Here is a 70845-nt window from a genome sequence, read left to right on the forward strand (position 1 = left end):
TTTCTTAGAGAAATATGGATAAAAAAAATTAGAGAAGCATGGTTGTTTTTTACCGCATGGCAGTGATGTGACGAGCTGGGTGAGAGTGTTGAGAATTCAAGTGTAGTGTTGGAGTTCGACATTTGTTAAGTATGAGTGAGAGGAAAACTGTATAAGAGATGTGACCCATAAACCTGATACCTTAAGATTTTGAGTTAAGATGTGATGTCGATATCTCTTGGGTGTCGTGCTCCTCGGGTCATGGGCTCTCCTATATCTCCCAACAAGTGGTATCAGAGCCGATGATTCATAGGACCATGGTAACGACTATTTGTGTCGAAAATCTTCCTAGCAGTGTTGAATTGCTCGTTCAAAACCCACCCTTTGGTCCGAACCTGACCCCACCCGACCGATGGACATGCCTACTAGGTCCTAGAGAACCAAGGACACCTCCTTTTTGTTTTCATAAAAAATATCTCTCTTTATTGGGAGAAGCCCAAAATGGATAGGGCTGAAAGCCCAAATAACAACAAAGCGCATGTCCTTCTACCAGCCCTGAAGTTAGTACAAAGAAACTGTATTCTTCGAGAGAGCACCTCCATTGGACTCTTGTTGATGCCGACGAAGAAGAAGACGGGGACAGCATTCACGATGGGTTCATTTTCAAAGATGAAAATTCCCGAGGTAAATAATCTTCCATTGGCTTGTACAGTTTATCTGTTAGGGTTGGTTCAAGAAATTTGTATTGGTATATCTGGTAGATAGCAAGATTATTGGAATGTGTAGAATTGAGTTTCTTTTATATCCATGTGTTCAATGTATATAATGATTTTATTCAAGTGTATCGAGATGAATGAAAAACACACATTTATTGTGGGATCGGTAGAAACTTTGGATTGGAGTGATAGAGATTTAGGATATTGAAGTGATATTTATTTCTGCAGGAACAAGTGGCACTTTTTATTTTTTTGTTCTTGTCTTGTTAACTACTATATGTTTGCTCGTTAATTTGACTGGGGGAAAAAGGAAGAGTGAAACTGAAGCAGGATATTGCTTTGATTCTCAATCATGGTTGCTGAAAATTCAGTGAGATATTGATCCCCAGCCCTGCTTGGAGGGCGAGTCTCTAGCTAAATTGGGAATTGTTGCTCAGTGCATGTCTCCCGTTCCCACTAGTGTCACGGATCAATATATCACTTAGGTTTTATACTTTTATTGAAGATCAATGCTAAGATATATAGTTTCTTTAGTTGGTAACTTGGTATACTAGTAATATTCTTTTTATACCCAACCACTGTGCTTTCTTTGCAATATGAAAATCTCTCATTTTCTGCTGTACATCCATTAAAATTTTGAATTCTCTTGTAGCTTGGTGGGTTGAATTCATTGTTAGGCTCTGAACATTCTCCTTCCAATTCCTGTTGTTTCCAGAATTCCTACCATCATTCTTGGCATAGTTGTATCTCATGGCTCACCAAAGCAATCTGATATTCCTTGAATTGCAGCAGTAAATGATAAATGTTATTGTGTTTGCTTTCTTATTCTGGTAGTCATGTCTCAAAATCTATCTATCTCTGTCTGTCTCTATATGTATAACGAGAGAGTGTGCTTTTTTTTTTTGTTTCAATCTAAATTTTGAGGTTATTAGAATGTTTTTTCCTTTTCCCAAGTGTTTGACTGCATGCTTAATGCCTAAATATGCAGGTCATCATCAGCTCCAGAAAATGCCACCATCAATTGCAATTGTAACTAGAAAAAGATTCCGGAACTTAGACTTCAGCTTGCTGCACTTCTTGCCGTGAATTTCATGAGCTAGCTATTATGCTTATGAGATTTTCATTCGGACGTGTATTTTGATATTATTTTGGAAATGCCTAAAATGGATGCTAACTGAAAGCAGGTGAAGGCTTATGTATCTGTATTTTTATTCAAATATATGCATATTCATAAACTTTTTTCTTCATTATTTTGGGGGGAAGGGGAGATTATGACATATTGAGAGCTCTGCAATCTGGTACTGCTTCTAATACTCGTTTATGTCTGCACTTTTTTTTTTTTTTCCCTTTAAGAGTACTATAGAGTGGCAGTCCACCTGATTTATCTGTTCTTCAGTTCTTGGGTTGGTTCTAATTGCTGAGCGCTGAATTGTTAGTGATGAGTGATTTTAAAGTCCCGACATTTTGTTTTAGAAAACCGCTAAATATGGAATATAAATCTTAATGAATGCAGAACTAGGCATGCCTCAGTTAAGCTGCTTAGATTGGGATCTGCTAGTGGTTTTGAACTTATGCCTTAAATTATTACTTTGTATTTTTGAATCATTGGAGTGTAGGTGCAGTTGTGTCTCAAACTAGAAAATTTAATAGTTGGTGCTATTTTTCACCCTAAAAGATAGGTCAAATAATATGCCCAGGAAACATAATCACTAGGTAGTAGAATGATGATCTTCAAAACTGGATTGATGTGCATCACTTAGAAGATCATTTGGAAGAAAGAGGTTGCATTATTCTGGCACTGAGTAGGAAACAGTATTTAATTGAACTCTTCTGGACGAAAATTCACTCACTTGCCTTTTTTCCTTATATTTTTATGATTTTCAAAGCACGGTAAGTGATACACCGGGTCGGTGTTCTCCTCCGTACGTGTCTGCAATTATGTAAAGAAGAGCTAGACCACGATAAAAAAGTTGACTAAATTTCTTCATATTAACAAAGATGGCTTGGCTGGTTGGACATCCTCTTCTTAAGGTGTAGCTGAGGTAAATATCTTGATCCCCTCTCTCTGCTCTTGGTTTGTTTAGTCTCACCTGACCAGGTTGTTTGAGTTATGAAGGTGTTTCTTGTTTTTTATGTTCTGAATGGATCACATGTTTTTGCTCTTGTTGATAGCTTTATGAACTAGTGGGCCTCCATGTGATGTTACTGTCTGCCATGAACATTTCAGGCAATCCCCAGGCAGATTTATTGTAAATTATCTGCGAATTGGCTCTGATGTGTTGTCCTTCTAATGCAGATTGATTGTGGTATATTTGTACAAGGCTGGGGTGGAATGATTTAATCAAAATCTCATGTCCTGGAGAACTTCATGTGAAGATGATTGAATCAAAGTGCATTTGCTCATGAATGCATTCAAATAAGCGAAAAGCTATGAATGAACCATATGGTCTGACACACGCAGAACATGTTCTTTGTATTGACTACCTTAAATGTCCTTTGCTGGAGATTGAGGCATCTGGCTTAGGTGTACCATTCCGGGCAGCCTCTTGTTGCTCCAAAGCCTTGGACTCGGAAGTATTCTAACCAAGCAGTTGCATCCTGTAATAGATTCATTTCCATGTGTCTAAGGAACAAGGCTTATTGTTTATATATATATATATATATATATATATATATATATATATATATACCATCAAAGAGCATATGTTAGAATTTAGATTACCTGAGTCCTTAGATCTTCAGACCCTAGTTCGATCTGAAGTATCTGGAGGGTGGTTTGTTCATGCTGAACACTTAAGGAATATGCTTCCATCAAAGATAGTGCAATGGCTATTGCATGATAGCTTGCAGCCGTCTGTATCCACAAAAAGTTCATAAAAAAAGTTAAAGTTTCCAACTACCCGATCTGGTGCATATTTGTGAAGACAATGAACATGAGCAAATACTAGTACTGAATGAAATTGCAATTCTTAAAATAAAAATCACAACTTAACAAAAATTTACACTGTTATTGAGGACAGACTTCCTCATTTTGTGATTTTTATTACTGATTTAAGAGATATGAAAAAAATATTGCATCAGTTTTTTGAAGTTTGGATAGAAAATGTCAACAGTAGAGACGGATACATGTGACAGGCACATTTGATTTTCTTAGCGTCCTAATTTAGTCACGAAATGGTTAAAGATTTTACATGACTACAGAGGAACAGATGGAAGTGTTAAAACTCAAAGGTCTAGAAGATGAGCTGACATGTACTACATATTTGAAGTTTTGGACCAAGTTAAGAGGGGGAGCTTTTTGGTAGCTTGCCATTCCTGTGGGCTGTGCTGCATTGGGCCTGCCCGCCACCTATTTTTTGCTTTCTTCATTTTATTTAATTGTTTAGCACTGATTAAGATTAGTGTTTGTCTCTCTAAGTAACAAACTTATTTAGTGATAATTCAATGTCATCTATCGATATAAAGCTGTTGATTCCTCAGTTTTGTTGTCATAATCTAGACAAACCCATTATTAACCTGACTAGTTGAGCTAAAGCATATGGGTCCCTAATTCATGTTTTTTCCCTTTTCAATTGGGGGTAATAGTTCTCCATGTCTCCTGAATAATGCTGTCAATTTTGCTGATTGTTGTTCTTGTCTTGAGGTTAGGCTTCTGCCACGTTTTCAATAGGTCGAAGCTCTGAAATAATATGCACAACTTTTCAGAGCTGAATAATAAAATTTTACATATGTTCAGAAGGCAATGTAGGATTCTACTCTCAAGTTTACCACAACCCAAGTTTTCTTCACAAAGCATCCTTGGGCTTGCAACTAGTATTCTCTTACCCAAGCCTCTGTAGGCTTTAAAACCAAATTATTGTTTCCAAACAATTTTTCACGAACTTAATATTCTTATCCTTTATTTATTATCATAGACATTATGTTAATTCTATTAACTTATAAATTTGAAAGTTTTTTCTCCCCTTCTTTTCTCTCTCCCTAACTGCCCCGAACCAAATTTTGTTTCATTAATTACGCAAAACTCTGGTTATTATGCTAGTACAATAAAGTAGTGTAAATGTAAATTATTGGATATCTAAATGGGCCTATACGCCATTTGAAACATGCGATTTAATAGTAACACGCCAATAACGTTTTGTTTAGTATTTGTTCCCCTAGCCTCTTGGCCAACAATATAAAGAATATGCATGTGTGAATTTTCTATCATGCAATTAAAGATGGATGAAATAAGTGATTGACCATAGCTCAAGTTGAGGATTTTACACCATCTTTTTTAGCGTTAGCTTAAACCTCTCCTCTTTGTACGAGCTTCTCTCTCCTCTCTATAGGAGTTCCTTGCTCCCCGCCGGGTGGAGCCTGTCTGTTCCACACTTGGTGGAACCTTTAATGCCTGGGTGCTCCACATTAATGCACCACCCACCACTTGACCCAGAGCTCTACCTCCAACCATGAGCCAGGAAGGAGAATCAACGGAGGAGCTCGAGGGTATCAACATCATCCTTGAGGAAGACCCAGGATTGAAGGAGAAATTCGCAGAGACCTGCCTAATGGGGAAGATCCTTACAAACAAGACCCTCAACAGAAACGCAGCAAAATCCATCATCATGAAAGCTTGGAACTCCCCATAAGGACTGAAGATATCAAAGCTTGGCCAAAACACCTTCCTCTTCTAGTTTGGGAACAAGGAAGACTCAGATAGGATCTTGAGAGAATCCCCCTGGACGGTAATGGGACAACTGCTGAGCTTACAGCACTGGCTCCCTGACACTGCTTTCATGGAGCTCAACTATGACCCTGCCCCCTTCTGGGTCTAACTTAACCCGTGTACACCCCTAATGGTGAAGTTGAGTGAGTAGAGGAAAGAAGAGAGATTGGTCTGATTAATTAAATTAAATTAAATTGAGATTTGCTCATTAATTAACTTTTAATGTAAATTAATAATTTATAGAAAAAAAATTGAAAAATGAAATTAAGGTTGATCACCGGTCAAACACAGAGATCCAATTTTGGAGCCCGATTTTCAGGCTCCATGTTAGCGGAACCCTACTTTATAATCTCCGTATGACATATTTCTATATTCTAATTATCATGTAAAAAGTTATTTCCCGTGGAAGCTTTTCGCCATGTATAATTTTATAAAAATTAAAGTAAACAAAATTGCTATATAGTACACTTTTATCATGAAATAATATTGTAAAGTTATGAAAATTTATTAAAATATGTTTTTCAATTAATTTGTACACGAAAGTATGAAACTAAATTTGTCTAGATCTTAGCATTGGCCCGGACAGCTTCACATGCACCTGGATACCCTCTCTATTTGTCTTATTCCTCTCAAAGGCTCATGAAACTGATATATCATATGTCAATGTCATGTTACAGGAAAATCCATGTTTCTTTTTCCTCTAAGAAGCAAATTAAGTACTTGTTTTCTCCATTATGAAGTAAACACACAAGAGGTGCCAATGGGCTGTTGGAAAAATTACGATGAAAAACAACAAAGATTACAATATATGTATCACTGAAACAACAAAAATTACAAAGTGTGAGGCGTGTGTTGACAGTACTGCTTATTCGTTTTAGATGTGACAACTTTTCAGGATACAACAGATTCTTCTACCCACTTGTAGGACTTAAAACTAAGAAGAAACACTAGGATATGAACTCATGAGGTTTTTTTTTTTTTTTTTTTTTTTTTTCTCTATATCAACCACCTGCTATCAACATGTATATATACACCAAACAATATGTGAACCGTATGTGCAGGTTTAGAGTAAAATGCTCTACCAATTATTCCTTCACAAAGTTTCAAAATAAACATTAAAAAAATAATCAACGGTTTGAAGGTAAAAGTGTAACCGATTAAATAAATGCACAAAGAAATATTGTGTAATTAAGATATGATAGTAACAGATCATATGACAACATAGCCTTTATTATATACACTATATAAAGCAAACTTGAACCATTACATTAAGGTTATGTTTGACATGTCATTTCAGCTAGCTTATAGCTTATTTGACTAGCTTAAAGCTTATTTGACTAGGTTAAAAGTTCTTTAAAAATGTTTGGTGAATGAACTTATTTTAGTAGCTTAAAGCTTTAAGCTATAAGTTATCTCAGGTAGCTTATAGCTTATTAAATTTATTCACATTTTTATCGTTATTATTTTATTAAAATTCTACCATTATCTTTATATATTTATAAAAACACTAAACTTATTTTTCCCTCACACTTACGGATGCAGTTTCCACCACCATTCCCACCACACCGCTGGGCACCACAAGTATTATAAATATTATATTAATAAAAATAAATATTATATTTTTAAGATGATAAATAATTGGAGTTAATAAAAATATTTAAAGTGATAATAATTTTAATATTAATAATATTAATATGATATTGGTATTAATGTGAAAAAATAAAGTAATGTTAAATATAAAAATAATTATACAAATATGTCATTTTATGTCATTTTACAATTTCAGCTTTTTAACCGCTAGTTTTACCAAACACTTTTATTTTAATCGCGTAGCTTTTCAGCTTTCAGCTAGCTTATCAGCATTCAGCTATCAGCTAGCTTATAAGCTTTCAACTAGTTTTTCAACTTTCAGCTAGCTTATCAGCTAAACATGCCAAACATAGCTTAAATATATATATATATATATATATGTAAAGCTCACTTGAGCTATAAGGTATTAAATTCATTTAATAATGAAGTTGGATAAATTAAATTTTTATTACTTTCAAAATAATGTAACTTTTGAAACATGCCAATCTTTTTGTTTTTTTGATTTTACACATGCCAATATAACATAACTTTTGAAAAATGCACAAAACCTTGATGAATTATGAGATATTTGGGTGCAACATTATACCTTTTTTCATTTATCTTCATATCTTGTGTAACACCCCGGTTTCTCAACTGAGGAGTCACATTAGTTACCTAACAAAATCTAAGGACTATTTCGTAATCCTAAGAAAACACAATATATTTTTTTCCTTTTCGAAACAGCTGAACATAATTGAATATATAACATAGACTTTATTCAACAACCCGTTCCCGACATATAATAATAGTGTCTTACAATATCGTAAGCAGGTTTCCAAAATAAGTACGCTCACTGAAACAGTGGCGAAGATAAGGTTTAAACAACAGAGTTTTTAGATGGAGAAAGAAACTCAGACATAGTCCACCAAAAAGGAAGAAGCAACTGCTTCATCCACCTTTACACGACCGCCCACGGTCACGGTCTCCAACTCGAACGGCTAAGCTTCAGCGGAAGGCTCACCATCGCCTAATAGCGTTAAGCGCCCAAACAACAAGTAGCAAACAGAAAGGGTTAACTCCATGCAACTACCATGTACAAAAGAGAAAATCATGCTATTCGAATTTAATTACCTAGCATGGTAAATAAACTAGCAACATAACTAAACTCATATATCAACAACTTAACATATAATATCAAATCAGATATCAAAAACTTCAACAGTATAATATCAATTCAGATATCAATAAACCAATAACTAAAATCCAATAACATAGGGTCAGGTGTTAGTTTCCTATAATGCAACTATATGCTACTACCAAAATGGATCGATCAGCAACGTCTCTCAAGACGGGACGATCACGTGGGACAATCACCACCACACCGCCACTTAACGCCACTACGGACGGGACGATCACGTGGGACAATCACCACCACACTGCCACTTTAGGACATCCCGAAAGATGGGACGATCACGTGGGACAATCACCACCACACCGCCACTTTATAACGCCTTAAAAGACGGGACAATCACGTGGGACAATCACCACCACATTGCCACTTCAAGACCAAGCCCTATATGCCAAGTCAATCAACCACAATGCCCAAACCAATGATTTATTCGGAGTAACCACATGTTATTCCTATTATCAACGAACATAACTCAATACATACTAACTCAATTCAATGACAGAAACCAGTAAACGGCCGAAGCCTCTCAGAAAACGGAGACACACGTCTCAATAAGTTCACTCGGCCGAAGCCTTCAGAAAACATTTGGCACAAGCCTCAGAAACAGTCAATATAAGCAAGCATACGACATTGCAAGCATAATAATCATAATCCAATGCCAATCAATATAAACATCTTCATCTCAAACGCAGGCAGTGCAATAAAAGCAGGCAAGACTCAAAGACACTCTAAAAACTGAGTTACCCTTACCTTCGTGAGTAGAAGTTGGGCATGGAAGTTGATGACCCGGGATTTAAGGCTATTTTCCTAGTTTATTGGCATGCATTTTAATATATTATTTAAGATATTTTAGTCATTTTAGGTCACTTTAGCCTTATTTCATGAATTTTATTATTTTTGTTTGGTTTTAGTATTTTTCTATGTTTTATATTATTCTCTAGATATTATTAGGATTTATTTACTTTAATTTAGGATTAGATAAGTTTATTTTAAGGTGTTATCTTATTTTTATCTCTTATCTATTTTTATTTGCTTTGTTTTAGGAGAAGATTTGGAGAAAAAAAGGAGAAATCATTAAAAAACGGAAATTTAAAGAATTATGGACGCTGGAATCCTGTGTAGCGCATGTGCACGACGTTACCATGCTCCTGCGTTGTGATTCTGACACGTGTCGGAGGTTGGAAGAGGATGTATGAGATCCAAGGGGCTCCGATACGGTGCGTCGCGGAACAGCGCTTACAATACACCAGACACGCCAGATTTGCCTGATACTCATCCAACGCTCCAGATTCACGAGGGTGCACCGTGTTACAGTGTGCCTGACTACGCCAGATCGTTTTCTGCATCAGATAGGATAAAAAACGCACAGAACACGAAAATCACTATAAATTCCGTTTTGGACCTATTTTTGGGGATCCTTTTTCATCTTTCTTTTCTCCTAAACCAAATAAAAAACCTTTGGGAGACTTGGAGGCAATTTCTTGGTGGAGAGGAAGGCTAGCCCCTTGAGGGCCGGTGTCAGGGCCATGGAGGAGGTGACGGCTTCTCCGGACGTCCATGGCTCCGTTCTATTTTGGGTTTTGTTTTTCTCTTTACCTATTTTTGTGTTGACTCTCTTTTAGTATTTGGGATGACTTAATTTGATTTTCTCTCTTATTCAATATACTTTTATGCAATTATAAGTATGGATTTTCATTATTTGGTGTTTCTCTCTATGATTAATGCTTCAATTGGTTAATTGGTGTTCTAAAGAGTTTATATTAATTCATAAATAGATTGGGAAATTGATATGGGTTAATGTAGGCTTAGTTCATAAAAGGGGAAAAATTCCTATGTCTTAGGTTATTAATTCTCTTTGCGCGTTCATGTATCTTTTGCCAACATGATGATTTTTAGGATTTGCATGACAATTGAAAAGTTGGTGTGAGTTTAGTTAATGAGAGAAACCACTCTTGCATCAGTCATCTTAAGAAAGACATGTCTTAGGTAGGGTTGAGGTTTTTTAGGTGACAATAGGAGACATTAACTCTTAGGTATGATATAATATCATGAGTTGGGTGATGTCGTATTTCATTAATAACAGCTAAAATCCGTTTTTTTTTTTTTGGTTACTAGAGGAAAATCTAAAATCCGTTTTTGGTAAATGAAAGACAATATGTTATCATCCATGGATAATATATACCCCGAAGTGACAATCTGACGTGGCCACGTGTTGGTGGTGTCCACATAACAGCTGGAAAGACAATCATCTTTTGCCCACAAATCTAGATATTGTTGGGTTGGTCTCATTTACTTTTAAGAAACCCACGCTGACTTTCAATTCAATTGTATCTCTAGGAAACTCTTTGAGGCTGCTTGTCATCAGTGTCAGCTTTAAGGGACCGAATTTTTTTCATCAATATTCTATTAATGAGACTACATATATTAATTTGTTCTTTGTGTGAAACCTATTTTTACTTTTAGTTCATCGTAATTCTACATAGAATTACTTCAGAAATATGACATAAATAGCATCGCAGTACCAAGCAAACAGGGAGCATAGTAAACTTAATTCTAGCTGGAAGCCATGTTACAAGGCATTATATGAAAGAATCTGTAAACCCCCCAAAACTGAAGACACATCAGAACAAAGTTGTGGCATTCACAAAGCTGTTTAGCTAGCACTGTGTGTGTATATATTTAAGTAAAGTTTTTCGTCAGAAAAAGAGCCTATTTGAACCTTCACTTTTCAATTCGTTCAACCTTGAGGAAGTAAGCAGCTACTGCAAGTAGGATGATAAATAAGGCAATCCACAAGCTCACCCCTCCTAAAAACAAGAAAATAGCAAACAGAACTATGAGTCATGTTAAACAAATCAATATAAATAATGATAGGCTAAAAAACTACATCGAAATTTATGAGTTCTGCAAAACGATAGACATATCAATTGAGAACATATGCTGTTGCCATGTCAACAAATCATGAAATATGCACATACCACTTGTCTTCTTCCCTTCAATTATTGTTACCCTAGCACTTGAATCCATGGATACAGAAGCCAAAGCCCTAAATCAGAAGCCATAAGCATGATTATTTTAAACAGGGCATAAGACAGTTAATTTCTACAATCAGGAAAAAAATGTATACATATTGACTTCAACCTTGAATCAGGGGAGAATGCCAAAGCAGTTACCATGCCAAGGTGAGCCTTCTTTATCGTTGTCTGAATCTGCATATTTGTTGAACTTACAATTACAATGTCTCCTGAAGGTGTTCCACTGCATGTCAAACCACCAAAAATGAAAAAATAAGTTCCTGTTAAAGTGCAACCTTGATAACTGGAGGTAAACCATAAAAATTAAGTCACCACTTGCTTCCAGGTAGCTTAATAAAAAGATTAGGGTGCCATTGTAAGCACTAGAAAAATAAAGATTAAAATATGCACCATGCAAGAAACTTTCCATCAGCTGAGATATTGAAAGCACAGATTGCATCACGAATAATAAACTTTGAGCTCTTCCTTTCGTAATTGTCGAGACTCCAGGTCAGGATGCTTCCACCTTTCTCTGTGAAAAACAAGATACTTGTGTCAGTTGATAAAGATATAAAGAGCCTATTTTTCTGCAAACTATTTACCTGTATTGGCAGCAATATATAGCACCCAAGTGCTCTCATTTATTTGAGAGAATCTGCATCCGCTAAAGAGTTCACGCTGTATGAAATTCACCAAAGTTTGATTAGTATGTACGAATATATAATTAGTGACCAAGCAATCACCAAGTCGGCTAACATGGGAACAATATTGAGGCATCAAATGTTCAGCCAATGCAGTCTAAAATTTTCCCATATAGATATAGATGTTAAATGTTAGATTTTATTTGATAATGCATATTGTTTACATCTACAAAATTACCGAATTAATATCTACTTTAGATACATATATGATATTTCACAATACTTCAACATGATGGGAGAGTAATCAGGATAAATTAAACTTTGATACATGTTGGTGGAAAAAGTATCTAAGAATTGTCATTATCTGGCTTTGATACTAGCTCCTTGAATATATGTTGTTGACTTCAAATAATTTGATACTAGCCCCACCTATTGGTTCTCCACTTTACTCATCCCATTAGTAGCTTCTTCAGTAGGAAAAACAAGTCAGCTTGCTTTACAGTCCGCTCAGTCTATTATCACAAAACCAGCAAATTTTGAGAACCAGAGTAGGCCAGCTAATTTGATCAGGTGAACTGGGAAGTAAAAACCCACCGATATATATATATATATATACAAATCTGACCACTTTTAACAAGACATTACTGAGAATCACTCAGGTCAGGTCAGCTTCCGTACAAACCGGTTGGCTGTCAGAGCTGATATGACAACTGGTTCAGTATGTTGAACAATTAGAGTTGAGAAAAACAAACTCTAACAGAAAATTAAACTTCATATATTCTATTCGAACTATGATTCATTCACACTTGTATAATTTCCCACTTCATGTCCACCTTCACTTTATATCTATCTCTCTCCTCTCTTTCAATCATATCACCCAACTCATTTCTTACTTTTTCCCTCTTATCTTTCTATCTCTCTTCCCTCCACTCCATTTCACTTAAATAGAGTGTGAATGAAACTTTTTCCATTCTATTCAATGAGTAACACTGCACAGAATGGTCTATATATAGACAAACAGAACCAGTTAGAGGAAGAGTCTTAGAGAAGACTCATGCTGATGTAAGCAGTAACTAATAAACAACTAACTATACTCGTATACGAACCAAACCCCACATCTTCTTAAAGGCGAGACACGTGTTAAAAAATTGCCTTAAAGTGGCAGCAGTATGTGGACCACTAAGTCAGCATGCTTTACATTAAATAAAATGTTTTCAAACAAATTTATTATAAATAAATAAAAATATATATAATCGAGAGTGCATACCAAATAAATCTATATATAAACTGTACTGGTTAACTATTTTATTTAGTTCAATATTTTTCATTTTATTGTCATACAGCAAGTCAGTGTTGAGACAATTCATGACATAACCAAATTACCTTGAAGGAAGAGAAATTTCAAACAATGTACACAGAACTATCATGCCAGTTCAAAGTTTAAATTCAGGTTTTAATCAATAGCTTACATTTTTAGTTGATAGAGAACCTAAAGCTATTCCTGAAGAGAGATCCCAAACCCTGCATGGGCCACCAGAACCCAAAGATACAATCCATTTACCATTGGAGCTGCAAGAAAAACAAAACAAGACGATGAGGCACAATCAACCAAAAATAACGGGATTTACATAGAAACTGTCCTTTCTCAACTTTTACTTCTTTTCAAATATAAAGTCAAAGCGTAAAGTCTTTGTGAAATGCTTATGCTGCTATGCATGTTAAAACCTGAAATGCAAGTCCTTGACAGAAGAAGAATGAGCAGTAGAATGTTCGAGAATAACTTTCATGCTAGGCCACTTGAAAACCCTTAGACTGCCATCCTGTACTGCACCAAAATTACAATATCATATGGCTTGCCACTACATCAAAAATGTAATTCTCCACAATATAATGCTATTTTGTGAAAATAAAGAAAACATTGTAATCCTATAGTGAAAAAAAACTAAGGAATCGTACATCCTGTCCCATAAAACACAAATCCCTCACCAGTGAAAACAAAAACCAAGACCATACATCACATCACACAATTAAAGTTGAAGCAAAACAGAGCAGCTCAGGTTTATGTTCATAGATAAAAGGAAATAATATTCCTATTATGGACAAACAAATTATCACATTTGTGACCAAGGAACTCATTCTACTCAGTACCATACTACCATTATCATATATTACATTCTTTTGTATATACAACACCAGTTAAATTTTTAGAAATTAGGGTAACACTCAAAGATTTCTCCTCCTATTAAGTGCATGAGCTCAATCAAACAAGTGATACCATCTAAATCTAATCACATCAAATTTCTCATATAAAGATGATTCCACATTGGCATCGGTTTTTATGAAGGACAGAAACAAGAGCATGTATCTTAATCGCATTTTCTATTCCTTAATTGAACACGGAGTACAGGGATAATTAACAAAAGGAGATATTTTCCTTAAATCAACTTTTTCCTTTTATGACACATAAAATTATCATTAGTGTTATGAACAGTTTTCTATTTTTCATTTCTACAAGTGTAGAGGATGCTTATACCTCCCCACCAGTAGCTAGCGCAGTACCATCATTGTTGAATGCCAATGCTAATTGCTGTCCAACATCCTCCAACTCGGTAAACACTTTCTCTGACAACTTGAGACCCAACTTATGAATTTCAGAATTCTTGTTTTGATCCCAGTCAAACCATCTGTATGAACAAGGCATAATATTGATCATTTGATCGATACTCCATAGTTAAATGCAACAGTGCAAAAGAAAATAAAATTTTGTTTTTGGTCTCAAATATCAACAAAGCAATAAAGCATATGTAGATTACGGGCTGACACAATAAACCTCCCTCTTTCTCATTTTATCCCCTCTTTTACTGCAGTAAATCCATATTTTCATTTAGTTAGTGGCAGCTTTAGCTTACAAGTTCTGGGATTTACAACAACATAGACAAATCATCCAGCTACTACTCCTCTAAAATCAATTGACAAGGTTAGAAAGTTAGAAAACAACTATTTCCAGACACAACATGTTCATATTGTTTTTCTCTATTTTGCACTAAAGCAAAATTTTACAAAAATGAAATGACCCTTTTATAGTTAACAGTGTTATCAAATCGCGGCTATAGCGGCGCCGCTATAGCGTAGCGGATTTTTGGCTAATCGTGACGCCGCTATTGCCCGCTATTCGCCGCCAAATAGCGGCCGAAATAGCGGATTTTTGGCTCACCGCGATGGTCCGCGATCGCGATTTGATAACACTGATAGTTAAACACTAGAATGTCTTAAAACTACTTATGGGGGATTTGTTTCTCAATAGGTTGACTGGGGGAAATGTTATTCCCAAGTAAATTGTATAAATGTGTTTGGTAGGTATTTTATATTGCCATGAATATTTTGAAGTTTTAATTCAATTTTAATATATATATATATATATATATGTCTTAGAATATGGTTGAAGTGAGAAGTTACAAATATAACTTCCATTCTCATGAGAATATAAGACTCCCACCCTTTACCATGGGAATAGAAACAGACAAAATGTGTGTAATCAACTTTCAGGGGAATAACTTATGCATGGGACCATGGGTATATTTTTACATAACTTGTACCAAATGCAGGAATACAACATCCCATGTGAACTTCCCCAGGAGTATTTTAAGATACCTCCAAACAAACACACCCTTATAGTTAAGACCTAGCCGTTCTTTCCATTAAATTAGACTAGACCGGTGATAACTCCTGTCTAGAATATGATGTATCAACATGCTGATTTTGTCCATTGAACCTCCTACTGATGCCAGAAATAACAAAATCTAATTATCCAAGATCATCTCACATCACATGCTATGGTTGGAATAGCTAAAATTCCATATAGTCAATTTGGTTTTACAGGATAAAATAAAGAGTTTGTTAGAAAGAAAAATCAAGAAATTCAGTTGTAGAAGAACTATCCATTGAATCACTTCAATCCATATGCAGGTAACATAACTATTGAACGATATCCCTAAATTAAAGTGAGCCAGCTTCAAGTGTCAACATAAAAGACTAAATTTTAGATAAATAATCAAACCATATAGAGCTCATGCTGTTTGTCAACATATTGGACAGTTGTCAAAATTTCTCGAATTTTATTTAAAGCATACAAAGCTGAGAGCTTCGAAATCGTGATTTTATTTTCCTACCTTTATCTGCATTTCCAACCACTTGGTTGAGCAGATGGAAAATAGATGAACCATGAACATGATAAAGCCTAGATATAAAGATCCTTTCAAGTTCCAACTGCTCAGCCAAGCATGGCCTACATGTATTCTCAAACTAGTCTGCTCTCATAGTCTCATTCATTCAAAATATTTGACATGAAACTTTAACAATATGGAATTCTCGCTAACGAAAATAAACTAGTTCTAAGAAGCAAAAAAGAGATGTAAAGCAAAAGACCTGCAACACTTTGGCATTTCCATTGCACAAATAAGGCCATCTCCTTTCGGGTGAAGCGCCATTCTGTAAGGCAACTGAGAATCAGTTTCTAGCTTATACACCTGAAATGTTTATAAGGTTATTCAACATGTGAGCTGCATCATAATGTAAACATCCTCATACAATCACGGACGAACAACAAAAATTAAATTACAAAAACAAACGCTGCCGAAACCAAAATTTACACCTTAGCATTATGCAATTCAAACAAATATACTTCCACAGTAAAACACATGAAATCAACCACGAAAGCAACAAGCACAGATTCCTCACAATCTAACACATAGAAGCATTCATCCGCATAGCATCACACAACAAAAATCTCAATCAAAATCAGATACTGCTAAGCTAAGCTACTGTGAGACTGAGCTACTGTACTATCTCTAACAGATCCGATCGTATATTTTCGAATGATGAAATTTTCAGCATGACATGAAATCCACATGAATTTCTGAATCGAGGTAGAAGAATACGAAGGAGCAAGTGATGTACCGGTTGATCAGAGAGAGAATTGGATGCGAAATCGAAGTGAGCAAGCAACACAGCATTGGGGATGCCGCTGCTGCCTTCTCCACCGCCACCAGCGAGCACGATGTAGTTCCCGGCGGCGGGAGTTTCCGGCTCCGAATCGTGATCGGTGTCGGTGGAATCAGTTTTGCGGGGTTTGAGAATGTGTTGGGGAGGCCAAGCAACAGAGTAGAAAGGGACACCGTATTTCTTCAAGTGTGGAGGGTCTAGGATGGGTTTCTTCCCCATTCTCTCTCCGTATGGGGATTAGCGATTGGGCGGCGAGTGGCGGTTGTTTGCGGTGGCCGTGGAGGAGAGTTGGAGTCTGGTGGAGGTGCTGTCTGGCTTGGTGTTGGTTAGGGTGCGTTTGGACTAGTGGAAATGGAACATAATAGAAACGGAATGAAAATAATAAACAAATATTTTGGCTATGTTTGGCATGTCATTTCAGCTAGCTTATAGCTTATTTGACTAGCTTAAAGCTTATTTGACTAGCTTAAAAGCTCTATAAAAATTAAAAATGTTTGGTGAAGGAGTTTATTTCAGTAGCTTAAAGCTTAAAGCTTATAGCTTATTAAATATATTCTCATTTTTATCCTTACTATTTTATCAAAATTTCACCTTTAGCCTTATATGTTTTCTACTAAACCTATTTACCTATTCATTTTCCGATGTACCAAAAAATAAACTTATTTATTTATCAGTTATCACACTTGTCTCATATGTACATCATTCCCGCACGGAAATAATTACTACTTCAGAATAAAATAAATAATTTTATATTACAAATTACAAATTATTTGTTTTATTCTATTTAATTTAATAAAAATATAGAAAAGTAAATAAGTAAAAATTAATATTATATTTTTAAGATGATAAATAATTTGAGTGAAATTAAAAAATTTATAATAATTTTAATATTAATATCATATATGTATTAATGTGAAAATAAAGTAATGTTAAATATAAAAAAAATTATATAAGTATGTCCTTTTATGTTATTTTACAATTTCAGCTTGTTCAACAACTAGTTTTACTAAACACTTTTGTTCAAATTACGTAACTTTTCAGCTATCAGCTTTCAGCTAGCTTATCAGCTTTCAGCTTTCAGCTAGCTTATCAACTAAACGTGCCAAACATAGCTTTTATATATTAGGATTTTTTTTTCACGAGGAATGAGGTTGATTAATGATTTTTTTATATTGACAAAAGTATTTTTTTACAGGCAATCCACGTATATATCATTGATTAGAAAATGAGAGTAAAGATTAGTCTTTCTAACAAGATAGAACCCAGACCAATTGGACCTTCCTCAATTTATACATTATTAAAAAAAAGAAAAGCAGACAGCTATATTACATTGGTGCTTGACATGAACAAGTGAGTGTGTGCCTAAATCATAAATGAGCAACTTGCAATCTTGGTGTGGAGATAAGATGGAGATGGACAATTAGAGTTAGGGGTGTAAGCGGGTACAGTCCGATCCACGAATCTAATTAAATTGATCCAAACTAAATACATTATGGTGGGTTGAATTGAATCATCGGTTCGGTTAATATACATTACATGGACATTGACAATTGGAGTGCCACACCTTGGTTACTATGCATTACATGGATATTTTATAATAATTAGGGTTTGAAAATATATTCTCACAGGCACAGCCCACACAGGCTATATTTTGAGACATAATTTATTTCCGGGTAAATTGTATTATTTGATTTGGTAGATAGATGCATTCCCAATAATATTTTCATATTTTATCTGATAACAAATAAAACAAATTAAAAAATTAAAAGCATATGATAAAATATTGTAAAAATTGGAAGTTATCTTCAAAAATAATTTCTATTTCCATGCGAATAAAAAATTGTCATCATTTTCCTTGGGAATAGAAACATGACAAAATATGTGATTCAACTTTCTTGCGTATCCGACATACGTACCCGAGAATGCAAGACTGCTTCAAGTTCTGGGTTCAACTATCATCTTCTCGTATGTCAAAGGTTTAAATCCTCCTATATCAGTAAAATTTCAGTTGGTGGGCAATCCTCCCTAACATGCCACCATCACTTTAACCAGTAGTTTGGTGGTGTTTTCTCTTTGTTCTACCCATTTTTATAACAAGCAAATTCTCAACATCGCATTCCCTGAAATATTTTAAGATCATTTAAACCAAACACTCGCCTTTACGCAATAGCTTAAGTTTTTTTGATAAGTGGTTATTTAACATGGTGTAATAGCCTCTATGACTAAGTGGTCATAGACTTTGATCATTGTCGCCTCTAATTTTTCTCATAAAAAGTTAAATTCAACAAATGTATGTGAACTTATGCATTATCCACGCTTAAGATCAAATGACTATTGGGTGAGGCTTATCCAAAACAAAATTAATCTTGCGTGAGAGGGTGTGCCGTAACACACAGCTTCAGCTCAAGATGAGGAAAACAGAAGAAAAGCGTATTCAACTAAATCTTAGCATACTCTCCTTTTTTTTTTTGGTCAATGCATACTCTCCTTTTAATCAACATTGACGTGCACATAGATTAGTTGCCTTGTGTTTCCCAATGTCAGATGCAGTTGAACTGCTCACTGCGCAAGGCATTATCGTAAAAAAGAATGCAAATAAAATATTAATTTTCCAATTTCAAATAGGTCAAAAAAAAAGATACAATTGTTATTTTGAAAATTAATTATTATGGTGCTTTACACTTTTTTACTTTCATTGGAAAACTATATATATTTTTTTAGTCTTAATAGTATTGTATACATTTATTTATGATACATTACAAAATCATTTAAATTTTAATAGTTGATTTTTGAATACCTTTCTTCAACATTTAAATGAACCAAATCCTCAAATTAACACGCGACAATAAGAGGCTATTTGTGGTATTTGATTAATGTGATGTTATCTCTCTTTCAATGAAACAGACGTAGGAGCAAAGGAGGCGCTGCATTTTAGTTTTCTTTTTGTCCCAAATTCATAGTCAGGTGAGGAGGTGCTTCGCAATAGAGGCCAACAAGGAGTTTTGGAGCTGCGAGGTTACAAAAGAGGTAGTTGAAGAAGCATGGCCTTTAGTGTAGTGGTGAGGTTGGGTGGAGAGATATGGTCTTACCATTTAGGAGGACGACAACGTGACGGCTGAAGGGGTCGTAATCGTGATGGTCGAGGCTGGTGAACAAAAAATGTCTAAGTCGAACGAGGTTGTGATGGTGGAGGCGAGGTTGAAGAAATAGACAATTCAGTAAATTTGAGTTATTTAGGTCGTCCATCGTGATCTCAAATTTTACAATACTATCAAGTTTACATATTGGTCATACATTTATTTTAGCAAGTTCATCTTAGATGCAGTTAAATTTTTTACTTTTAATTTTTAACATCCTTGATACGAAGTTACAAACTTACAATTGTATTTCAATAAATTGAAAGGATTTACACGGTTTGTATCATTTCACAATGATCTTCAATGACAGTTATCACATTAGAAAATGCTTTAATTAGCATGAACTGAGGTGATATGGCACCAAGGAATTGAACGTTAATTCTTTTTTTTAAACACTCATCAAAATTAAATTCATATAAAAACGTAAAAACCTCCATCATATTGAAAAATGAAAAACCAATTTGACTCAATGCATAGAAATTAATCTCATATATAAAACAAAAACTATATCATATCATTATTATTGATAATAAAAGAATAAAATAAAAAGAAACAAAAACAACGCAAAAACCTTTGAGTTTTCGAGAGAAAGAAACCAAATTCATTCATCGTTTGCGGTTGGTTGCTTTGTTCCTCCTCTCTCAGCAGCAACAGCAGCAGGTAACTCAATCCTTATCTTCCCTCTCTTCCCATCTCCATGTCTATCTCCATTTGTCTTTCTCTGTTTTTTCTCTCTTTAGAAGATTCTCACTTCAACTCTGCATCTTCCCATGTTTGAATTCCAATAAATTTTCAAAATTCCAAACCGCCTCTTTATCTTTTCTATTAATCAATGCTTTTTCATGTGATTTTCTATTCCTTTTCTGTGTCGAAGAAATCAAATCAATGTTATTATTTGATCGGTTAATTTATGATGAAATGAGTTAGGGGATCTCTGCAATTTACTTCCTTGGTCTTGTGTTTTATGGCAATTGGTGAATCGGATCAGTGTGTTGTTGTAGCGGTTACTTGTAAATGCCGCTACTTTCTCACTTGGTAGCAATAATTTTAACACCCCATTTAAGTTGAGCTTGAAAATGGAACGTGGGGTTTGAAGTTGAAGAATCATGTGAGTTATAATAGTATTAATGTGTGATTTGATTTGATATGTTTTTATTGTTTGCCAAGGTTTTAATTTTAATGTTTTGGTAGCCTTTCCTTGAGTTGAATGAGGTTCTAATATATTGGTGTTTTCTTTGTTATTTGTTTGTGTGAGAAAAGATGGTAAGGGGAGGGAAGGTTACTGGCAAACGCAGTTCTAGAAAAAAGGTTCGGTCCGACAAGGGTAGTTCTGATGATTCGGACGAGGAATATGTGGTTTCCGATGGAAATAGGAATTCATCTGATGAGGATTATTGCTCCTCGTTAGATGGATGTGCATCAGAGGATAGTTTTGATGGTTTTATAGTGGATGAGGAGGAGGAGGAGTTTCGAAGAGTCAGGAATTCCAGTAGATCCAAGGCGAAAATTGGGATATGCAGCTGGCGGAAAAATGCAAGTAGAAGCTCGCGAAAGAGGGGAAGGATTGCATATGCAGATCAAGAGGAGGAGGAGGAAGAAGAAGAAGAAAAGGAATTTCGAAGTGTGAGGAATGCTAATAAATCAAAAAGTGCCATTTGCGGTTGGCGGAGAAATGCGAGCAAAAACTCGAGAAAGAGGCGAAGGATTGTACATGCAGAACAAGAAGGCGAGGAAGAAGAGAGTTTGGAGGACAAGGAGGAGGAAGAGGAGGAGGAGGAGGAGGAAGAAGAGGAATTTCAAGGAGCTAGGGCTATCAATAGATCGAAGGTCCAAAATGGTGTTTGTGATAAGCAAAAAAACGCACATGCAGAACAATTAGAAGAAGAAGATGAGGGGGAGGAGGACGAGGAGGAGAAGAAAGCGGAGGAACAGGAAGAGGAGGTGGAGGAGAGACATCTAGATGAGGAAGAAAAAGAAGAGGAAAAAGAGGAGGGAGATAGAGATGAAGAGGATGAGGATTTTGAATATGATGATGAGGATGTGGACGAGGATGAGGATGAGGATGATGAGTTTTCACCAGAGGAAGAAGATTTTACAGACGAGGAAGAAGAAATGAAAATGGGCAAGAAGGTTCTGCCAAAAAGGGCCTCTCTAAGGAATAATATGGGGTTAAGGAGGAAAGTAAAATGTGCCAGTGAAGATGATTTTATAGATAATGACCCCACCATCACGACAACATGCAGAAAGAAGCGGAGCCGCCGAAAGAGGAGAAGACTGCTTCTTTCAGATTCAGATTGTGCGCCTTCGGAAGCTTCTGATTTTGAGTTTACCATCTCTGAAGAAGAAAGAGAACGGGTGAGAGAAGCCAAGAAGTTGTGTGGAAGGGTGAGAAATAACTTGAGGAGTTCATCACTTCTAATAAACAATGAAGAGGCAGTAGTCCATGAAGATCAACCTCAACAAAAGAAGCCTCCAGGTTTGAAGGGTAAGGAAAAGATAGAAGAACCTCAAGTGAGAAAGGGTAAAGAAAAGATGGAGGATTTGAAAAGTGAGGTGGTAAAGCAGGTTTGTGGGATTTGTCTGTCCGAGGAAGATAGAAGAAGGGTAAGGGGAGTTCTTAATTGTTGCACTCACTACTTTTGCTTTGCTTGCATTATGGAGTGGGGAAAAGTGGAATCTCGCTGCCCTGTGTGTAAACAGCGATTCAAAACAATCAGTAAGCCTGCACGATCATCAAAAGGGGTTGAATTAAGAGAAATGGTTATACAAGTCCCTGAACGTGATCAGGTATATAATTTCCTCCGTATATCTTTTGTACTTCCTTCTATTGATTCATTTACCCCAACGAATACATTTCGATTTCATGTGCAGGTTTATCAGCCCTCTGAGGAAGAACTTAGGAGCTATATTGATCCATACGATTCTGTTATTTGTTCAGAGTGTCTTCAAGGTGGAGACGATGGCCTCATGTTACTATGTGATGTCTGTGATTCCCCTGCGCATACATATTGTGTTGGCTTAGGGCGGGAAGTTCCTGAAGGTAATTGGTATTGTGATGGTTGTAGACCAGTTGCTCTAGGAACTTCAAGCTCCCAAGCTCAAGAGGCTGATCCTATTGCGACAATCCAGAGCCTGCATGTTAGACCATCCCCTGTACATGTACGAGAGAGTATAGATCTCAACTTGATTTCTTCACCCCGTGCGCCTCCTTCATCCTCAAGATTTGCTGGCAGAAGTGTCGAAGGCGTTTCTCCAGTATCTGGAGGGGCACCGACTTTATCAGAGAGACGGTGGATACACCGACAAATTCAACAGATTATTTCAATGGATAGGATGACTTCTACAACTGGAAGAACCAATGGTATATCAGCTATCAGTTCAACTAGTGACTTATATAGCTCTCAAATTGATCAAAGTAGGGAAACATCCTCTCAATTTGCAAGGACTGAGGATGTGGGGACATCATATCACACATTTTTTGCAGAGAGATTACGTAACAATATTTCTCCATTAATGCAGAATGAGGCATTATGGCCCAGACTTTTGGGGACACCCCCAGTACCCAATTATGAACAAGCTCTTCAGTTCAACAGATCAAACATTGTCCCTGATGGTAGCTCATTCCCTGCTGTCAAAGAAGAGAGTAACTTTCACCTTGTACACGAGCAGTTGGAATCAATGGTTACAAGCCACCTGAAGAGCTTGTCTCAAAATATTGATTTAGGTAATATTTCTTCTATCAGTTACATATATTCAATCAAGCATAGAATTTCCATCATGATTTCTAGTATCAGGGAAGGGAAATTGCATCATGTTTCCCTTGAAGTGCTTTTTTGCATATTTACTTTGTTCTCTTGAAAATGCCTTTCATTTGATTCATTCAGGCCAAAGTACTTTCATGGACATTGCAAAGAGTTGTATGCACACCATACTAGCAGCATGTGGTCTTGAGCACATGAAGAGTGAGGTTTGCACTGTGCCTCCGCCATCTGTGTGTCCGCACATTGAAATGATGGCTGGTGGACAATCAAGTCTGATTAAAGGTTGTTGTTCATCTTGCTTTGATTCTTTTGTAGGAGAAGTGGTGAAGAGGATTTTGGATACAAGAGTTTCGTCACAGTGGTTAAGACTAGGTCTCTAGGCACAAAATTATTGCAATGTGTCCAGTGGCACATACCTTTTTTTGTTAGGATTCAAAAAGACGAGAAAAATATTTCATTTACTTGTTCATACACACATCAATATGATTCACCAACTTTGAACAAAAAGGTGCCAATGTGTTTTACTTCAAAGTTTCATGTGTTTAATTGGGCGATCATACAGAAGCTGATCAAGAATAAGGGCCTGTTTGGTTTGGGTGTTTTCTGTTTTCATTTTCACTCAAAACAAAAAATAGAGGTGAAAACTTGTTTGGTTAAATTTTAGAAAACATTTTCAATGAAAATATTTTCAAAAATAGGTTGAAAACTGAAAATAAAAAAAAGTTGTTTTCTATGTTTTCTGTGAAATCAGTGGAAAGCTTTTGAAAATGAAAACAAGGTAAACACGGTGGCAACTTAGTAAATAAGTGAACTTTGCTTTATAATTTTAGTTAAGTACTATCATGGCCCAGGTTCGACTTCCGCGCCCAGCAAAAGAGGTCTTTGTCATGTTATTAATATATAGGAAACAAATCTTTTTTATTTACGTTAACTCATTAAGGAACAATTGTTTTTTTTAACGTATGAACAATTTTTTTTTTAACTCCGTATGAACAGTTGTTTACATGTAAACAAATTGCATCCTTTCATTTCATTTTATATTAAAATACTTTTATTTATACTATTTTTTTTCAAAGTTATTATTGGTCATGTCATATTATCCTTGTTTAAAGACAAAACACTTTTTTTCATTCATGTGTTTATAATTCTTTTGTTTATTCAACAAAAAAAAATTAATTATTTTGTTTTGTACGCACTACGTTATTTTTTTATTCTCATTCAATTCTTAATTTTAATTTTTAAATAAATACATTATATAATTCATCTTTATTACCATTACGAACTTATATTATAAATTTTATTCATAAACTATTCATTAATAAATACATAAATATATTTGTCATTATTTAAAAATTATTTTCATAATCTTTGTTGAAAACGGTATAATCAAACACATTTTTTGTTGTTTTCATTTCCAGAAAATGAAAATTTTGAAATTAAACCAAACACATTTTCTTGATTTCAAAAAAATAAAAACGAAAACAATTTTCAGAAAACGAAATTAGAAAATAAAAATGGAAAATGTTTTCTCAAACCAAACAAGCCCTAAGTTTCTATCTTCCTACTTAATGAAAGGTGGAAATGTGAAAGTTTTGGAATGAAAATCAATTTTTTCTTTTGTTACGGTGAATATCATTTAGATCAAGGTAGAAGGATGAAAAATAAATATTTTTAAATTTGTTGATCTTATTTTTTGTTATTTAACTAAGTAAACGAATGTGTGCTTGTTTTACAAATCAGTTCAGTGAAGAATAAAACAATATACAATTCTCTTGTAATATATTTACAATCACTTTTGAAGGGATATAAAATTATTTATTAATACAATTTTTCCCCTTACTTTCCAACCAAACAAGAGAAGAAATTTTTAACATTTCCTATTCTTTTTCTCAATCCAAATAATATATAAGTTAACTTAATTCTATTTTTTTTTCTTTATTTCATTTGCTTTTCCCTCTGTTCTCAATTCTCTTTTTTTCCCCTCTCAATTCAAAAAAAAAAAAAACCAGAGAGAATACATATATAACATGCTTGGATCAACATCTTTTAGTTCATGATGAATTCTGAAAGGCAAAAACTATTCACACAAGTATCTCCCATAATTGGTTGTCTTCAGAATCAATTGTAAAATAATTTTGAAACATGCACTTCGTGTGCAGGATAGAACAAGCCTACATTATCTATTGTTTCTGTCCCTAAATTTTTGTGGTGGTCATAGTTTGAACTTTTAACACGTTTCCATCTTTTTTCAGTTCTATTTATCAAAGAAAGAAAGCGCATTATGTACACATTTACATGCAGCATAAGCGAAGCTGAGGTACCCTGTTACTTCCTATAACTATGAGAAATCACCATATGAGAGAGAAAGAAGAGGGGGGCTCTAAGAAAACTCGGTTGCAATAGGAAAGGAACTTTATCTACTTTTCTTTTAAGCTTTATGATCTGAAATTAAAGGATATATAAAACTCTTGGGCTAAAAACATCATCAGTTCACATGCAGTTTAAATTACATTCATTTTCTACCCGTTATTATTACACTCTGATACAATACATAGACAAACCATAGGTTGCAGGTTTCGCATCTGTGAATTAGCCAGCCACTGAAGCAGCCATCTTGACAAATTTCCTTCATAAGTCGTCATCCAACATGGTGGACAGCAACATACCTTGAACAAACTCACATCTTTTTGCATTCTCCTCCTTATCTTTGTCTGACAAGGTTGGTGTCTCCACATTCCTGAACAGAAATGTTGACTTTGTTAGAAACAAGGAGATAATAGGTTAAAATTGAACTGGTGCAACTTTTGCGTATTATTGTTAAGCAAGGAATAACAGTTTTGCAACAAGACACTAAATTTATTGGTCAAGAAGGTTACAAAAACATACGTGATCACATTATTAAAAGATACATAGTTATAGAAACCAAATAGAATGAAGGGGAGCCTAGACGTGACGCTTAAGTTAGTGACATGTGGCCAAGAGGTTATTAGATTCGACTCTTAAATTCAGCCTCTTGCAAATGCAAGATGAGATTGCCTACAAACTACAATAGTAAACCAACATCAGATCCAGCCCTTCCTTGGACCCTGCCATGGTGGGAGCTAGGAGTTTTCATTTGTCCATTACCAAATCCTAATTTTAGACTGTGCCAATTCTTTTGACCAATCATCAACCCAAAGAAACTCGACGATTGGGTTTAGTTAAGATTGAGTATAAGTGGGATGGGATTGGGTTGACCAGAGGAATAAACTAAGCAAAATCATGAAATGTTTATATACCAATGATTTAAAACGCCATATATCATATACATTATAACTCTTCTCAATGTATGCCTGCATTTTTTCACTTCCTTTAGTTTCAGGAGATTACTAAGAGAATAACCACAATATATCACTATGAATTTACACATAGAATGTGTTTTAGAAGTAAATGGGAAAATATTGAACTTAACTAATTAAAAGAATATACTAAGGTTGAATCTTTAAGTAATAAATAATTTCAAATAACACCCAAAGGTTGACCTATATTCATTCCAAGTATCCCAAACTCATGCCAGGTTACCAAATGCGACCCATGCTGACACTAATATTTCTTGTGCTAGGTGGGCAGGCTCAGATGCAACCTGAATAGTTCAGGATGGGTTGGGTCAATGGAATGGGACAGGTTGTGAACAACTCATATTACTGAATTCCCCTTATAGAGGACAAATAGAATATTTATTGAATAGGCCGGAAGCTATAAAAAGTTCTACCTTGTTCTAAATTTGTTCCCTGTTCTCAAAATTATGTAAAAGAAACAGGGATGATAACTTTTTATTGTTTTCACTGTTTCCCATACAAATATTTGAAAATAATAAGTACAATGAAAATAAAGTGGCCTTTTTTGTAATTAAAATTGAAAACAAATGAAAACTGAACATGAAAACAAAAACCAAACAAGCCATTCGCTTCTCATCATGTGTGTGTGTCTAGTGATTGTGAGAGAGGACATGGAGGAGGAAAATCATTACAGTGAACACAATCTTATCAGAATTTGTAAAATTAGAAATTAAGAATTGTACAAAATAATTTATTAAAACATTTGATACATGTATAAACTAACTATTGTGTTATTGCATGAATAACAGTAAATGGGAAGAGGATAGCATCATCAACTCATTCAGGAATAATTGCATAATATAGAACAGGATTCTGTGAAGAGGGTGTGGCATTCCTTTCAAAGATTAAAAATGAAACAGAAATACCTTTTTGATACAGTCTCATCCAAGCTTTTCTTGGTTGATCTTGTCTCAGTGTGCAAATGAGGCTGAGAACTGGTAGGTTCATTAGCTAAAGGCGATATAAACGACGACAACAGTGGATCAGCTGCAGAATTAGATGAGGACACTATACACGAAGACCCACCAAAAAGGGATTGCAAATTTCCTTCTCGCAGTTCCTTCCTCAATAATGATAGCGTTGAATAAGACCCACCTTTACGTGATTTCCTTTTGCGCTGCATGTATTCCCTAGTTAAGGAATTCAACCAAGTAATAGGGTATTTTTTTTTATTTATAAAAAACTAAAACTTTAGAATAAGGTATACTTTTGGCAACATTATTCATTCTGTAATAAAATTTGTCAAAGAACCCGGCAATTAACCGCAAAGTTTTGTGCTAAGAAGTAAGAACCAACCATACGAGAATTCATAAAACCAAATTTAACAAAAGAAAAAGGATATCTTAAATATATTTCCATGTTGTAGGGTAATGTGCGCTACCATATCAACCCCCACCCTCGATGCACAAACTGGACATACCTGCACAAAGAGATGGTATAATCAGAAAAAATATTGATTCCTCTGATAAAATATATCACTTTTTTCCAGCTTAAACATCAAAATATCATATTCAGTTCACTTATAAGAAGTAGAGGGTGAAAGATATGTAGGAATGAACAAAAGCTTTTAAAGGCTAAGCACAAATTGAACATCTATCAGACAGCAAAACTTGAAAGTTGCTTGGAAAAACTGTTGAAAGGCAAATGAAAGAAGCCATACCCCATTCTTCGCCTCCATTGGATGCTCTTCATCAATGTGGCAGCACAATCCAACGATATCAAAATACTCCGAACAAAAGGGGCATAGAAACTCCTCCCTTACGTCATCGTCCACATCATTTTCATCAAAACCCATGAACATATCTACACTCACACAATCCCATATCAGTAAATACAAGAGGAGACATCAATACTAAATACTCAAACATAAACAAGCACACCAGTAAAGCCATACAATTTAGTCTGGCTAACCAAGACCCATACATCACAAATCCCAATTGTCATTGCTATCACAACTACCATGTTCAGCAGAAAATAAAACACCACACCAGATAGCAGTTTGGATTATGCTTTTTAGAGAAATCATGCCTCTGATTTCACATAACTCCCATTTCAAACACATCAAACAACCGAAAATGAAAAAAAAAATCAAGCATAAAACTACCAAGTGACAGAGAGAAAAATGAAAAATCAATTTTTTCCCATCAAGTCTTAATTTTTATTTAATTTTTCGTAGATGTGAATCAAAGCCATAAAGACCCACTTGCGTGTGAGTTCTAACAGTGCTAGTGTATCTGAAGCTAAGTTTTTTATTACAGCTTTTGAATCAATTTTTAGTTTTTATCAAAGGAACCTTGTTCTTACAACGAATTAAGCAAGAAATTGAAGAAGGGGAAGGAAAAAAAAAGGGGAATTTGATTTGGATTGAATTGAGAGGTGAATGAACCTGATCGAGATTGGAGAGCGGATTGATAGCGCCTGGAGGCAGAAGAGAGACGAGCAGTCCAAGAGGAATCAGCGTCCATGGATTCTGATTTGGCGAATTAGGGTTTTGGTTTGGTGAGGAAGTGAGGAGCGACTGAGAAAGAGAGAGAGAGAGAGAGGAGCAGAGGAAGAAGATGCTGCGATGAGATGATGAGATGAGATGAGGAATTTCACCACCAAAGGTAAATAAAACTAAATTATTGTCTTTTTTTCTTTATTTATATATATTTTTTGCATTTTTCATTTTAGATTTTATTTTTATTTTCCATTTCCATGACTTCACACGTCAACTGTAAGAAACGTCCAAACCACTTCCAGCAAGCAATGAGCTAAAATATGGCACCACTTTACATACAATCATTTAAGAACAATTTTCTTTCCATGTTTGATTTTTCTTTTTATCAAATTTTGATTTTGACATTTTTTATTGGTCTTGAACAACGTATTGCACTGTGAGTAGCCGCGGAACTAATTTATTCCTCTAGCCTCTACGGCCAGTACACTAAGCGGTATGTGATTGACTAATACGTTTTTTTCATTTATAGGAGTTGATATTTAAACTCTCACTCGCTTGCTTAAAGAACGAAATGTTGAACCATTACGTCAATCCACTTAGTTATTTTAACGTTTTTGTTTATAAATTGTGATTGAGTTACTTCATTTATTTTTATCTTTTGACGAGTATTAACCTGTTAGGGAATTGTCGCGGTAGTTCCTCCCAATAGATGTATATTTTGAGTCGAACATGTATCATCATCACCTTTACTATAATCTAGCTTGGAAAAATAGTATCCCTTAGCCAATGATTTTAGATGTCAACAACGCAAGTAACTACCTCCAAAGCCTCATACAATCACACTCGCAAGCAATCTCCTCATACTCAAATCTCAAGCATGAAGTAACCCCTCATCTGTAACAAGTAACTCAGCACAAAGAGGATTGACATCACTAACACTGCACGGAAAGTCTGAAAGCCAACATCCATGATGATCTCGAAGGGTTCCGCTCCCTACAACAGAGCACATAACGCTACCTTCTCCACCTCCTCGTGCACATGCGTAGGTAGCACAATATACAGGTTGAAACACTCCCAAAGAGTATCACTCCACATATATGAAAACCGTAAACCTATGTCCTCTACATGGACAAAAAAGACATGTCACGAAGCCTCCTCATTCCCGATCAATCAATGTACCGGAAAAGAGGACAGAGGATATCCCTCCCCAACCGAAGTCATGCCAACAACAATAACACTTATTAGTGGTATACATTTTTTTGTCTTGATCAATGTATCCACATATTTGATAGTCGTGAGATTAATTTATCCCTCTACAATCGACGCACTAAATAGTAGAAACTAATAAGTAACTCTTAATAGTGGTTTACTTAAAAGTAATTTTTTGATAAATAAGTATTTTTAATTAATATCATGGACATTATAAAATCATGTGATTTGACTCATCTAGCCGAATAAAAAAAATAAAAAAATTGGTTGCACTGTCTTTTTCATAACAAGTTTTAAGTGACAAAACAATAACTTAGCCCTTACCTTAACTTGGTCTCTTGTTAATTTTTTCTTTTATTTTATTCCATCATAATTAAATCAAAATTAAAATTTATTAAACTATCTAGACTGTATGTGTATACCAGCTAAATTAAAAAAAATAATAACGTAAAGTAAAAAACCAAATTAGAAAATAATAAAAAATTGTGCATTTATCATGTTTTTTCTTCTTTCAAACATGCATAAGAATGGTAAATTGGGACTAATTGATTGATCTTGTTAAATAAAAACACATGGTTAACTACACTCAGGTCACGTGAGTGTCCATTTCATCACCAACATGTATCACGTGAGGGACAATCGGGTTCTGATCTGAGTCTGTGTTCCAACCAGAAATCTTCTCGTCTTTCTTCTTCTTCTTCTTGTCTTGTCTTTCTGGTTTAACTGTCACGAAACGACGACGTAGCATTCAATGGCGACTCGGAATCGCACTTTGCTTTTCCGAAAGCACCGAGACGCATTGAAGAGCGTCCGATTCCCCTCCTCCTCTTCGCCGCCCTCCGCCGCCGCCGGCCCCGTCATCGAATTGGTCAGCACCTCGCTTCTCAATCCCAATCGCTCTTACACTCCGCTTAGCACAGAGGATCCCGCTAATTCAAGGTTCGCTTCACAGATCTCACAATCTCATCTTCAATTGCCTTAGATCCATTGGATGAAATTGAGTTAAATTTGTTAGAAGTCCCACATTGGCTAGAGATAGAGCATAGATAGCCTTTATAAGGGCAGTGCAAACCTCAACTATTGTGCTAGCTTTTGTGGTTGAGTATAGGTCTCCCGATTTGTAATTAGATTTTATGTTGTTCATTGGTTTATGGATACAGTAAGGGTGCTATTCCAATTACTGTGGGGTTACCGCCGGCGTGGGTGGATGTATCTGAAGAGATATCAGCAAATGTGCAACGGGCGCGATCGAAAATGGCGGAGTTGGCTAAGGCTCACGCGAAGGCGTTAATGCCGTCGTTTGGAGATGGTAAGGAGGATCAGCATGCGATTGAATCGCTAACTTATGAGATAACTGACTTGATTAAGAGATCGGAGAAGAAGCTGCGGAGACTTTCTGCTGCTGGGCCTTCGGAGGATTCCAATGTCAGGAAAAATGTGCAGGTATTGTCACTACTGAACTGTTGCGTAAGACTCGTGATAGAAGATGGATTGAATGTGTTTTATTATTCAACTTGAATTCTGTGTGTTTTCTTGATGAACCTAGCATGAGAATTTGTGGTGGTATCACTGGTATGGTATGCTGTTTATTTTTTAGGGATAGAGAAAGAAAGTTTGTTAGAGATAAGAGAAAGAAATTTTAATTAGCAGTGGAGGTGGGGTGAATGTTTTCCAAATCAGAAAATGTAAATGGAAGCAAAGATCCAAAAAGATTAAAAACTGCAACAAATAACTTTGAAGTGTGGCTCCAGTTTCTCTACATGTCACAAATAGAAACTCCATTTAAATAAATGTGAGGTGTGAGCAGGCCTTAAATCAATGACCAATCAGAGTACAGACACCCTTAAGGATGTGCAGACAGAATCCTTAGAGACAGTTCCATCCCATAACATATCCAGGTGCATGCAGACACTGTTAAAGATGCATACATTTTGCTTCAACCAATTAATCTTATCTTCACACAATTCTGGCCTCCTTATATTTACCAATCCTTTAAAATACAACATGAGAAACTTCTGAAAAGTGAAATGACTGACCCAATATTCTCCAATCTTGCCAAAGTCTTACATAAAACGCATACACGCAGAAATAGGTATACTGTATCTGATTACTTAGTGCTGCTTAGTAAACTTCACAATATTCTTTAAACAAACCTACCAAAATAAAAATGAATCATATAGTCATTTCCAGTTTGGTTGACGTTCTTCTTACTGTCAAGCACTCAATCATACTATAGGTTTTATAATGAGCATTTTGCAAGGATATGAGCAGGAAAAGGCAAAACGATGAAGTTGATTTCTATGATTTTGATAGAACCCAGCCAAATCTGATATTATTCAATTGGTAAAACCCTAATTCCCATTAGGGAAAAGATACAAGGAAGAGATACCAAACACCCTACCTAAACCCCAGAGAGACCAACGATCTCTAAACCTAATTTCCAAAGTGAATACAAAGATACCCACAATCTCTATAACTCCCTTATTTATATACTCACTCTCTAATTAACTCTGACCCCCAATTAACTATCTATTAACCCCTAATTAGCCACTAACCGTGAGTACCTATCAGATTCCTTTGAAAATGTGATAATGAAAACATTGAAACGTGGTGGCATACTTGTAAATATATCTAACCCATGTTTCTTTCCTTCGAACGAGCCCTGGGTTTGGACTTTGGAGTTTCTTTGGTCATTCTTCCCGTGTCTGCTTATTGATTCTTTCTTCTCTTCCTTCATATTCTTGGCTCTTCCAGTCCTTGAGTTTTTGTGCTTTATGAAATAAGTCTGAATCTCTTGCTTTGAGCATGTTTTGGAGAAGAATACACAGGTCATGGTCATTTATTAATTGCTCCATATTAAAAGAATCTCTTAGTTGAAAGAAAAATCGTTCGAAAACTTATGAGCAGATGTTTTCCTTTTACCCTTGCCTTACTATAATTGATGAATGGTGAAATATTCTCCAAAGTGCCTGGATTTTTGCACCCATATGAGGTTGGAAGATTTCAATGTCCATTCAATTTGTTGTTAATTGTATCTATTTTTGTTGAGATCACACATTGACTTCCAATATGATTAAAGTAGAGTTTATAAATGCTTGAGCAATCCTTGTCTCGTGAGCTAGCTTTTGGGGTTGAGCTAAACCTAACCCAATTTAAGATGGTATCAGAGTCTATAATAGATTCGACATTATGCCACCAACCGTAGTCCAAAAGTCAATCTGGATTCTGGCCCCATGGATTTCCATTACAATATAAAAAAATCAATTCTATAATCTCAACATTACAGATGTCCAATCCTGGGTGTGGGGAGGGGTATATTGAGATACCACATTGACTAGAGATCTTCACTAAGTAGAGCTTTTAAAGGATTGGGCAATCCTCACCTCATGATCTAGTTTATGGGGCCGATTTAAGCCTTGTCCAGGTTTAAGACCTTCCTTTCTTAGCCATGAAGCGGGCTTGGTTTTTTATCCATGAAATTGAATCTATGGTGCTGCCTTGACTTCTATCATTTAATCTTTATGTGTGAACATGGCTTTTATATTGTTTATATTTCATCTTATTCAAAAACTCCCTTTTAGTTGTAGCTTGTTGGACATTTTCTTAATTTGTGTGTGCACTGCATGCAGCGTTCGCTTGCTACTGACCTCCAGAACCTCTCTGTAGAGCTTCGCAAGAAACAATCAACTTATTTGAAGCGCCTCAGGCAGCAAAAAGAGGTGAGGGAAAAGCCTTTTTTCCTTGACTGACAAAGAAATAAAATTCACAATTTTATTTTCCAGTGGTTTGGTTTTCTATGGACGGTTTATTTATAGCAACTATTAAATAAGCCAAAAAAATATATGGTGCAATTTAATTTCTTCTCTGCTCATCAAATTCTACACTCTTGATTCTAATTTAGAATACTGTGTAAAACTGCATCGCTCATGTCTTGTCACTTTCCCCCTCCCTCTTTTATGAAAATGATCTCTTGCTATTTGGTTTCATCAGCTAGTAGTCAACAAGTGATGTAAGTATACCTAGTCTTTTGTTTTATACTGAAGGAAATTGCACTGCTTACCTTGTTCCCCTGCTCTCTATCTCGTCTAACTATTATCTCAAGTCTCATGTTGTACGGGCCACCAAAATAATTAAGGCTTTTCATTTAAGCTTTTAATCACCATTTTATGTTGATGCAGGGTCAAGATGGGGTTGATCTAGAGATCAACTTAAATGGAGGAAAATCTAGATATGAAGATGATGACTTGGATAATATGGTATTCTTCCTTCCTTTTTTTCTCTGCTCACTTCTGTTCTTTTGGGGAACAGGGTGATAGTCTTATTGACGAGTTCTACTATCCATATGGTCTTACCCAGTACGAGATGTAGTTGAGTGCTGATACTTTCAAATTATTGTATTTAGGTATTTAGTGAGCATCAGATGGCCAAACTGAAAAAAAGTGAAGCATTCACAGTAGAAAGAGAAAAAGAGATCCAACAAGTAAGCAAACGCTGCATAATACTGTTACTAATGGCGTGTTTTGACTTAATATTTTGTACCTGCTGGACTTAATTTTTTTTTTCTTTTATAGGTTGTGGAATCTGTGAACGAGCTTGCTCAAATTATGAAAGATTTATCAGTACTAGTCATAGACCAGGTCAGCTGATACTCTCCCTCTAGGAAGTTGACAACTTTCTTAATTCCGCACCCTTTTGAATATTGACATCCTCTATATATAGGGAACCATTGTTGATAGAATAGACTACAACATTCAGAATGTCGCAACCACAGTTGAGGATGGCCTTAAACAGCTTCAGAAGGTCCTACTTCTCTTCCTTATCCGTTATTTTAGTGAGACCGTGCTTCAATTTCCCATCTTGCCTCTCTATCTCATTTTCGTTTTTATCTCTTCCCCCGTGACAATTATTTGGTTTACGCGACATGCAGGCAGAGAGAACTCAGAAAAAGGGGGGCATGGTAATGTGTGCTACGGTGCTTCTTATCATGTGCTTTGTTATGTTGGTTCTCTTGGTCATTAAGGAAATTATTTTGTGATCCATGGTGATATTTGATTCTCATTTTATTATTTGGTCACCTCTCATTCGTGTGACCTTTCTCTTGACACACCATCTGTTGCCTGCTCGGAGGTAGTGACACAATCAGTCTTTAGAGAAGACAAAGGGAGTAGCCAAGCTATCTGCACTGGATGAAGAAACCAAGTTAATTCTCCTTCCTTTTCTTTTGCCACGGAGGATGTAGGGCAGAGTAGGTGTGTTGGAGAGTTATAAGAGTTTTAGTGGTTGGTGTGATACAGTAGGAAAAGATACATAAGGCTAGAAAATGTATAGAGCGGTTGTATGAACCTGTACTTAACATTCTTTGCCTGCAGATCCGGGTGTTGAACCGTGTCTTATGCTTTATTATTTTTTTGGTGACATTTAATATCTTTTCCCTATTGCATTTAAAGGGGATGGAATTTTTTGTATCCATAAAACAATTCATGCAATAAAATGGAGGTTTCTGTGAGGTTCTCATATTTAGAATTGTGGATGGTACATATCTTCACATCATCATTTATATATCTCTTGTATCAAAGTCAAGACAGGCTTCCAATGTAAACTTCATAGGGTTGGCCTGTCCAACAATGGCTTGGGATTGTGATGCTAATCTCTAAATCTATTAAATGATAGGAAAGTTAAAGGTTCAATTGTACTTTTGGTCCCTCTAATTTAGACTATTGGGTGATTTGAGTCCCCCAATAATTTTTTAAGTAGATTTAGTCACTCATCCTTTTTAATTATTACAATCAAGTCCATCAGTCACACTATTAATCGACTTGGGACTCCCACTTTTTCATTTTCTAAGATTAATCTTCACAAATTACCTAAATTTAGTCACTATTGATGTTTTTCCATTAAAACTAACTGATTGAAATATTAAATTTCATAAAAAAAAATCCTAATTTCATTTTTTCTTTAAATCCTAATCTCATCATACAAAATCCTTTAAAATTTATCAAAAATTTACCTTTTTCTGCAAGAACTATGTCCCAAAGAAAACAAAAGTAGAAAACAGAACTATGTCTGACCAAACACCGTCTCACTCGGATGATCTTGTAGAATACCAAACTCAACGCCGCACTGAGCACCATATTTGGCCAAAATATCATCGCAAGCATTACCTTCCCTCAAGATGTGGTAAACCCCATCTGACCATTGTCTTGCAAGTGAATCTTTAATATTCAATTGAGAGCAGCATACCTATGAATCTATGATAGTGCAAAGGGATACTCTCAGTCAAAGACACAACTTGAAGCGAGTTTGAAAAGCAATGCACTGCGCACAAATTCCTTAGTCCAAGCTAGAGACAAACCATGAAAAGTTGCTAACATATCCATGTGACATGAAAGCCAATCTACTAGTTTCCAAGCTCATCCCTCAAGCAATCCCCCCAAAACCGGACACTGCTATCCACATTAGTCTCCACAAAAGAAGGTTCAGAGACGGTCCACAAAACCAAATCTCTCATGTCATTTGTATACTTTTAAATTTTTTTCATAAATCCAAAACATCATAAACCCTAAAACATTTGAAAATCAAATTAAGATATAATAATTTTACACATTTGAAAATTAAAAGAATGATCAATTTGCTTAACTTTAAAGTCATTCAGAGAAGCTTCACGCCTATTGACAAACAAAGTAAATTTAAACAGACATCATTAGCCAATAGCTATAAGTAAATAAAACTATATACTAATTTTTTGTTTTGTTTCAATTGAATTAGCTTTAGCATTTGCTTGTTTGCACCGGTAAAACTTTTGAGATTATGATTAAAAAGGGTACACATCCCATCCAATGATTGTTGAATTTTTGGGTGAGGAGAGCAAGCAATGGCTAGGCTAAAGATGATTGTTGAAGGAAAGCAAATAATTTATTTCCCCCCAAAATATCCCATTATGTGTATATATATTGAAGAAATAAATTACGTCCATGTATTACATTGTATGAGAAATTGCCATAAGATCATGAACTCAGATTATCCACTAAAGATAACACAAAATCTCATTGCATTTGATGGACTTGAAATTTATTATGAAAAATACAACGTAACAACTCTATTTTTAAGCGCCCGATATGGCTTTATTATGTTATTAACCTCATCTTCGATTAGATTGCTCACGTATTGCAATTTTTGTCACACTGAGTTTATATATAATGACATCAACGATAGTTACAAGCAGCTTTCATAGCTCAGTTGGTTAGAGCACCCGTTTAGTAAGCGGGAGGTCTTGAGTTCAACTCTCAATGAAAGCATTTTTATCCTTTTTCTCTTTGAAATGCAAATCCTGAAGGTTCATTGATTTGAGAGGCTTATCCTAATTTTTTTTGTAGAGAAACATGGCAAATACATCTTTAGTGGTGGAAGGATAGAGACATTAATTCCATTAACATTAACTATTGGCAGGATTTAAAGGTCTTGAGTGATCGGCATAAAATTGAAGACTAAACATCTAGACATATATGTCATAGATTCTGACTCCACCATTCACATCTGGTAATTCTTCCAATCCATCCTCACATCCATGAGAATTTGTGACTGCATCCAACAAATCCCCTACTCCCAATAAAATTGCAACACTGAATCATAATTTATATTTTTCCTTACCTATTCATGTTATTCAAACATAAACCTTCCCAACAGGAAAACAAATATTATAGCGGGCAGTTTCTAAGTTAGGTAGCTACTAGCCTCCTCAAATTCAGGAGGAGACGCTGGTCTAACATCTTGAGTTTGGACTTGAAATCATGAAACCAAGTATATGGAACAACTTTTGTGAAGACAAGCTCACAATGCTTTGTTTGAGAATGAAGAAATATGATTTGCTGTGAGAAACAGGTGGTTGCTAGACTTAGACCTCAGACATTAAGGCTCCGATCCCAAATGAAACAAAAAACGGATAGAAGTGAGGTCCCGGAGTTCAATAAATTGTATGACTAATATCTAACTTCACATCAGCACAATAGAAGACAATCATTTTTTTTTAAGGGTCATATTAGTCCCTGTGTTTGTAAAAGTGTTTAATTTTAGCCCCTTAGCCAAAAACTGATGATTAGTGGCGGGTTTTTTACAGTTACTGGCGGTTTATAATACAATTACTGGCAATTTTTCGACTGAAGGACCAAAATCAAACGTTTTTACAAATACAAGGACTAATATGACCCTTAACCTTTTATTTTTTCATTCACAAGAGTAAAGAATCAAACCCAACCCAACCATTTGCTAAGAAAAGAAATGATAAATCACTACGCCACTCACTTGGTAAAATCTTCTCTATCTTCATTTGGTGTACTAAAAAATTATGACATCAATTAAAAAATAACATTGGTACAACCTTACATGTGTTTTAAAAATAACTGATACAATTTTATTAGTGAGAAAGGAAAGGAACGCCAAACCAGGACCACGGGAGATTTCAATCAGTTTATAGAATAATTGAACTCTAGGCTAAAGATCGCAGGCAAAAAATAAAAACTAACCAGGGTCGAGGGAAAAGAAAGATCTAACCCTCCTTGTAACAATACTTAAGCCAGAGAGTAAAAAAAAAACCCACAATCATAACTGAAACTTACTGACTCCAATCTATTACATTTAACAAATGAAATTCTCCAGAATAAACAATTTTATATTGAATGATCACTAGGCAGACAGAGAAGTCTAGTATTCTCTAAGGTGGCGAAAAAATCAAGCTACCACGCATCTGTCACAACATAAGATAGGAAAAACCAGGCATTGCAAAATCCCAAGCCAGTCCAGCAACACTCTATTTAGTATTTACCAATGCTGAACCTTGTTGGACTCAAGGACAGCGACAAGACATTGACCTAACCCCTCAACTGTAGTCCCATAAAACTGGAGGACTTTACTGGTAGACCAGCCAAAACTCCTGCAGTTGACAAAGTTCCCAATAGTGTTTGAACAATTGAAGAAAACATAAACATGGCAATTGTCAAAACGTAATTGACTAATTTCGTTCGGAAATTCGCAGACAATCCAGAAAAGGCCAAATATGAGATGTTGCCCCTGTATAAGAATAAATATCTTCTAATTGAAGTTGAATCCACCGGAAGGCACAGAAGGAACCTCAGTGCCCCCAAAGTTGAACCCTGATTGAGCAGCAGCATCCCCTGGAGGCATAGTCTCATCTTCTTCCTCCAACCAGTACGTTTCAAGAATCTTCACTGCCTTTTCATAAATCTCTGTGTTGTCATGACTCTGAAGGTTCTCAATTTTCTCCAACCCCTCAGCATCATCAATCATTTGGGCATATAGATTCACGTCCCCAGAATTGCCTGTATTTTTATCAGCTTCTCCTACCTTCAGGATGTTTTCAAGGCCTTCCAGACAAACTGTGACGATCCTAGGATCAGGACAGATAAGAAGATCACACAAGGGCTTGATACACCCTTGACTCACTAGGTACCTGTCAACAAGGGAAAACAGTCCATAACTCGCAAGAAAAAGTACATTATAACACCATAATAACCTCCTCATGAATATTGAAAACGTGTCTCCCCATACTTGATTTGTTCATGAGCGCCACCAGATGTAGCATTTGAGATAGCCCACGCAGCCTCTTTTTTGATATCGAACTCAGCATTTTGAAGCAGGTTCACCAAAGGACCAATTATATTGGCCTCAACCACAGACTGTTGATTAACAGGAATTTAAGAAAATAAGAAAACAATAGTGCAATCATAACTTAAAGAGAGAAACATCATTCTAAGTCTAACTATCATAAAGTGAACAACTATACCTGAATTTGTTGTTTATTCCCAGCTGTGATGTTTGATATGGTCCAACAAGCTTCCTTTTTAATGCTTTTTTTATAATTACTGGCCAACAGATTCAAAAGGCAAGGAAGAGCCTGATGGTTAATTATAACCTACAAGGGAATGCACTAGGTTAAACAAACAAACCAAAAACATAAATTATGCAAAGCAAGTTTCAACGCTGACAAATATCATTTCCAAAATATAGACATGATTAGGTAGTCTCAGAAGGAACTTACTGACTGTAGCAGTTAGCACTTGAAAAAGGGTACTAAATATAAGAATAAAAAATTACAAAGCTGATTAAATCACATTCCAGAGAAAATCCTTTATCCATACAGCTCCAATCCAGTCCGTAGAAAGATTTGGCATGACTTAGGCAAGAATATTTCTATGATATGAATCAGAGGGGGGCCAGTGAATTATAAACCAGCAAAACACTTGTAATATAAAAAAAACTATTGACATATAATTAGAAGTATTAACATAAAACTATTCGTGTGTCAGAGCTTCTAGACTATAGAGTTCGATCGATATTGCCCTCAATTTGTTTTAACACAAAGTTGAATTGAAGAAGCACAAGGTGGGTGAGCCTATACATTGTCACACTTCAAACCCAATGGGCTCTCGTGTGAGGGGGCATGTTAGCAGTACAATATAAAACAACTCACAATTCACGTAACTTTACCCAACAGCTACAACACACACCAAATGGCAAAATAAAAGATAATAAACATAAAAAAGGTTACAAATAAGGGCATTCAATGAGCATATGACTCCACAACTGAAAAGAAAAGTGCTGTATATAACAAAGCAACCATGACACATTCCACAACTTAATACCTGAGTTTGCATATCATCTCCAGTGACAATATTTCCAACAGTGCGAAGAGCAGGAATGAGCACTGAAGGAGATGGGTGCCTGAACAAGAGAAGAACACTTAGTTTGACAGAAAAATGCCACTGGGGCCCATTCATTATTGCACAGCCATATATCATATATGAGATGTCAAGTACTCACAGTAGCAGCTCAACAAGCCGGGGGCACACACCAGCTTCAATGACAGCTTGAATTTTATCATTTGTACCATCAGAAAGATATGAAAGTGCCCAACAGGCATCAGTCAATACCTCTTCATCGTTTGAATGGATTAGACTAGTGAGAGCAGGAAGTGCAGGTTTAACCTATTAAAAAAAGAAAAATGTATGATGTGTAAAGTAGAGCATAATAGCAGCTAGCATGACACAATCAGGAAAATAGATACAGGAAAAACCAACGAATTAGCCAATGGACAACCCTCCAGGTTCCTTTTTCATGTTACAAGTTACAAGGGTGGCTGTTACTTGCTCAATACTTCACATAGAAGAATAACCATGAACAATTAGATTGAAAAGGCTACAAACTTCGCATATTCATAATAAAAATGCATCAAAAGAAGAAGATGATGAATAATGTTGTTCATCAGATCACAAGGTCAACTGTACTTAGATATTCCATATCATGCAAGATAGCAAGAACATGACATTCTAAACTACAGGGTAAACACACGTACTCTTGATTCAACAAATAATTCAAAAGAATAGAACCAAGTAATGTAATCTCCCTTTCTATTTCATATGGATCTGACAACATGAAAGTACCATTTCAACTTTGACAGAAGTGCATCATGATAAAGAAAAACAAGGGCTTAAAAAAATAACGCCATGATTTAGTTATTCAGAGAGATTGAGCAATGCACATTTTCATACCTGATCAAATGGAGGCTGTGGCTTGCCCCTGCAGAAGTTTGAAAGTGTCCAGGTAGCATTTCTTAGCATAGAAAGTTTGGCGTGTTCATTCAATTGTGCCAACAGAGGAATCAAAGCCCCATTACCAAGAACAAGATCACGGCATCTAGGAGAATCCCCAGCAACATTTCCTAATGCCCACACTGCCTGTTAGTATCCAAAACACAGTGAGAAATGTTAGGCTGTTGATAAAAGATACCCTGGTACAATGCGACAAAGGCATTGACGTATTGTTATCTTTCTTTTGATGGCAGCTACATATTTTAAATAAAACCACTCAGCACAAGCAAATAGATCACCCACCGACCCCTCTTCTTTTGCATGCTCATAACTACACTGCAACTACAGAAGTATACCCAAATGTAAAAATCAACATGAACAAACAAGTTTCATAGCCCAAGAGTTATCGTTTTAATTTCATTAACGCCAGAAAGAAAAGGTTGTACCCCAAATCCTCGATATTAAAAAAGGAATCTCAGTTTCCTAACGTGTCTGCATTTTATAGGTAAGTGATGATATGTTAAGATATATAAAATATACCTGTTCACGGACGTCATCACTAGGAGAAGCGAGAAGCTGCACAAAAATCGGGACAGCCCCATGATCAATCACCACCTTGGTGTTTTCCGATGTTCCCGAAGCTATATTTGTCAAAGCCCAAGCTGCCTCAAACTGCAAAACGACAACAGACATGCCAAGTCAACAAATCAGCATAAGTAACATAGTAATTACTCAACCATCAACAAAACAATGCATTATTCACGACGTACCTGCAATTGCGGAAAGTCTTCCCTCATCAGAAACTCGACAAAGCGGGAAACTACACCAGACTGTATAACCTCCTCAATCGGCGGAGTACGTTCTGTCACACACACACAAACAAAAACAAGTTAACCAAAGGTCAATTAAAATTCACTACATAATAAATTAGGTACAGAGATCAATCACGAACCAATCGAAAGCAGCTTGCGAAACTGCGTCGTGGATTCAAGCTGCATGCTATTGTCATCACTCCAAACACCCGCAACCATGGCTGGGAGGTGTTCCAACTGCAACAACAACAACACAGAAACCCAACTTCACATCATTATCATCAATCATCATCATCATCATCAATTCAACAATCAGAAATGACGAAATCTCAAGCTTAATTCGTGTTTGTGAAGAAGTAATCAAATCAAATCAAATCAAAAACAATTGAATGATGAAAAAACCGACCTTCTTCTCGACGACAGTGGAGTGAGCGGCGGAAGGAACTTGCTGCTGAGGCTGGAGACCCTCGCGTCTCTTCTTCAACAAGCTCTCCTCCCTGCGATTCTTGCGGATCTCGACCATGGTGTCCTCACGGCGTCTGCGACCTTCTTCAGCGTCCACCGCAACCTTGTACCGACTGCGACGGACCTCGGTCCTGGAGTTGCCGGTAGGGCGGTACGACATGGTGGCGGCGGAAGAGAGGAAGCAGTGCGGTGTCGATTGGGGGAAGGTAACGACGGAGAGGAGCGTAGGGTTTGGGAGAAGAAGGAGATGATGGTGGAATAAAAAGGGGGTGAGAAGGGGAATATTGGAGAGTTTTGGGGTTTTCTTTGTTTCCAAGTTTGGAAAAGGTGAAGTGAAAGGGAAAGCGCTTAATAATATAATAATAGTATAGTACTTGAGAGAGTAGCTAAGTTAGCAACGCATACTGAGTAGTATGTGAGAAGAAGAGCTTTCGGTTCAATCCTCACATAATACATTATGACGGTGAAGAGCTTTAGTTGTGATTAAATCTCAAATCTTTTTTGAGAAAATAGGAGATGCACTGACAATGTAAACTTATTTTACACATGCACCCAATTAATTTCTGTCACATCGGCAATTTATTAATTTACTAATTAAAATTAAAAAGATTTGTAACTACTTAGTCTTATGTGGCATAATGTGATTGGACGTCAGTGTAAAACTTCTTTACACTAACAGTGCATATCCATTAATCTCATCTTTTTTTATAGGTAAATGTTAGTTGTTAGAAATATTAGTAACTTAATCCTTCATTCAGGTTCGAACTCAAAACTCTTCACACTTTATCTCATCCAACCCTTATGTCTCTAGCTCTTACCACTTGAACTATCATTCGGGAACTAAATCTTGAATCTGACCGCATCCAAATAGTGATCGGTACGAGATATTTATAATAAAAAAAGTAGTATAGTGATGATATACACACTAGTAGTAGTACTAGTACTAGTAGACTATTTATTCGTTAGGGTGTAGAGTGAGTGCAATCTGGATGGGGACCAAACAGAACCTCGATCGTATCGCATTTGCAGAAATGCCACTGGATTTGAATTTCAAGTGAGTGATGGGATGGGATGGGATGGGAGACAGAAAGATCAGGGGACCCGTTGCTTCTTGTTGGTGGCTGTAAAGGTATTAATAACAACATTAACATCTGGTTAAAGATTATTAAGAACATTCCTCTAAAGAAAGATTAATAAGAACATTAACATATGGAGTTCAAAAAAAAGAACATTAACATATGTATTAAGTCTAGGATTTGGCTCCTCTAAATTTTGTTGTTGTTTGTTATAGAGAATTGTTAAAAAAGTGAGTATTTTTTTGGTACATCGGAAAATTAAGCAGACAAGAAACAAAAACTACAAAGCTAACAAATCTCTAGCCAGAATCGGCTGAAGCTCTTGAGGAGGGCTCTCAAGACAAGTCAGGGGGCAAAGGAGGCTAGCTCCAAGTCCTGCGAGGTAATCAGCTGCTGCATTTGCCTCCCTAGGGACGTAAGCAAGAGTAACAGTCCAATCCCGATCCAGGAGAAGATGAATATCCAGGAGCTCAGACGCCAAGGCATGAAACTGATACCGATCATTCTCCAAAGCTGCCATAATATTCAAACAATCAACTTCGCAAGTAGCTCTCCTAACATTGGCATTCCACAACAGTGTTAGACCATGCTTTAGAGCTGCAATCTCCGCCCGAAGAGCATTTCCTTCGAGGCTACCTGCATAGAAACCAGATATCCAAGCACCATGGGCATCCCGAACAATGTCACCCATTCCCATTCGATCATCATCATGCTTAAACGCCCCATCTGACTTCATTTTGTACTCACCGGAAACAGGGGGAGCCCAACGGACTGGAGCATCGTTGACCATGGACAACGACAGACCTCTCGTGAGTAATAGATCATAGTCCCTGTGCTCCGTAATAATCCAATTCACAGTGCTTACCACTGTCCAATCGTTATCGCCTAGGACTTCATTATTCCTCCATCTCCATATACCCCATATTGCTGTAAAAAACAGAGAAGCATGAGGACCTTGAGCTTGCGATTTTACCCAGGCTTGGGCATTACTCACGAAGAAGCCTGGCCACCCGAGAGCATTAAGCCGAACCCAGACATCACGCGCAATTCTACAGTCCCTGAGGCAATGCAAGATGTCCTCGAATTGATGTTGACAGTGCAGGCAAGCAGGGGAATTTGCAAGCTTGCATCTGAACCGAAAGCTGAGTATTACATCTAAACTATCGAGTATAGCCTCAATAGCAAAAAATTAACAGAGGTGAAGTTCAATATAACTCAGTTTTAGATATTAAATTAAAGTAAGTGTGGTCGTTAATTGAAAAAATCAATGCACATATTTACACATAATGTGAAGGGTGGTCCCTAATTTTACACCACTTGAATTAAACTGCTATAACAGGCCAATACATATTTTTTTTATAAAAATTTAGCATATACCAAATTTTTAATAATATTTTTTAAAAAAAAATAAGATGTGTTCACCTGTTATTACCGATCAAAGCAAGTGGTGTAAAAGTACACCACTATAAAAGTGGTGCATATTAGAGAGAACCGTGAAGATGTATCTTATGAGAAAAATGCGATCATATGAGAATGATAGCAATAAATCATGATTGTTAGATTTAATTATAAACAGTCAAATATCACTTAAAAAATATCATATGCCATGAGTTAATATTTTAATTTTGACCATTTAATATTATATCTAACGGTAATGATTTGTTCATATCATTCACATTATACAGAAACCACATCAATTTTAAATATATAAACTTTTTCAACGAAATTGATTTCACAGCACCTTCATTTTACATTATATGCTCCGCTTGAGTTGTTGAGTTATATAGCACGGTTGAAGCTATTCCAACAAGTTGCATCACCATTTGAAGTACCAGATTGCCCTGCTCCGAGATAGGGGTGGAAATAGGTCAGACGGCTCGTCAGGGGCCTATGGCTCGGCTCGTTTGAGGCTCGGCCCGGCTTGACTCGTTTACTAAAAAGGTCAGGCTTAGGCTTTTTAAAAGGCTTGTTTAACTAAAAAGGCCAGGCCCAAACAATTTAAAAAGCCTATTTGGCCAGATAGGCCGGCCTACTTATATATTATATTATTAATAATATAAATATAATATAATTATATATAATTTTTTTTAAACTGATGTATACTTTAGTATAAAAGAAAACCCTAAGTTCATGCCCTAACCTAGACTAGAAACGTTCCAGACATATTCAGCATAGCACATCCTCAGCCTCACAGGACGCAGGCTGCAGCCAGTCGCCACTGTTGATCTGCCGCTGTCAAGTCCACCTCTCTTGCAATGATATAGGTTTTGTCTTTGAAATGCAATGATACAAGTTTTTTTATTTGAAAAGAAAGTGCAATGACATATAAAATGCTTATTAGCCCGCCAGCCTAATGACCTTCTTTTGATAAAATTGTCTGTTAAGTTAGGCTTTTAAGAAGGCTTGTAGGCCAGGCCAGGCCTTAGAAAAGGCCAGGCCAAGCCATAAAATTTGGCCTATTGATAGGCCACAGGCCAGGCTTGGGCCACCAAAAGAGAATGCAGGTCAGGCTTAGGCCACGCAAAGCTTGGCTCGGCTCGGCCTATTTCCACCCCTACTCCTAGACATGCCAATGGTTCTAAACAGCTCAATGATGTCTCATAAGTTGATTTCAAATTATCCAAATGTTTCTAAGCATGCTGCTTCACTATTTCCACCAAATTTTGCCAATGGAAAAGGGGACATGATTACTTCTTAGTTCTAACCCATAGGTTATGATACAAAGAAATCAAACATTTGAAGTGAAGTTTTCTTTTACAGACTACTTCATAACCAATTTAGAATAAGATATATATATGAATGTATATCTTTTCATTTGGGGTGAGAGTATCTGGAGAACAATAATTTTGCCCATCAAATGTCACTCCTACAAGGACATAGATCGAATTGAAGAGGTGGCTTAATTCAAGTGCATGTTTGGATACTCTTTTATAATTTATTCTGTGAAGTCAAAGTTGATTTTGGGAAAAAGTTTTTGTAAATAGATGATGAGTAACGAAATTGATTCTGGTGAAAAATAATTTGATCCAAATATTCTAAAAGATACAATGAAAAATAGAGATAATAAAAGTTCAATCACAGAATCCATAGATCTGTCCTTGATGACAACAGAAAATAAAAAGCAGAAGCTAATTTTGAAGACAGATCTAATCACACTCTCCTCTGTAGTCTTTGACCACAAAAGCTTCTTTTCTACCTTTCCTTGATGTTTGCTTCACTTGAAGTTTGTTGCACAACTTCGGCTCCTAACTTAACTTTCTGCTTCTTAGTCATCTTGAGTTATCTGTGAACATAATTTTATTGACACAGTCTACATCATTTTTTAGAGTTACAAACCTGTCTCCATTCAACAATGACCTTTTACCATCCCTCTCACGCATGATATTGGCATTGAATTCAACTTCAGTCCAATCCCTGTTGCCACCGAAGATGAACTCGCCTTTGAGGGCATTGATCTCTGTCTAACTGTCTTTATAGATGAGAGGGGACCAACCTGAAAATTTGACTGAGATCTAACATCAAAGAGAGCAATTTGAATGGGGGCTTTATCCTTTGCTGCCATGTTAGAGTATGTGAAAATTGTGTCTGGGAATTTATTGATGAAACGTAGCTCAAAGGTTCTGATTAACCATCTACAACAAACTTGAGAAGAAGACTATCACATATTAAATAATTATCAAGAAATATATGGTTCACAAAGCTAATTATAAGCAACCACATAATACAATTTAGGTGAAAAAGCATACAAAAATTATTTCTCATAGACACGATTGGGCATGAAAAACAAACCTTGGATATAGATGATCCTGGAATTGGAATTTATGTTCCACATCCTCTCCTACCTAGTTCACACACACACACACACACACACACACACACACATATATATATATATATATATATATATATATATATATATTCAAAGGTAAACAAATTACTAAGTGTGCACATTGGTCAAACTCTTGAAAACAGTGTAGGATTCTATGTTTAAAGGAAAATTAATTATAAATCTATATATCTATATATATGTAAAGCTCACTTGAGCTAAAAGTATTAAATGCAATAAAGAAAGAAAGTTAAAGAAATTTCTATTCAACTTCCAATATACATCCACTTATTAGTAATTATTAATTAGTAATTGTTAAACTTTTCAATTTCTCATATTTTAAATTAAATATTAATATTATTTTAATTTTAATTATTAATTACTACATGAGGGAAATTTAACTGAAATTGACTAACTTTACATTAACAAAAATATTAAATTTTATTTCTGCTTCCTAAAAAAAATATTAGATAGTTAATAGTAATTTTTATACTTCTTTTTAATTTTAAGACTTTATAATTTGTTATATATTAAAATTAAAAATAATTTTATAATAATTATCCATCATAAGTTGAGGAATTTTAAAAAAATAACAAATAAAACTTATTATTATTTTTTACACTACCTACTAAAATGTAAAAGTTACTTTTAATTAACCTTTGTATTAACATTTTCCTTTGTAGTAAAAAAATCAAATTAAAATATAAAAAATGAATCAATTTTTCTAAGTCATTAGCTATTCAACTACCTACAAAAATGTATAACTCAATTGAAATTTTGTTATAAATACACCAAAAAACATAAAAAAATTTATTTGTATTATATACATTAAACTAAACTAAAAATTGATCAATAAATTTTTTAGATCAATTATTTATTCAACTACCAACTAAATTTACATGTTTGTTGTATAAGTTAGAATAGAACATGACAAAAGACTCCTGAAATATAACACTTTAGTTCTTCAAAAAAGAGCGGAAAAAAAAATGAAACAAGACACTCTAATATACAAAAACTACGCATTAATATAATCATTTAATAAAATATTTAATTAGATAAAAAAATATTTTTTAACAAATATATTAGCCATAGTAATTTATTTTTTAATTTAATTATCATTAAATTTTAATTAAATATATTAAGCTGTAAAATCTTCCTACTTTTGCATTAAAATAAAGGAAGCAATTTCTTTGTAATTAATATATTAAATAATAAAATAAAAAAGTGAAAAATTGTATTGTCAAAAGTAATTTAACAACCTAAATTGAATAATAATATTCATAAACATAAAAATTGACTTGAATTTTGCATCAGGGAAAAATAACGAAAATTAAACTTGATTATTGATAAAATAATGTTATCAATAAATAATTTAAATTAAATTGTTTAAATTGAAAAATGATACTATAATGTATTTACTATTAACTATAATGTATGTGTGTTTTATTTGACGAACAAATCTCAATATAGTTTTATGATCTTATAATATATTAGTAAAAACAATTTTGAGCAAGGTTAATAGATATATTACGACCAAAGTTAAATAAATATAAATTTACAACGTACATAATACTTAATCTATTTAATTTATATCTTATTATAGTTGAAAAATATGATATTATTTTATTTTTCTCAATTTTAATATGTGTAAATTTGTTTGGGAAATTGTGATTGTCCTTCCCAAAAAATGACTTTCTGAGTAAAAAGTACAAAAAATGGTAAAACAACGTTTTTGATGGCATTTAAAACTTATTGCTTATTTTTTTTCAAATGGATTGTATTATATTTCACATTATTAAATAAATAAATAAATATCTTATATTTTTAAAATGATCCAATGCTGATTATTAAATATTAATTTTTAAATTTGAGTAATATTAATTTATTTACAAAGAGAACTCTAATAATATTTATTGAAAAGTCTTTTTTTTTGAAATGATTGAAATGTTGAACTCTATTAATATTTATTGAAAAATATTTTAATATTTATGTAATAATTTAAACTATAATCATTATTATTTAATGTTAAGAATGTTGTAAAGAAACCCTTGCAACGCACGGGTATAATATCTAGTATATATATGTAAACCACACTTGTGTTTTTTGCATGCAATAAATGCATTAAATCATAAAACCTCACATACTTTTATATTAAATACATTAAAAAATAAATAAATAAATAAATTAAAAACTGAAAAAATTTGTATTATAAAAAACTATTCAACTACTTATATTAAATAACAACATTCATAGACTTAAAATTGACTTGAGCTTTGCATTTAACTAATTTAAAAAATCAAATTTAAAAAAAACTATATTAATAATTAATTTAGATAAAATACTTTTAAAATAAAAAAAATTCTATATATATATACATATCTATCTATCTATCTATATACATATGTAAAGCAGACTTAAAAAAATAACATTAAACACATAAAAAATAGTAAATTTATTTTGAATTAAAAACATTAAATAAAAAAATTGAAAACTAAAATAAAAACTACATCAACTTTATTATTCATTATATTAATTATTAATTGTTAAAATTTTCAATTTCTCACATTTAAAAGTAAATATTAATATTTAAAACTTTTCAATTTCTCTTATTTTTTTTTTTTGAAAATAGAAAATTTTATTGAAGAAACAAAGAAATCCAAGAGAACAACCCTCTCAAGGTAAGGCTATATGTCCATCCTACTCCAACCAAGACCTCCTTGGAAAGCCTAGCCTAACCTACCTAAGAGAATGAGCCTCATTAAAACCTTACTAAGAAAAACTCATTGAGAAAAAACCTAGTAAGGAAAAAGAGTACTCAACCTCAAAGCAAGCTAATAACAAATTAACTTTAGTCCCAATACATGTCACATAAACCTCATACACACTCTACAGCGTCTACACCTCAATCAAGATTATCAAACAACCTCCCTGCATCTTTACCATGCATTGACTACAAATTTTGCAAAACAAAGCAAAAAGTTCTAGAGCTGCAAACTCCCTGCATGTGACATGAAATTAATACGCGCCCAAAGTAACCAGCAAACTTCAACCACCACCTGTACACACATCAAACAAATAATTAAGTATCAAAATATTCTACAATCCCCTCAATACCAAAGCTCCATAATTAAGTATTACAGCTCCATGGCAATTGCTTCACAAATACTAAGTACCGCCCCTCCATTTATCAGGACAAAACAATCCCTCATCCTTCAAAATAACACTACAGGATTTTATTCACTGCATTCCAAAACCAACCTTCAAATTAACTTTACCAAGAATAACCATCACAAGCCCTCCACCTTCAAAACATGACGAAACCAGAACAAAATTGTCACCTCCTAACCCACCAACCAATCACGTGCCCAGAAGAAAACCTACTAGAACAAAACAGAACCATCAAAACCAGCACTCTGCACCAGATAACGCTCAATTTTCCAACACCTATTCACACCTAGCCATTAAACTAAATTCCTGCACTCTGCAATATGTCGTGCTATCCCTTGAATTGCCACCTCTTCTGGGTAATCAAAAAGCATCCCCGCTTGAAGGCTCCTGACATAAGCTCTTCTTGCACGCGTTTGCACTCCCTCTGGCCCTTGCGAATCAACCGACATCAACTCCCACTGGGTCGCAACCGACATCTATCTATCTATCTATATACATATGTAAAGCAGACTTAAAAAAATAACATTAAACACATAAAAAATAGTAAATTTATTTTGAATTAAAAACATTAAATAAAAAAATTGAAAACTAAAATAAAAACTACATCAACTTTATTATTCATTATATTAATTATTAATTGTTAAAATTTTCAATTTCTCACATTTAAAAGTAAATATTAATATTTAAAACTTTTCAATTTCTCTTATTTAAAATGAAATATTTAAATTATTTAAATTTTAATTATCCATTAAATCATACAATCTCACATAATTTTATATTAAATACATTAAAAAATAAATAATTTAATAAATTAAAAACTGAAAAAAAAAATTGTATTATAAAAAACTATTCAACTACTTATATTAAATAACAACATTCATAGACTTAAAATTGACTTGAGCTTTGCATTTAACAAATTTAAAAAATAAAAATTAAAAACAAAATAATATTATTAATAATTAATTAAATAAAATACTTTTAAAATAAAAAAATTTATATATATATATATCTAACTATATACATATGTAAAGCATACTTGAAAAAATAACATTAAACACAAAAAATAGTAAATTTATTTTGAATTAAAAACAGTAAATAAAAAAATTGAAAACCAAAATAAAAACTACATCAACTTTATTATTCATTATATTAATTATTAATTGTTAAACTTTTCAATTTCTCACATTTAAAAGTAAATATTAAAATTTAAAACTTTTCAAATTCTCTTATTTAAAATGAAATATTTAAATTATTTAAATTTTAATTATTCATTACAACTTGAGGTGAATTTTTAAAAAATAATAATAATTGAAATTGACTACCTTACATTAATGACAATAATAGATTGTTAATAATAATTTGTTTATATTATTTACATTATTGTTAATAATAATTATAAATCTTATTAGTTACTAATCAAAAGTTGAGAAATTTTAAAAAAATAAAAAATAAAACTTATTACTATTTATTACTTATAAAAAAATATTTATTAATAATTAATGTCGAAAAATGGTTGAAAATTAAAAAAAATGTCCCTATAAGATATTATTATTACTATATCGAATGTGTATATTATTTTTTTAAAAAATTAAATATGATTTTTGATCTATTATATAGAAGTAAAAATAACTTGATGAAGCATAATAGAGAAAAATAATTATAACAAAAGTTGAATAAATTTAAATTTACTAAATAATATTTTACGATACTAGAATTATAACTTATTATAATTTTTAAGTTAAAATTATTTCAAGTTCAAAAAAAAGTTAAAATTATTTTATTGTTGTTAAAAAAGTATAAAAAAATATGTTATTATAACTTATATTAAAACCTTATTACTTGATTTAAAATATTTTAAATTCATTTAAGGATTTTTCAAATTATTAAATTGGTTTTAAAAAATTAGTTATGATTGAAAAATAGAATAACATATGGGGACAATAATTGAGTATCAATGTTTACAACCGGATATATGATTAATCAGCACATCTGTAATTGAAACCACAATAATAGACCTAAAAATAGAGAACCCAAATCAATAAAATATATTACAACCAAAGTTTTTAAAATTAATTTAATACTAATACAAAAGAAATTTAATTACACTGTAATAATTTTTATACTATATTAAAAAAATAGTGTAAATAAACCCGTGCAACGCACGGGTATTATTTCTAGTATATATGTAAAGCTCACTTGAGCTATTAGTATTAAATGCATTAAATAATCAAGTTAAACAAATTAATTTCTTTTCAACTTTTAATATAATGTAACTTTTGAAACATGTCAATTTTTTTGTTTTTGACTTTACACATGCCAATATAACTTTTTGAAAAATACATATAGCCTCTATAATTGAAAAAATAAATAAAAAATAACTACATGAAATCTTTTTGTTTTTTGACATTACACATGCCAATTTGCATCATATGACTTTGAGAGCAATCTTAACTGCATGTAGTATAATATGATGAATAATAATTTTATAAAGTTGTAAATGGTAACACCTCTCATTGTTATTGGAAAGTGCAAATTCCCTTAAACTAATAAGAAATTTGTCATTTTCAATTCCTTTTCTCAAATTCACTTAATATTATCGGTTACTAATATGGATCAGTCTGATTTATTATGAGTGCATTACTCATTCATACTCTCTTTTAAAATTAGTGATACCTTCCATATTCTTCAATGCTTAATCTTCAAATATAAATACACCTCACCTATTTGTGTTTTATGCAACTTTCATTCAACCCCAGCAAATCATGAGATATGGGTGCTACATGTATTCCTTTTGTCATTTATTTTCATATCTTGCATCCAAACTTGCTCTGATAAATTACTATTTGAGTTTTTAATTGGCGGAAACTAATAACATAACATTTGAATTAAATTATGTAATAATTTTTTATTTATTATGAAATCTTTAGAAAAATCAAATCTGATTCATCATAGAGACTACAAAGTACAAATATATTTAACCCAAATCATGAAAACAAATATCATGAATATTTATAATTTAACTTTTTAAAAATATTATTTGTGCTTTACTTTTTAAAGCTATGATTATAATAACTTTTAAAATTTCAGTCCTACTATTATCATTAGTGCATATTTTAAAGTTATTACCTTCCTTTAATATTTATTATTTTAAAATTATTTTCTTATAGCTTTCTTACCTTCATATAAATTTAAATATCACACCTAAAAAATATAACTTAAAAATTCTTTTAAAAAAATATAACTTAAAAACGAACCCGTGCAACGCACGGGTTTAATTTCTAGTAAATCGATAAGTCAAATAAAATATAAATAGAAAACACACATCTTAATGCACTTATGGTGATCTCGGCCATTGTAGCCAACGTGGTAATAGTAGCTTTGGAGCTAAATCACGAAAATTTGATTCTGCTCGTTACTTAGTTGATCAGTTTTACAAGCGGCTAAGTAGATCTAATAAATATATGTGAAGGCTAAAATGACCTTGGAAACTATTAATGCATGTTTATGGCGGTGGATTGCTCGTTAGCTTACAATGTAATCCTTGGACGACCATCTCCGAATGATTTCAAAGAAGTGTTGTCCGTTCGAAATTTCTTGATGATGTTTACAAATAAAGATTCCAAGGTGATTTCATACGAGGGGAATCGAAAAATTGTGAGAAGTTATTGCAACATTCGTCAAAGAGCAACATGGCTTTAAGAGGATTGGATCCAAGAGTATACGAGAAAATAGAGGTTCACCACCCTCATCCTGAAGATGAACTTGTTATCTTCCAGATCGGAGATTCATCGAAAAGATATACACGCATCATAACATGCATATTTCAAGAAAATAATGCAGGAATTGTTAACCAAAAAAAGACTTGTTCACCTTCAGAACACCTAACATGACCGACTTGGATCCAAAAATTTATTACCACAAACTCGTTGTTCATTCAAAGTGTAATTCGTTGGTCCAATATAAGAGAAATATAGGTCTTGAGCGACAAAAAGCGATTGAAGAGTAGGTAGTTGGACTGCTAAAGGTCGAGTTTATAACAAAGGTTAAATAAGCTTCCTAGTTGGCTAACCTGATGCTAATGAAAAAGGCTAATAGAAATTGGCCTATGTGTGATGATTATACATATCTAAATAAATTGGTGCCCATAATACCTTTTCCCTCTCTCTAATATTGGCACGGTGGACAATTCTTATAGCTTCCCGTTTCTATATTTCATGGATGCGTATTCTGATTATAACAAGATTCTTATATATGTACTTCCTGAATGAGGAGAAGACAACTTTTATTGTCGAGAAAGCCATCTTTTATTACAAGATGATGCCTTTCAGTCTAAAAAATGATTTAGCCACTTATTAAATGATGAAGACAATTTTTTTAGGGGATGATTAGAGAAAAGTTAGAAGACCACATAGATAATATGGTTGTAAAGACTTCAGCTACTGGATATCACATGGCTGATTTGACAATCACTTTTTATCAGCTCATGAAGTACGACATGAGGTTACATCCTAAAAAATGTGATTTTGGTGTTCAGGTAAGGAAATTCCTTGGTTTCATACTAACACAAATAGGAATTGATCAATACGGACAAAGTGCAAGATAATTTTGGAGATGCAAAACCTTCATATCGTCGAAGAAGTACAACAGTTGACCAAGCGATTAACAACATTGACTAGGTTCTTGGAAAAAGCTGCGCATCGATTTCTTCCTCTCTATCTCTTAAATAACATATTCAAACCTTTTATAAAAAATAAAGAATTTTAACTTTGATAATTATAACGAGTTACAAGTTTAGTAACGTAAAATACAATTTATTAAATTTATATTTATTCAACTTTGGCCATAATTGTTTTCTTTTGTTATGCTTTCTCAAGTCATTTTTACTAACATATAATATATCAAAAAGTATATTTAAATATTGTTTAAAAGTGACATTTTGTAACTTTTAAATTATTTTATCTAAATTATTTATTAATAAATAGTATTTTCTTATCAAAAAATTAATAAATAGTATTTTATTTTTTATTTATATATAAAATAAGATTACTTGGTTTTATTTTGTAATTCAATTTTTTTCCTCAATTTATGATTAATAACTAATATTATAAATATTTCTAATTAATACTTAATAAATAATTTATTTTTATAAGAAACTAAAAATTTGATAATTGATAGTTAATACAATCAATAACATAAAATATTTATCAATAATTATTTATATATTTTCCCAACTTTATGTTCAATTTTTTTAAAATGTATAAGAAGTTATTTAATTAATATATAAAATAATAATAAAAACGAAAATAATTAATTGATTAATATTTTTTTGTAATACAAAACTCAAGTGAATCTCTCTCCCTCTCTCTCTCACACACACACACACATATATATATATATATACATATTATAAATACTTAAATTTATTTATTTTTGTTGAAATTTAAATTTAATAATGAATACAATTGTGCTGTAAAAATATTTATTAATTAAATTCATTATTTTTAGAAAACTTACTCAATTTGTGATTGATAATTAAAATTAACATAATATTTTGTTATAATTTTAATATGTGAGAAAATAAATTTTTTTACAATTATTTATAAATCTAAAATAATATTAAATACTAATTAATATTGTTATAATGTAAAGATCAAGTCAATTTTACTTATTACTAGAAATTAAACCCGTGCAACGCACGGGTTCGTTTTTAAGTTATATTTTTTTAAAAGAATTTTTAAGTTATATTTTTTAGGTGTGATATTTAAATTTATATGAAGTTAAGAAAGCTATAAGAAAATAATTTTAAAATAATAAATATTAAAGGAAGGTAATAACTTTAAAATATGCACTAATGATAATAGTAGGACTGAAATTTTAAAAGTTATTATAATCATAGCTTTAAAAAGTAAAGCACAAATAATATTTTTAAAAAGTTAAATTATAAATATTCATGATATTTGTTTTCATGATTTGGGTTAAATATATTTGTACTTTGTAGTCTCTATGATGAATCAGATTTGATTTTTCTAAAGATTTCATAATAAATAAAAAATTATTACATAATTTAATTCAAATGTTATGTTATTAGTTTCCGCCAATTAAAAACTCAAATAGTAATTTATCAGAGCAAGTTTGGATGCAAGATATGAAAATAAATGACAAAAGGAATACATGTAGCACCCATATCTCATGATTTGCTGGGGTTGAATGAAAGTTGCATAAAACACAAATAGGTGAGGTGTATTTATATTTGAAGATTAAGCATTGAAGAATATGGAAGGTATCACTAATTTTAAAAGAGAGTATGAATGAGTAATGCACTCATAATAAATCAGACTGATCCATATTAGTAACCGATAATATTAAGTGAATTTGAGAAAAGGAATTGAAAATGACAAATTTCTTATTAGTTTAAGGGAATTTGCACTTTCCAATAACAATGAGAGGTGTTACCATTTACAACTTTATAAAATTATTATTCATCATATTATACTACATGCAGTTAAGATTGCTCTCAAAGTCATATGATGCAAATTGGCATGTGTAATGTCAAAAAACAAAAAGATTGCATGTAGTTATTTTTTATTTATTTTTTCAATTATAGAGGCTATATGTATTTTTTCAAAAAGTTATATTGGCATGTGTAAAGTCAAAAACAAAAAATTGACATGTTTCAAAAGTTACATTATATTAAAAGTTGAAAAGAAATTAATTTGTTTAACTTGATTATTAGTAAATTTAAATTTATTCAACTTTTGTTATAATTATTTTTCTCTATTATGCTTCATCAAGTTATTTTTACTTCTATATAATAGATCAAAAATCATATTTAATTTTTTTAAAAAATAATATACACATTGGATATAGTAATAATAATATCTTATAGGGACATTTTTTTTTAATTTTCAACCATTTTTTCGACATTAATTATTAATAAATATTTTTTTATAAGTAATAAATAGTAATAAGTTTTATTTTTTATATTTTTTTAAAATTTCTCAACTTTTGATTAGTAACTAATAAGATTTATAATTATTATTAACAATAATGTAAATAATATAAACAAATTATTATTAACAATCTATTATTGTCATTAATGTAAGGTAGTCAATTTCAATTATTATTATTTTTTAAAAATTCACCTCAAGTTGTAATGAATAATTAAAATTTAAATAATTTAAATATTTCATTTTAAATAAGAGAAATTGAAAAGTTTTAAATTTTAATATTTACTTTTAAATGTGAGAAATTGAAAAGTTTAACAATTAATAATTAATATAATGAATAATAAAGTTGATGTAGTTTTTATTTTGGTTTTCAATTTTTTTATTTACTGTTTTTAATTCAAAATAAATTTACTATTTTTTGTGTTTAATGTTATTTTTTCAAGTATGCTTTACTTATGTATATAGTTAGATATATATATATATAAATTTTTTTATTTTAAAAGTATTTTATTTAATTAATTATTAATAATATTATTTTGTTTTTAATTTTTATTTTTTAAATTTGTTAAATGCAAAGCTCAAGTCAATTTTAAGTCTATGAATGTTGTTATTTAATATAAGTAGTTGAATAGTTTTTTATATTACAAATTTTTTTCAGTTTTTAATTTATTAAATTATTTATTTTTTAATGTATTTAATATAAAATTATGTGAGATTGTATGATTTAATGGATAATTAAAATTTAAATAATTTAAATATTTCATTTTAAATAAGAGAAATTGAAAAGTTTTAAATATTAATATTTACTTTTAAATGTGAGAAATTGAAAATTTTAACAATTAATAATTAATATAATGAATAATAAAGTTGATGTAGTTTTTATTTTAGTTTTCAATTTTTTTATTTAATGTTTTTAATTCAAAATAAATTTACTATTTTTTATGTGTTTAATGTTATTTTTTTAAGTCTGCTTTACATATGGATATAGATAGATAGATAGATAGATATGTATATATATATAGAATTATTTTATTTTAAAAGTATTTTATCTAAATCAATTATTAATATAGTTTTTTTTAAATTTGATTTTTTAAATTTGTTAAATGCAAAGCTCAAGTCAATTTTAAGTCTATGAATGTTGTTATTTAATATAAGTAGTTGAATAGTTTTTTATAATACAAATTTTTTCAGTTTTTAATTTATTTATTTATTTATTTTTTAATGTATTTAATATAAAAGTATGTGAGGTTTTATGATTTAATGCATTTATTGCATGCAAAAAACACAAGTGTGCTTTACATATATACTAGTGTTCTTTACCCGTGCGTTACACGGCGATTAATTTTATTGTAAAGATGAATCAGTAGTAATGTCTTTTAACTTAGTTTAGACTCTTTTACAAACATGTAGATGAATTGACCACAGCAAATATATTAATTTGATGAGGTTGTAGATACCTCGCATTGTCAACACTTGAATAGTAATAAAAATCAAGTTTTTAAGTAATGCATTACATGGAAATTGAAATAAGATAAACATAACAATGACAGCAACATGAACGCTTATTCGAAATTGTAGTCCATGATTAATGATAAAGACTTCATAACCGAGCTTGTTGTCAATCAAGCATATTTGAGCTATAGAACCTAGCAAGGAAAAAAAACCTTATTAGTGTAATAATCAGTAATTAATACAAATATAATTAAACTGTGTATAATTTGAAAGTTGTAAACTAACCTTATAGAAACGTCAATACGCCTTCAAATTAGATGATCAATAAATTGCTTGATATCTTTTTATGCTGTAAAACAATAAAGAGAATTACCATGTCGGTTTTACTATTTCTAAAATTTTAATTGAAATTAATTGTAAGATAAATAAACACTTACATGTCAAATATTATCGAAGACTTCTTGATACACTACGTTGCGTGTAGTGTTAGATACAACTCCTTCGTCATCTATGATGAGCATCTTCAACCCTTTTCTAGATTTAACTCTAGAAAGTGCAACATATAGTTGCCCATGAGTAAAGACAGGTCTTGGCAAATACAGTCCAACATGAGATAAAGATTGCCCCTGACTTTTATTTATAGTCATTGCAAAACATAATGTAACAGGGAATTGTTTGCGCTGGAATTTGAATGGAATGTCAGAATTAGATGGAGTTAAGTTCATCCTTGGAATAAATGTTGTTTCACCGACCTTGTTGCCATTACACAACCCTGCACCTTGGTATATGTTTCGAATGAGCATGATAGGGACACCAACTTTCAGTTTAATTGCATGGTTTGGAATTCCAGAGCATTTGAAATCATTTAAGAATTCAGATGTAAACCATTCTGCATTGACACCCGAATCTTCGTCTGACTTGCACGGAGTATCACAACTCAAATATTCTGTTTCATCATCAGGAATCATTGCTAACATAAAGTTGTTGATTTCCTCTACACATTCTAGTGTTGGTGCAAAGATCGCTCTTTCTTGAAAGAATGATTTTTTTTGCAAATTATGCGCAAGGTTTGGATATGCAAAATTAACTAATTCAAGCAACGGTTCCTTACACTGTTCAATAAGAAGATCTGGATGAATCTCAATAAGTGTTTCTTCCTCACCAATCGTTTTAGCTGTACCATCTCCCACTTGAAGCAACCAATCTGGAAACTCTTTTATTTCTGATGCTGAAGAAGTCGATGTAGCATTTTGTAATCTCATATTAACAGTCAACTTCATTACCTTGCAATGATTCCACAAATATGAAGAATTGATAGCTGAACCGAAGATTTCAGAACGACTTCCTTTGGAAATAACTGGAAGTATTTGTCTAAAGTCGCCTCCTAGTACCACAACTTTACCTCCGAATGGAATGTCATAACCATGGGTAGACTGAGTCTTCATAATGTCATTAAGAGATCTGTCTAAAGCTTCAAAGCAATGTTTGTTTAACATAGGTGCCTCATCCCAAATAATTAGGCTTGCTTTTTTCAATAATTCAGCTTTTGGGGAACCGTGACGAAGATTACAGGTTGATATCTCATTTATCGAAATAGGAATAGAAAACCTTGAATGAGTCGTTCTACCTCCAGGTAACAATAGCGATGCAATTCCGCTAGATGCGACATTTAAGACCATAAGGCCCCTTGAACGCAAAGCAGCAGATAATGTATTCCAAACAAATGTTTTTCCAGTTCCTCCAAAACCATATAGAAAAAAGAATCCACCGTTATCAGACAACACAACGTCCAAAACATTCTTATAAACAATCTCTTGCTCTGAAGTAAGGGAACTGACCAATTAATCATGAATCTTTACCATTTCATCCCTATTATAATTCAACTCATCTGCTACGAATCTATTTTCAAAATTATGAATTTCTGAAAGTTTAGGGTATGGTAAACATGGAAATTCTTTGAGTGACCTTCCATTGCCTTGCAATATTTTTTCAATCTCAATCATACATAAGTTATGCAATTCTTCATCCTCTATACGAAGATCTGAAGGAAATTAAATGAAATAAGGCAAATAAATTAAATTAGAAAATAAAATTAAAGGAGAAATATTGTGTTTTTTTTGTTCATTTTGAGAATGAAAATTCATTTACATAACTTAAAATTGTCCTTCTAATCACACTCACCATATTTTGATAATGTCAAATTAGGATTATTTTTATAAAATGGTAGTAGTTTGAACGTGATACTCATGTGTAAAAGTATTTTTTAAAAAACTTGACATATTTATTTAGATAATAGAATCTCTGATATAGATTTTTTTTGATATTTTTTTAACATGTAACAAATAATTGTGAGTTTGGTAGGTGAATCTTTGTTTTTTTTATTGGGAAAACTAATTATAGGTTAATTTGAGTATAAGAAAAAAGTATCTCCATAAAAATTAGAAAATAGATATGGTATGTAATTTCTACACTTTAGCTGTCCAAAAAATTATGATAGTACATCTCTTAGGTTGCTGCATAATTTTTTAAATACGGTAAATACTGTTTGGTTCAATTAACATATGGAAAGAAATAGTAATAGACGTGGACAATTATACATGTCAAAAAATAAATGCATACTAAATTCTTAACAGATAAAAAAGAAAATATTACTAATTATGGCCAAAAAATTAATATTGATGAAATACCTAGAATGTTGAGTGATTTTCTTCTTTCATATAAAATCCCATCACTTAAAAGAGTCCAAGACTTTCTCCAAACTTCTTGTGGCCTGGAAATCAAGTTTGTCATAAGCATTCTTGTAAATAATTTCCGTAGATGAGATCCGGAACCAAGTTCACTTGCAATTGAAATTCCATTAACATACTCCCGGTCATCCTCCATTAATCCCATCGCTTCGCATGCATTGCGGAATGTGGGATAAACAACAACCTTTACAGTTCTTATGCTTTTAAAACTGTCACAACCTTTTTGCCTATTTAATAAAACACGCATGGAGTGATTTTCTCCCATTCCAGGAGCAATAATAGAAATCTGATATACACATCCTTCACTTAGCAAAGATTGGAATCGGTATATCAGAGTCTTCCTAACCGAAGCATGAATCTTACAACCCTGAAATTCAATAAAAGGAGAACATAAGCGATTTATAGTTTAAGCAAAAGAACGTCAAACATGATGTTTATGTGAAAAAGTGATTTACCTTTTCATCCATAAGAATCATGTCCATGGAAAATGGAAGCTTGGATCCATATAAGCTAGGGTTAAGCCACAAACAATTCACCTTAGCTACAATAGACCAATTCTCTTTTGATGCATCGATGGTGGCGAGATCGTTGATTGCCATTAGAACAAAGTATATTTCAAAGCTAATAGTTGGTGGGAAAAAAAGATGAAGTTGAAGAATGCCATTGGGTGATTTATATAGTAATTTGGGAATTAGGGTTATTGGTATATTCAACCTAAAAAAGGAAAAAAAAAAAGCAATGCACGGATGGTATTTGTCTAGCAGCGAATTCTGATTCTTTTTGTAATAGTCCAGTTGTTGACTATACAGTGCGTAATCAATGTTAATAAGAAACACGCTCATTCTGATGAGCTATTAAAGGAAAATCTGATTCAAACCATTAATTGTGTTATCATATTAATTTCTTTCAAGTATTAATCACATTATTTACGTTACTTCCCCTCTAGTATTGCTGACCCTGTCCGTGAATTGCTCATGAGAATTAACACACATCAAATTCCTTGACTTTTTTGAAAATGGATCGATGAGTATAATGGATTGAATGCAAAAAGATATTTGCAGAATGGAGTCATTTATTAACACTGTTGATTAATATTTTCCAAAACTAATTATTATATTTTTAAAAACCAAATTTCCTTTTCCATGGCAACCAATAATTCGAATTTTTTTGAATGAAATTAATTAGGGGTTATAAAACAATTAAAACTAAATTATCATTCAAATGACTTTGATTAATGGGCCTCCATAAAAAAACTGAAATTAATATGGGCTTATACTATTTTGGTCCAAAAGAATCAGAAGGTGACACTTGTCCTGCAAAGAGGGGGGGTGGTTTAGAGTAATTCTTGGAATGTCAAGTCATGGAAGTGGGGCTCACAACCTTCCTCTTTTCTAAAGTATATAGATAGATATTGATTTCTCTCTTGTAGTAATTAATAATCAAAATTTAAATAATATTAAAAATTAATTTAAAATATGAGAAAATGAAAAGTTTAAAAATTTTTATTCAACTTTCAATTTACATCAACTTATTATTAATTATTTCATTGTTTAATGCATTTAATACTTATAGCTCAAGTGAGCTTTACATATATATATAGATATATAGATTATGATTTAATTTTTTCCTTAATTTTTAATTAATAATTAACATTTAAATAATGTTAATATTTAATTTTTAATATGAGAAACTAAAATTTATTACAATAAGTAATTAATATAATGAATTATAAAAACTTTATTAATAAATAGTTAAGTTTTTTTAGTGTGAGTCAAATTCAATTTCAATTTTAGTTATTATCATTATTAGTATTTTAATTTTTTCTCAAGTTGTGATCAATAATTGAAATACAAATGATTAAAAAAAAGATAATTTTTTATGTCGTGGTGCCTGTTCGTGCCTCAAAACTCTCGTGCCTTTTAGCATTTTTCTTAATGTAAATATTTATATTGATTGATACTTTGAAGAAGTCATCTTTTCCACCTAAGTCTTGCATTAAAAAAGATCTACAAAAATTAGTTGCCTTTTATCATCAACGACTTATTATTACCGGTCATAAACTAACCCTAATTAATCTCACCCCATTCATATTGTCATAATAATTAAAAAAATTACTCTAATTTAGTAATTTTTATGACACATTAATGGTGCAAAAAAGAAAAAAACCAGGTACATTATATTGATGTGCACATCTTTGGCTTGGACTTGGTGGAGGTCTTATCAATCATCACAATATTATATCCGTATACGAGGACACGTGGCGCATCCTTATCACATTGGCCGCCACATTATGGCCCCACCCTGTTTTCTTTTCCCAAATTGCCATTTGTGGAAAAGATCCAACGGCCCACATCAAATCTCTTCCGAATCCAGAAGATTAATTTTTATTTTATTACACGTCAAAACTCAAAACCAGTTCAACATAACCAAAAGACGAACGAGACTCACGCAAATTGAGCCGCAGCAGCAGCAGAAGAAACAAAGCGATTTCAGAGAGAAGCGATTTTCTTCTGTCGAATTGATTCCAATTGCAGCAGAGTGTGAGTTTTTCTTCTTCTTCTTCTTCTTCTTGTTCTGTTTGTTTTCTTCTTCTTCTTCTTATTCCATTGTTCTGTGTGTTTTGTTGTGTGTACTGTTTTACTTGTCATATTCAAAAAAGGGAAAAGAAAAGCAACTTCAGAAAAAGTACTTATTTCCATTTGTTTATTCTTTTGTGGGTTTTTCCTTTTTTCTTTTCTCAAGTTGTCTCCAAAAGTGGTGAAACTCAATTTTCCTCTAAAAATCGCTGTAACTTGATTTGTTGGTTTGTTTATTCCACCGCATCAAACTAACATTGTACTCAAAAGGTACCAATTCTCTGTAGTTGCTGCCAAAACCTCTGAAAGGGCAATTTTAACCTATTTGAGTTACTAACATGCTTCAGTGGAATAGTAGAAATGGCAAATCCAGTATCAATTTAGTGTATCTTCATTGTTGATGTTATCTTCGATATTTGTTACTCTTTGAGTGAAGTTTTTGGTGTTGGTATTGCTGCATTTGTTTAAAAGCGAGCTTTAGAGTTGAGTTGATTGAATGAATGTGTCAGTTGAATTAAGAATCATGATGTCGAGGTCTGTGAGTTGGCCTGCTTAAATTTGTTTTCTAACAAGTTGATGCTCTGATTGTAGGTTTTACTGGGGATGGGTTCGGAGGAGAATGTAGCGGAGACGTGGAACGAAGAGGACAGTGCTTGCAAAGCGTGGACCTTATGCAAACATACTTTTAATAACTTAGCGCATGTTTCTCCTGTGGTATTTCTGTTCCTGGTGAAACAGTGTTACTTTTATGGTATGATTTCTTTTTCTTGCAATGCTAATAATTATTTTCCATGCCAGTTTCTCTCTTTTTTGGAAAAGTAATTTTGATATGTACCTGGTACCTACCCAAGTCACATGTATGTACCTAATGCATTTTGGTACCGGGCATGATAACGACTTCAATTTTGGGATGCCCTGGCTTCAAAGCACCTAATATTGATTCAGGAGGTGTATCTTAAATGTGTTGACATGCAATGATTGCTTGTACTTCAATTTTTCCTCCTTTGAGAGTTAGAATGATTAGTTAAAGTTTACCAAGGTAGTAAACCTATTTGTTGCATTTGAAGTTGAAGATTGTCCATTAGATTTCATGTGGTTGTGTCATCAATATGCATCTTGTTAATTATATTTTTCATTGTTGTTTCTCGTCAAATGACATTGCGTAGGCACATGTAAGGCGGGAGCAAAATTCCGAGCCCTTCAAGATCAAATATGTCTTGTGCTCCATAATGATCCCAAACCTGGACCAGCAACTTTTATTGTTCAGTGTCTGTATGTGTCGCCTTTATTTGAAGATAATAATAGTCAAGGATTTACTCATTTGCTTGTATCTGCTCTTCGCCACTTCCTGAAAAGGTCAACCACTTCGGAAGACTCTTTGGAAATGAATTACTCGGCTGCCCGCCTACTTCTGGATATTATTAGAGGCCAGGTCCATCATGATGATAAGATAGTTATCAAATTATTGGAGATGTTTGATATAGAACTAACAAATATGGAGAAAGCAATGTGCCAAATTGAGGAAAAAGATGATTTAAGTTGTGGCATGGCAAAAGAATTTGTTGAGCAGTATATTTTTAAATTGGTGGAGTCCAAGTTGTACATGAGCGCTGTCACTTTAATAGAGAGTTTATCTATCCGCCATTATGGTCAATCTTTTCTCCTTGATATGATTAAAAATAATCAATTTAAACCAGCAGAGAAGTGGGCTACATTTATGGGGAAGCCAATGTTGTCCATGCTTATTGAGGAGTTACTGGAGAGGAACATGCTAAAGAATGCCTATGAGATTATAAAGGAAAATAATCTAAATCAGGATTTTCCAGATGTATACAAGAAGTGTAAAGAAAGGTACTTGACTTGTCTTTGTTAGCATGCGGCAGATTTTCCCTTTCCTTTTCCTGCTGTTTGATTTGCTCAGAGCATCTTTTTAAATTCTTATTTACAAGATTATGTCATTGATTTGCAGAACACTAAAGAGCTTAGCGGAAAAAGGATGTTGGGATGTTGCAGAAGAAAGAACAAACAATGACAGACAACTTATGGAATATTTGGTTGGTAGTTATTTTCATATTTTGCATGACTGCCATTCTACAGTGAATATACTTAGCTGCATAGGTGTAGTGTATCCATTTGAGACTCTGTAAAATAGAAAAGCTTTACTTTTTAAATGGTATAGATTGCTGTTTTTACTGAACGTGTGGCCATTTTATTAACATATGTGATATTTTAGGAGTATAGACCTATAAGCTGAATAGGGATACTCCGGTTCTCCATTCCTTTGCAATGGAAATGTAATAAGGGTTATCATTCTTTTATGTTCAAACTTCAAACCCTAATTTTTGACTCAGTATCTACGCATTGGACCCATTAAACCATTTACTCTTATGTTCAAAACCATCAACCAAAATATCACACTTCATCTAAAATCAAATAGTCCCACTTTTTCTTGCTCTCCGAAACCCTAACCTTACGTCCTCCAAAATTCTTTAAATTTCATCAATTTCCATATTTTGAACTTTTCAGATCAATTTTTCCAAACCTCTGTTAAACACCTAATTATGGAAGTATAAAATGAAGATTTAGGGGTTTTAGATTGAGTGAAAATGGCACAAGTGCTTAGATTGTGGCAATTAAACAAATTACAGATTACATTTGAGCAAAAACTTACTAGGGGATTAAAATCGCTCATTAGCCATAATAGGAAGACCAATGGTGCAAATAAGTAGTTCTAAATGCTTTCTAGAGCAATCATTATTAGAATTTTCTTGGAAGTTTCTTCTTATCCTTGATAGCCCCAGTAAAATCTTAAATTGTATGCTATAATTTTTTTATTTTATATGTTCAAGGTTTATTTGGCAATGGAAGCTGGTTACAAGGAAAAAGTGGATGAACTGTGTGATCGGTACTCCCTACAGAACTTTTGGGATATTAAAGGTAAGTCACTTACTTGTGACCAATGGAAATTTATAAAGGAAGAAAAGATTGTATGCTAATAAAAACGGAAGATTATGTTTCATTAAGATATGATTGTTAGTCACTTATTCTTCTTTTGCCTCAAAAGTTATGTTTTGTCCACTCATTTTCGATTTTTGTTCCTGTATCTTGATGGAATTACTCCTGTTTATTCATGCATTTCTTCTCAGCTTTCATGGGTTAATGTTATTACCATCTTGTGATATGTGCATGTTAGTTAAAACTGGGATTTTAATCCCAAAATTCTACGATCATGCAATTAGTGATGTGACCAGCGATTTAGATTTGAAGAAAATCTTAATCTAGCTTAATCCCACTGAAATTGCGATTTTAATCCCAAAATCATAGAAGAATCTCGATTAATGATTTGGATCTGGTTTTCGACTAGTTTCCTTAAACCGATTTCAATTATGTCCTAGCCCTAAAATTTTAACCGGTCTCTTCTGCTTCAACCCTAAAGATTCTTCAGTGAGCAATACTGTTTATCATCTTCCTTGTGCTCTATTGGCGAGTTCTATGTTTTCTGGCGACGTTTCTTCTGTTCTCTGACACCATTTCTTTTGTCAGTGGGTTCTCTGTTCTCTAGTGAGTTCACTGTTCATTGTTTCTTTTGTTTTTGTTTCTTCCTTCAGTTTCGCAAGTTCTCCAAGGCATATATGTTAGATTAGACACCTAGATTCTAGAATTAAAAAATTTCCATTAACTATTTTCTATTTACTTTTGGTCTCTAAGTTTTATGCCTTTTAATTCGTAAAAACTTGATGTATGGTGCTTGGAGTTGCTAAGGTTTTAAGTACTTTATAGCTTATGTACGACATTCTTATGGATTATGAGTTATGATTTATGTGTGCAACTTCTAGTGATTTAAAGTTTTATCCTTGTTTATGCTATTATAAATATGTGTGTGTGAATTTTTGCTTAGATTTACAATTTTCACTTCCCCCGATTTAAGGTAAAATACTGTTTTTTGTCTTGCAGTGCCTGAAACAAGTATTCTGCAAGGACGTTATTTGCATCTTGATGAACTAATGGTTGAAGACATCATCTGGGTTGATGAAGTTGAAGGTTTGATAGATGCAACTTGTCATATTGAGGGTGTTAAAATTGTAGGTGTTGATTGTGAATGGAAACCAAATTATGTAAAAGGCAGCAAGCCAAACAAGGTAAATGAAAATGATCTTCCAAACAGATTAATCTTTCTCCATACATTTTCTCTGTTTAGCTGAACTGTACGAAACAAAAATATGTGTGGGTTTGAGCTTTCCTAGCTATGGCATGTTTCATATCAAAAGCTGAACTCTAGATTCTCCTGTTTCCCCTTTTCTCCTTGCATTTCCATGTTTCAGGTTTCTATCATGCAAATTGCCACAGAAAAGATGGCTTTCATATTTGATCTGATAAAGTTACACAGAGAGGTGCCTGACAGTTTAGACGACTGTCTGACTCGCATATTGCTGTCATCCAGAATACTAAAACTTGGTATGAAAATTCTTAATTCTTTAGTCTCATGAATATATAAACAAAAATACTTTTGTGAGCATGACCGATCGCTAGGTGTGATAATTATTTAAGTGAAAGGAAATGCTGCTATTGATGGGATGTGATTATTGTTTTGTAAGTCTGAATTAGTAACCATTGCTGCTCTCTATGGCTTGTATTTTCAGGGTATAATTTCCAATGTGATATAAAGCAACTTGCTTCCTCATATGGAGAGTTGAAATGCTTCAAGAACTATGAAATGTTGCTTGACATTCAGAATGTTTTTAAAGAACCTCGGGGTGGGTTGGCTGGGCTTACAGAGGTACTGTATATATGATTGCCCTTTTAGTGTCCCCTTTCTCTTTTTTTATTTGTGGGAGTGGGGTTAAATGGGAATAACGACAATTTCCCCTGTTTTTGTATGTTGGCTTATTTTGACAAAGCCCGTGTGTTTATTGATAAATCAGAAAATTCTGGGTGCTCGTTTAAACAAGACAAGACGAAACAGCAACTGGGAGCAACGACCTTTAACTGAAAATCAAGTAATTGCTCCCCTTTCTTCTTTCCTATTTATTAATGCTCTCCACATTCATAAAACTTATCTGATAATGCAATTGTGGTCTTTCCTTAGGGAGCTCATTCCTAGTTTGTTAGGACTTGTAATGCAGTCTTTGTTTTATGTAGTTTTTATTTGCTCTTTTCGAGGGCTGGGGGGGGGGGGGGGGGCTAAACACAGTTTTTCTTTAATAGCGGACTGAATGATCCCAAATTATGAGATTACCACCGAATGTGTGGATCAGCTTATCTCTCGTATTCGAGCACTGGGTAAGTTATGCAGTTACATTAAATACTGGGAGGGAGAGATTTTCTGCGTATAGTTGTCGTCCTACTGGCTTGAATAGAATTTCCTCCTGTGGAAGAAAAAACTATGATTTAGACCCCCAAAAGTAAATCTGCATATGATTCCAAAGAAACTTATCAGT

General features: G+C 33.3%; 7 protein-coding genes, 1 long non-coding RNA gene and 1 other non-coding gene across 12 annotated transcripts in view; 5 read left to right on the top strand and 4 right to left on the bottom strand.

Moving 5' to 3' along the window:
• Positions 1 to 47: 47 nt before the first annotated feature.
• On the top strand, positions 48 to 3385 carry LOC130721101 (uncharacterized). 2 transcript variants are annotated; one of them, XR_009013340.1, is made up of 4 exons: positions 516 to 663; positions 1684 to 1879; positions 2582 to 2737; positions 2992 to 3385. It is a non-coding gene; the product is annotated as an uncharacterized LOC130721101 (long non-coding RNA). The 2 variants fall into 2 exon arrangements; XR_009013339.1 differs by having other exon boundaries at positions 48 to 663; positions 1684 to 2737.
• A 7246-nt stretch (positions 3386 to 10631) lies between these two features.
• On the bottom strand, positions 10632 to 17170 carry LOC130718463 (SEC12-like protein 2). Of its 2 annotated transcripts, none has more exons than XM_057569057.1 (10): positions 16770 to 17169; positions 16239 to 16339; positions 14347 to 14497; positions 13539 to 13633; positions 13283 to 13382; positions 11775 to 11850; positions 11584 to 11704; positions 11300 to 11416; positions 11137 to 11204; positions 10632 to 10965 (listed from the first exon to the last, which is right to left on the bottom strand). In XM_057569057.1, the coding sequence occupies exons 1-10, from the start codon at positions 17031 to 17033 to the stop codon at positions 10880 to 10882; spliced, it is 1179 nt and encodes a 392-aa protein (XP_057425040.1). In that variant the 5' UTR covers positions 17034 to 17169; the 3' UTR covers positions 10632 to 10879. The 2 variants fall into 2 exon arrangements, with proteins under 2 accessions (XP_057425040.1, XP_057425041.1); XM_057569058.1 differs by having other exon boundaries at positions 10770 to 10965; positions 11332 to 11416; positions 16770 to 17170.
• A 3340-nt stretch (positions 17171 to 20510) lies between these two features.
• On the top strand, positions 20511 to 24219 carry LOC130718680 (uncharacterized). Its single transcript, XM_057569303.1, has 4 exons — positions 20511 to 20611; positions 21212 to 22738; positions 22823 to 23675; positions 23836 to 24219. Exons 2-4 carry the CDS (start codon positions 21212 to 21214, stop codon positions 24090 to 24092), a joined length of 2637 nt encoding a protein of 878 aa, XP_057425286.1. The 5' UTR covers positions 20511 to 20611; the 3' UTR covers positions 24093 to 24219.
• A 1927-nt stretch (positions 24220 to 26146) lies between these two features.
• LOC130720202 (protein DEHYDRATION-INDUCED 19 homolog 3-like) lies at positions 26147 to 29702 on the bottom strand. The gene is made up of 5 exons (XM_057570821.1): positions 29476 to 29702; positions 28750 to 28892; positions 28430 to 28509; positions 27956 to 28210; positions 26147 to 26449 (listed from the first exon to the last, which is right to left on the bottom strand). The coding sequence occupies exons 1-5, from the start codon at positions 29552 to 29554 to the stop codon at positions 26341 to 26343; spliced, it is 666 nt and encodes a 221-aa protein (XP_057426804.1). The 5' UTR covers positions 29555 to 29702; the 3' UTR covers positions 26147 to 26340.
• Positions 29703 to 31327: 1625 nt separating this feature from the next.
• On the top strand, positions 31328 to 36252 carry LOC130720504 (syntaxin-43-like). The gene is made up of 8 exons (XM_057571152.1): positions 31328 to 31677; positions 31899 to 32181; positions 34368 to 34457; positions 34917 to 34994; positions 35141 to 35218; positions 35310 to 35375; positions 35458 to 35538; positions 35666 to 36252. Exons 1-8 carry the CDS (start codon positions 31490 to 31492, stop codon positions 35771 to 35773), a joined length of 972 nt encoding a protein of 323 aa, XP_057427135.1. The 5' UTR covers positions 31328 to 31489; the 3' UTR covers positions 35774 to 36252.
• A 1707-nt stretch (positions 36253 to 37959) lies between these two features.
• TRNAT-AGU (transfer RNA threonine (anticodon AGU)) lies at positions 37960 to 38033 on the top strand. Its single transcript has one exon. It is a non-coding gene; the product is annotated as a tRNA-Thr (tRNA).
• Positions 38034 to 39336: 1303 nt separating this feature from the next.
• LOC130717429 (importin subunit alpha-1a-like) lies at positions 39337 to 43939 on the bottom strand. Its single transcript, XM_057567647.1, has 10 exons — positions 43557 to 43939; positions 43291 to 43387; positions 43109 to 43200; positions 42879 to 43010; positions 42300 to 42485; positions 41572 to 41735; positions 41394 to 41472; positions 40535 to 40663; positions 40300 to 40427; positions 39337 to 40201 (listed from the first exon to the last, which is right to left on the bottom strand). The coding sequence occupies exons 1-10, from the start codon at positions 43773 to 43775 to the stop codon at positions 39823 to 39825; spliced, it is 1605 nt and encodes a 534-aa protein (XP_057423630.1). The 5' UTR covers positions 43776 to 43939; the 3' UTR covers positions 39337 to 39822.
• A 7480-nt stretch (positions 43940 to 51419) lies between these two features.
• Positions 51420 to 63430, bottom strand: LOC130719784 (uncharacterized). The gene is made up of 5 exons (XM_057570395.1): positions 63287 to 63430; positions 62772 to 63198; positions 60837 to 61903; positions 51562 to 51573; positions 51420 to 51467 (listed from the first exon to the last, which is right to left on the bottom strand). The coding sequence occupies exons 1-5, from the start codon at positions 63428 to 63430 to the stop codon at positions 51420 to 51422; spliced, it is 1698 nt and encodes a 565-aa protein (XP_057426378.1).
• A 1819-nt stretch (positions 63431 to 65249) lies between these two features.
• The window catches only part of LOC130717128 (uncharacterized), a 6220-nt gene continuing 624 nt past the window's right edge, over positions 65250 to 70845 (top strand). Inside the window, exons 1-9 of one of the 2 annotated variants that reach the window (XM_057567248.1) lie at positions 65250 to 65371; positions 65999 to 66158; positions 66574 to 67258; positions 67377 to 67461; positions 68257 to 68344; positions 69362 to 69546; positions 69730 to 69862; positions 70048 to 70184; positions 70330 to 70404. In XM_057567248.1, the coding sequence (XP_057423231.1) occupies positions 66011 to 66158; positions 66574 to 67258; positions 67377 to 67461; positions 68257 to 68344; positions 69362 to 69546; positions 69730 to 69862; positions 70048 to 70184; positions 70330 to 70404 (1536 nt within the window). In that variant the 5' untranslated portion in view covers positions 65250 to 65371; positions 65999 to 66010. Of the gene's footprint in view, positions 65372 to 65715; positions 65890 to 65998; positions 66159 to 66573; positions 67259 to 67376; positions 67462 to 68256; positions 68345 to 69361; positions 69547 to 69729; positions 69863 to 70047; positions 70185 to 70329; positions 70405 to 70845 lie in introns of those variants that run through there. The other variant, XM_057567247.1, reaches the window with a different exon arrangement.

The sequence above is a fragment of the Lotus japonicus genome, chromosome 5 (assembly GCF_012489685.1).
Source record: "Lotus japonicus ecotype B-129 chromosome 5, LjGifu_v1.2".
Classification (NCBI taxonomy): Eukaryota; Viridiplantae; Streptophyta; class Magnoliopsida; order Fabales; family Fabaceae; genus Lotus; species Lotus japonicus.

What these genes read in the sequence shown, in the direction of transcription:
- LOC130720202 (XM_057570821.1), bottom strand. Translation starts at nt 29,554, where the DNA reads ATGGACGCTGATTCCTCTTGGACTGCTCGTCTCTCTTCTGCCTCCAGG. An exon ending in CGCTCTCCAATCTCGATCAG is followed by an intron (nt 28,893 to 29,475) that starts GTTCATTCACCT and finishes GTGTGAGTGTAG; the next exon opens with ATATGTTCATGGGTTTTGAT. An exon ending in CAATGGAGGCGAAGAATGGG is followed by an intron (nt 28,510 to 28,749) that starts GTATGGCTTCTT and finishes CTCTTTGTGCAG; the next exon opens with GTATGTCCAGTTTGTGCATC.
- LOC130718463 (XM_057569057.1), bottom strand. Translation starts at nt 17,033, where the DNA reads ATGGGGAAGAAACCCATCCTAGACCCTCCACACTTGAAGAAATACGGT. An exon ending in ATTCTCTCTCTGATCAACCG is followed by an intron (nt 16,340 to 16,769) that starts GTACATCACTTG and finishes TAAACATTTCAG; the next exon opens with GTGTATAAGCTAGAAACTGA. An exon ending in TGAAGGGAAGAAGACAAGTG is followed by an intron (nt 10,966 to 11,136) that starts GTATGTGCATAT and finishes TCTTGTTTTTAG; the next exon opens with GAGGGGTGAGCTTGTGGATT.
- LOC130720504 (XM_057571152.1), top strand. Translation starts at nt 31,490, where the DNA reads ATGGCGACTCGGAATCGCACTTTGCTTTTCCGAAAGCACCGAGACGCA. An exon ending in GAGGATCCCGCTAATTCAAG is followed by an intron (nt 31,678 to 31,898) that starts GTTCGCTTCACA and finishes TTATGGATACAG; the next exon opens with TAAGGGTGCTATTCCAATTA. An exon ending in GAGAAAAAGAGATCCAACAA is followed by an intron (nt 35,219 to 35,309) that starts GTAAGCAAACGC and finishes TTTCTTTTATAG; the next exon opens with GTTGTGGAATCTGTGAACGA.
- LOC130719784 (XM_057570395.1), bottom strand. Translation starts at nt 63,430, where the DNA reads ATGGCAATCAACGATCTCGCCACCATCGATGCATCAAAAGAGAATTGG. An exon ending in TGATTCTTATGGATGAAAAG is followed by an intron (nt 63,199 to 63,286) that starts GTAAATCACTTT and finishes ATTGAATTTCAG; the next exon opens with GGTTGTAAGATTCATGCTTC. An exon ending in AAAATCACTCAACATTCTAG is followed by an intron (nt 61,904 to 62,771) that starts GTATTTCATCAA and finishes CCCTTACTTCAG; the next exon opens with AGCAAGAGATTGTTTATAAG.
- LOC130718680 (XM_057569303.1), top strand. Translation starts at nt 21,212, where the DNA reads ATGGTAAGGGGAGGGAAGGTTACTGGCAAACGCAGTTCTAGAAAAAAG. An exon ending in AAGTCCCTGAACGTGATCAG is followed by an intron (nt 22,739 to 22,822) that starts GTATATAATTTC and finishes TTTCATGTGCAG; the next exon opens with GTTTATCAGCCCTCTGAGGA. An exon ending in GTCTCAAAATATTGATTTAG is followed by an intron (nt 23,676 to 23,835) that starts GTAATATTTCTT and finishes TGATTCATTCAG; the next exon opens with GCCAAAGTACTTTCATGGAC.
- LOC130717429 (XM_057567647.1), bottom strand. Translation starts at nt 43,775, where the DNA reads ATGTCGTACCGCCCTACCGGCAACTCCAGGACCGAGGTCCGTCGCAGT. An exon ending in CACAGCCTCCATTTGATCAG is followed by an intron (nt 41,736 to 42,299) that starts GTATGAAAATGT and finishes TTTTTTTAATAG; the next exon opens with GTTAAACCTGCACTTCCTGC. An exon ending in GGAATAAACAACAAATTCAG is followed by an intron (nt 40,428 to 40,534) that starts GTATAGTTGTTC and finishes GTTAATCAACAG; the next exon opens with TCTGTGGTTGAGGCCAATAT.